The 71,971-nt window shown below is 32.4% G+C and overlaps 1 protein-coding gene across 1 annotated transcript; it reads right to left on the bottom strand.

Annotated features, from left to right (window-relative positions):
• Nucleotides 1-20,013: 20,013 nt before the first annotated feature.
• Nucleotides 20,014-52,009, bottom strand: LOC127712819 (uncharacterized protein DDB_G0271670-like). Its single transcript, XM_052219427.1, has 4 exons — nt 51,997-52,009; nt 47,168-48,660; nt 20,648-20,753; nt 20,014-20,075 (listed from the first exon to the last, which is right to left on the bottom strand). The coding sequence occupies exons 1-4, from the start codon at nt 52,007-52,009 to the stop codon at nt 20,014-20,016; spliced, it is 1,674 nt and encodes a 557-aa protein (XP_052075387.1).
• Between the last annotated feature and the right edge of the window lie 19,962 nt (nt 52,010-71,971).

Here is a 71,971-nt window from a genome sequence, read left to right as displayed (position 1 = left end):
TATGCTGTTACACAATGTTTCGAAATTATTTTGATTTATGTTTTGGATTTTCAAATATTTTTGCCTCGAACATCACTAAAGAGACATTTATTGTGTAAATGCGCATCTGGTGCAGAAAAATTGGTACCGGTAATGTTATTACCCCTTACAGTTGATCTGATTTTTATGGACATAAATTTCCGTCTCTTTTGATTTGTTATCATCAAATCACAAATTCGATTGGATGACTTAACTATCATATATGGTCAACCTTGTCACATTCTTCAGTGCCTGTCCCTAGCTTGGAATGTGAAATTGAATACACTTATTATGGATAATTGTCGTCTTTTGTAACATTTTGGTTTGTTAATGTAAATAGGTTTTTTGTTGACTGTTTACATTTTTTGTCTGTCGTAAACATTTCAACCGTTAGATATCGTATCACATTAAGAATGTGAATTATAAAGAACACAGGAAAACTCCAAATAACTACCTTCACATACAGCTCCATAATAGCCCTCGACACATTGACACGTGAATGTTGATGGCCCGTTCTTACATGTTCCTCCGTTCTGGCAAATGACATCATCACATGGTGTAGCTTTAAATAATAATATTTTGCTATTTGTACTGTGTCAAAGATTCACTTTAAATAAGAAATTATTGAACTACAATTTTATCAATTATGTCACAAATATAGTGATTCTTAACTTTTGATACAATAGTTCCAATGTGCACTAACTGTGCACCTCTACCGAAATTTTATGGGTTTCATACAATAATGCAATAATGCAATAAAGATAATGGATTTTACTTGAATTTAAAGTTAAGTTGACTAAACTGATTTTAATACTATTGTTTAAAACATGATGAAAGATGTTAAGTGACTTAATTGAAGTGAAATTTAAGCTGAAGTAAAAAAGTTAATGTAAACGATCATCAGATAATCATATTAAAATGCTATGCTGTTTGTAAATTTACGCCATTAACTCAAAAGCATCTTTTTAACGATAAATGGTCGGAAATTGTGCAAGCCTTTCATTCCAGGATATATGTATGTATGGATGTATGTTAAGGTGTTTTCTTTCTAACTGCATAGAAGTTGAGATAAGTTTTCAATTTTGATGAGATTTATGGAAACGTAAGGAGACACAATTTGCGATAATAAAATCGACAATTGAGGTTGAAATACAATTTTATAATATTAGTAACTATACATTGCTTTTTTATCTTTTGGGATATTTGTATGGTATTCGCTAGATTTTTTTTAATTGATTTTAGACATTAACAGACAATATATGCTTTTCTGGAGAGAAAAGTTCATTTCTATTGAGGATTACAGATGTTTGAACTATGCTGTGTCATAGTCAATGGAATAAAAAAATGTATGTGTACCTTTAAGTGTTCCTCATACTTACATGTAAGTGTCAGCATTTACCAACCACATTTTCCATGTGCATTAATTTATTATGTGTATATTTTGAACCTGTTTTACGTGTTACTTTATGTCATATGTTAACTTTTTTATCATTAACGTTTTGCTCCACAGACACTTTTGTAAGTATGCATACCATGGAATTTGTGATGTACGTCACTGAGAAGCGCAACCAAATTACCTCAGGGAAAGATGACATTAGATAGATTTGGCTATCAATTTTGATTCCTTCTCGGTCATATAGCTCTTCAACTGTTTCGGTCTCATACATCCTCGGCTTTCACATATTCAGCATCGCGCGTTCCTGATAAAGGTAAATCCAGAACAGCTCTCTGGACGCATTAAATTTATAAAAATTTACTTTACAAAAAGACTATTTTTGGATTCAATAACGTTATTTTAAGACGTGCAGTTACAATATACTTTCACACACTCATATATTATTAAGTTGTGTGAATGACAATATCCAATATAGAATAGAATCAAAAGTCTTTCGATTTAACGTAGAAATAGATGTTCAAATTAAAATTGTTTGATGTTGATTTAATGTACTTTTAGAAGAACTTCAGTTCTTATATACATGAGAGGGTGGAAAGGGTCAAGGGAACATGGAAATGAGGAGGCGGAAAGCGTGAGCCACGGGGGAGGGAAGTTGGAGACAGGGGCAGGAACTGGTGGAAGAGGGGGATAAAAATTGGGATATTCTGGGAAAATTTTTTGGACGATTTTCGTCTGGGAGTAAGGGAGGGGGAAGTGGGAACCAGGGACCCCCTGTCCGACCCCTCATACTTTTCATTCCACCTTAATGCATTTAATTCTTACTATTCTAATTCATTTTAGTAATTCATAAAACAAAAATTTAAGTTTTTCGTAAATAAACTTACAGATTGTTAAGCAGTAATACAATTCTGTTTTTGTGTGTACACATCTTTCGTTTCCAGAACAGGGATTAGGGTAACAAGAATCATCAGTCTAAATTACAAAATATATTATAGTTATTTCAAGATATGAAACACTTATAAAAAGCATTGTATATACAGATGATAAATATATATGTTACATACAGTTAACAAACACAATGAGCAGATACATATGTTTATGTTTACAAACAAATTTATATTTTATACATAGCTTGTAAGAAACAGGTTCAAATGTTGATTGACGCTTTAACTCGAAAGTCAAAATAGTCTATAAAAACTCTGCAAGGTTTGCATGCCACTTTTTTATTCTTTTTGTATAAAAAATATATTGAAAATACTCCAAGGTTATTAAAAAAAAAAGGGAATCTGATGTTTAGTAGTTGTCGTTTGTTGATGTGGTTCATGAGTGTTTCTCATTTCTCGTTTTTTATATAGATTAGACCGTTGGTTTTCCCGTTTGAATGGTTTGACACTAGTAATTGTTTGGGCTCTTTATAGCTTGCTGTTCGGTGAGCCAGGGCTCCGTGTTGAAGACCGTACTTTGACCTATAATGGTTTACTTTTATAAATTTTGACTTGGATGGAGAGTTGTTTTATTGGCACTCATACCACATCTTCTTATATGTTAGTCCATCAAAACTTTATCAACTAACGGAACGAGTGGAAAACAACTGTCATATTCATGACATATTGGTACACTCATTTTCCGAAGAATGTGGTGGGTTAAACCTTGGTTTATAGCTAACTAATTGCGAGGGCTTTTCAGATAGGTACTTCATGTCTTGTATTTTTTAGGTTTTTTTATTTGCTTTTTTTTCCTTTGTGCTTTGCGCTTTGTACCGATTTGCTGACTCCACCTCTGTTCAACTTATTTTTACAGTGGTTTCTTACATTCTGTATTTACAAACCTGTCTCATAATTTTCCATTAAATTAGATACACCTATTAGAGGTAACGGAATTCTATGCGCTTGTCATACAAGTGAGAGGTTTAGCTAGCTTTAAACAAGGTTTAATCCACGTTCTACACAAGGAAATACATGTACCAAGTCAGAATATGACAGTCGTTTTCCATTTGTTTGATGTGCTTGAGCTTTTGAATTTGCCATCTGCTAAAAGACTTTCCGTTTTGATTTTTTTCTTTTGGAGTTCGGTATTTTTGTTATTTTATTTTTATCTAAATACAAAGTTATACATCTAATCTAATGATAATTAAACAGATCAATTGGAACATATATGAATTAATTGTGTTAGAAAAACAAATTACACTGTTATAATTGGTTGGGTAAGTACCTCAAGTGATACAAAATTCCAATTATCTTTTCGTGTTCATAAATCAATTAAAAATTGCAACAAGACATCATTCAATAAGATGTTAACTTAAGATGATCTCACTTCACCACTCATGTCGGATAATGGCAATTAATGCTTAAATTATTGAGATTAATTAGGTCTTTTCACTTTTCTGTGGAAAGACCTATTGTATTTGTTCTGATTATTATTATTATTATTATTATAATTATTATTATTATTATTTTCTTCCACCTAATTTTGTTCTCACGTAACATTTTTGTTTCGCAAGATGTCGCTTAGATATTTCTTATATAATATCATACAGTTTATGCGCTTTTCATTTTCACCCATTCTAAGCCGAACAATTTTCTTTCTAGGAGTAATCTCCCCGAACACTGTTTTCCTTGTTACTGCATCTCCTCCGTAACCGTAAAAAAGAAAGCGACAAATTTATTTTACCAAATTGCTCGTTATATCCTCAGGATGTTTTGTCCAATTTTGACCAAGGCGGTACGTAAACTCCATATGAGAGTTATTTCCCCTTCTGTATTTGACATAAGGGATATATAAATGTATAGCATGAATGGTAAGTGATAGAGACCTAAGGTATATTGATTTGAGTTCCTTAGTTCATTTAAATGAAATTGAGGCCAAGGTCAAAGGTCAAGGTCATATTCAAAATTTTGACTTTTCCTTGTTATTTGATCTCCTCTGTCACTTTTAAAGATACAAATTAAAGAACAAGTGCAAAATGTTTGCCTGATTGTGAGTAAGATATGATACATTTGGTCTGAAACAATCCAATGACATCTTATAGGAGTTATTGTCCCTGAAATGATTCAATTTAAGGTTAATTGATTATTACTCCAATTTGTTACATGATAAAGCCATAGGGTCTTTTGCAAACTGTTGGTTGACCTATGACCTTGAAAAATGTCAACCGGAAGTGACCTTGAGTGAACCGGAAGTAGTATTTTTTGCACTTATTTCATGGAAAAGTACCTAGAAACCATATATTTTTTGAATGACTATAGGTTAACCTATCTTTTGAGACCGGAAGTAACATTTTATAAATCGGAAGTAGCATATTATCTTCCTTATTACAGGCATAAGTATAAACAATCTATATATTTTTGGAATCAGTGTGAATAAAGCTATCATATGAGACCGGAAGTGACATTTTCTAAACCGGAAGTAGCTAATTATCTCCCTTTTTACATGCAAAAGTATATATAAACCATATATTTTTGAAATCAGTATAAATAAAGCTATCATATGAGACCGGAAGTGACATTTTCTAAACCGGAAGTTGGCAATTATCTCCCTTATTTCAGGCAAAAATATATAGAAACCATATATTAATTGAATCAGTATGAAGAAACCATAGCTTGGACGCCAATAGTAATTTTGAGTAAACTGGATGTAGCTTCTCATCAATAATTTAGAACATTGATGTGGAAAGACCTTCAATTGTTCTCTGTTTTTAATTATATTTATTGTTTTTTTATCTTATTTTGATGGGTTTATTTTGTAATATTGCAAGTTAAAATATTGTTTTTAAATTTGCCTATGTCACAATTATATCTTCTTGATCAATAATGTCATGGCTTCACTAAACAATCGAAAGAACAAATCCTGCTTCATCAGTGGTGACAAATATAGCAAATTGTGTGATGCGAACAAATTTACGATATAAAAAGTCCAATTATTATGACCAGACGTGTAAGTTAGCGCTTTTTTCATATGCTTGAGTACCTCTTTGCTCAAATTAGTATTAATGAAAGTAAAATATCGTTTTCTGAAATCGCATAAACCAATGTTCATTCGTCTTCATATTTTCTTAAGCTTATTCGTGTGACAAGAGCATCAGAAAATTAAAGATGACCTAACTCTCTTATTATTCTTTCTCATTTTTGTCCATATTTGTCTCAAGGTTGGATTACCGGATGTTGTACAGAAAATGAACCTCACTAAAACAAAATAGTTTAAAATTCTAATGTATATTTATTGCAATGATATTTTCCTCTTTTAACATTTGTTGAATGTATGCATTAGATAATCATTCGAGGGAAAATTTCACTGGCGCATTGCCAATTGATTTGACTTTACAATAAGTCATATTTTGTTATTTTGAATGCAACATTAAGAAACAATAATAAAGATAAAAAGAAAATAAAGAAAATGTGGCTGCCACTTATAAGATTACCAAACTTACCAATGACCATGTATCAATTGCTGAATACCTAAACTCATGAATTGTCACACTTCAAATCCTTTTTTTTTTTTTAGAATGAACAGTGTTAACAGAAAGTGACAGGTCAGATTTCGAGGTAAAATTTCACTGGCGCATTGCCAATTGATTTGACTTTACAATAAGTCATATTTTGTTATTTTAAACGCAGCATTAAGAAACGATAATAAAGATAAAAAGAAAATAAATAAAATGTGGCTGCCACTTATAAGATTACCAAACTTACCAATGACCATGTGTCAATTGCTGAATACCTAAACTCATGAATTGTTACGTTTAGATCCGTTGTATTTTCGGCTATCAATTCACACAAGAGAGATACCGAGTTATAATTTACAGCTGTACAGGATTTTTGGTGTAAGCAATGACGACCACACATTTTCAATCCCATATTGTTGTAAGCTATTATAACTTGTGAATTTCGATAAAAATGTTCAATAAATGTTCCAATTCGAATTTCAGAATGACATGCTGTAAAAGTAAACAAATAGAGAAACGACAGTATATTTAAAAGACTCATAACTGCGACACGGTAGTTTTGTTGTTTCCGAGCAAATGATGCCTTTATTAACAAATATCGTTATGACCAGTAAACCGTGGAATAAGTATGCATGTGCTATTAAAAATTAACAAGTTGGTATTTCTATCTTCCTGTTTTAATATGAAATATTTTATCGTAATTATATCTTTTTACAAGTAATAAATTTATCGTATTGACTGTCAATTAACATATGTAATATATTGTATGATCTTAATGTACTTTAAAATCTCCAATGGATAAAAATTACACATATAATCAGTTTCAATAATTTGTCTTCCAACACTTAATAAAATTCTGCATATCAAGTTTGATATAAGAAAGGTTAAGCATGGGAACTTGTACTTGTACGTCTACTTGTAGCAAGGGAAAACCCCTGATTTTCTGCGTATAACGTCATCGGTTTTGTTTGGCGCTGAAATTTTCACGTATAGAACAACATGTGATGCGGCGGCTACAAGACGGTACGAACTTGAGGCTTCTATTTCTTTCAAACGAAATATTTGTGAATGAAGCTATATTTGTACAGAAAGTAAAGAATGTGCCAGAATTAAAATATATATTTAAAGCTTTTATTACTATAGTGTGAAAGCACAATGAAATGGTAAAAGTCCAAAGCATGCGATGTAAAATGACGGCATATTGAAGGTTTATCCAATAGCAATATAAATAAAATATAACGTAACAACTTCTATTAGATCACTGGCGTTGTTCATATCTCGCCAATAAATCATGTAACTGCGTTTTCAGCGTTTTTTTAAGAAGTCCAATACATGATTTCTGGATCGTTAAAAAAGGGGGGTTGGTGGGCACGTGCTCGGGAAATGATGTTGTCAAATTAGTTCAAACTCTGTATTCTTTCCGAGTTCAAACATGTCAAAAGAAGTGAACCAATGAGATTGCCTTAGATGTGTCAAGCAGAAAAAATTTAAGGGGAACTAATAGTTTCTAAAAAATAGGAGGGGATGTCAATATTTTTTGTCATACTTCAAATCCTTTTGGTTTTTTTTAGAATGAACAGTGGTAACAGAAAGATTTCAGCCGGAAAATGACCTTGGTGTAATCCGAGATGTCTTAGCAAAAATCAGCCTGGACTGAGAAAGCTTCAACATTATCAGTTTCTAGATTAGATTTCCAACTAGATACAAGACGTGTTAGAGAAAGAGCATGCTTGCTAATTTAGCAACATAAGAAACGCAATGCTGAGGTACTATTAATATATCATGATTACTTCAAATTTACTGAAAATAAATAAAATTACAAATTTTGTTAAAGTAAATATCCATAGAACATCTGACAAAATATCTCGCATGCGTCATTGAAATCAAACATACAGACTTTTTGGTTCAACCAATGAACGTGTTGCTAGTTAACATATATGTGTAGTTGTGGAAACACATTTGTTAAACATCTTGCACACCACATTGACCACTAACCTTTTTTTCATTAAATTTACAAATATATGGTTGAAATCACATTTTGAAAATGATAAATCGTATGTAATTTCTTGTAACTAAAATGCATGTAAAATTTAGAACTGAATATATTTTACCCTAAGGAAGTATTTTGTATTTCTATTGAACAAAATTAATGAAATGAGTAATATTCATAGGAATATTTAAAATTATTATTTTATTCCGATAAATTGTTTTTAAAAGTGGTATCAAATTAAAAAAATGAAGGAATAAAAATGTTATCTTAATAGAATTTTGACCAGAGACTGTATTCTGTGCATTTAACTAATTTGATAATTCTTGCATGTCAATTGCATGCTCGTAATAAGAATTTATAAAATTGTTATATTGCTTGAATATTCCAGATCAGGATTAGATGAGAAGTACAGGGAGAAGGAAATGTTATTGTAGGAAATCATATCTTTGTTTGAAGATGAAGAGCATGAGATAGAAAAAGATAAACAGAAAAAGGAAACGAACACGCACTTGCTTAACCTCTCTATTATTCAGATTTCTATACGAATTATATGTAATATCTCATACATTCAACTTTGTGGTAGATTTTGGGTTTACAAATACTATGGCCTCAAACATTACTGGAAAGACATTATTTGTCAAAATGCACATCAACAGTGAATTGGTACCGCTTTAAGATTTTATTACGACTTTTTTAATTACCAATAAATGATGATGGCACAGAAAAATGAACAATAAAATTACATGTTCAGGCATTGAAAAAGAACTCAATATCCTTTCAATAAGGAACTTAGCTATATAGTTTCTATTAAATGATTTTCAACACCAATAGATTTGGAACGATTTTCAGTCAGATATATTAACGATTTTAAATTAAAGTCACCTGTATAGAAATTAAAAACTGTTTAAACATACGCTAACACGTATGTTCAGTCATAACGTTTAATAACAACCCAGCAAGCGCACATGCACGACTTCACTGAAGTAGCCGACGTCTACAATGGAAAGTACAAACATAAGAACTTTGTTTTCCCGCGACAATCTCGACAACCTACATATTGACCTCTAGATATGCTCTGGTTATTTGTTTTCTTTGTTACGTTATCATTGACGTTTACTAAACATCTCTTTTATTAAAAGTTCTAATTGATGATCAAAGTACTTTATTTATTGATGTGGAATTAGACTGTCGGTCAGTAATATCGGCGACTGAACTTCGTTTATACAGTTACTTCCAAAAAACCACAGAAAGACACTATGTTGTGCAAAATTAAAGTTAATCTGTACAGACCTTCCATACAAAATCACAGAAAAACAATGAAGCCTTTGTTCAAACTGTTACTGTGGATTCATTATTATTCGTTGGATACCATTTTTGTGGATTTTATGGCTATGGGTGAACCCCGAAATTAAATGTTCAACAAATGACAAATTTTCTATAGGCTTGTATGCAGACTTCGGCAAAACCACAAAACTAAATATCCACAAACATGTAAGTTTTCCTTGATTCACAAAAATAAATGAACCCAGATTAATAAGCAAATGATTCTTAGTAAAAATAATAATAAAAACTAATTCTTTTTAGCAGCAGTACAATGCAGTAGTAAAACTATAACCTCTATCGGCTAGTTTGTAAAGTCACAACAAAAGTTCTTTTTTTGTTGGCCCTATTAACAACAATTTTGGAAAATCTTGAATGTAACTGTTCTGCAATAGTACCAAACTATTACATCAAATTGAGAATGGAAATGGGGAACGTGTAAAAGAGACAACAACCCGACCAAAGAGCAGAAAACAGCCCAAGGCCACCAATGGGTCTTCAACACAGCGAGAAAATCCCGCACCCGGAGGCAGGCTTCAGCTGGCCCCTAAAGAAAAATGTGTACTAGTTCAGTGAAAATGGACGTCACACTAAACTCCAAAATATATAAATGAACTAAAATTAAAAAAACATACAAGAATAACAAAGGCCAGAGGAACCAACAAAAAACACTGACTTACAGGCTCTTGACTTTGGCCATGCAAATACACAATGTGGCTGCGGTAAAAGTGTTTGTGAACACTCAATCCTCCCCTAACCTGGGACACAATCTAAGAACATAGATATAAGGAGATGTGGTATGAGTACCAATGAGACAACTCTCCATCCAAGTCACAATTTGTAAAAGTAAACCATTATAGGTCAAAGTATGGCCTTCAACACGGAGCCAACTAAAGAATCAATACAAGGCAATGACATGCATTTCTCACATAAATAACGGCATTGGATAAACGGTACCAGGATTAAAATTTACTCTATTGGTCTAAGGCTTGCACGGTGCTGTTTGTTATTTAAACCACGATTGATACACCTTGTACAAGTCAACCGATGCAATAATTTTTGATTAGCCATCTTTATTGATATCTTACTTTTTTTCACCGATATTTGAACTTAAAACTTAGACATGATTAAAACTGTCTGAAAAATAATCTTCCAAGATACTCCATTTTCATCTTCAAATTGATGAAGATTTTCCAATTCATATGCATTTCCTTTGGAAATTGATTCTTTTCATTAGATAATTTAATAATGTTTATTATATTTATTATAATTTATGATAAATTTGAGATCATATTTGTGTATCGTTACCATTGTCATCAAATACTTTAACCATATACCAACTGAGTTCCTTCAACGAAAGCTGCAAACGAAAAAGAAATTGTTATTAAAATGAAATTCTATTAGTTCAGGGACGGTTTTTTGACCTTCCAAATGATTTGAACTGAATTGATGAGTCAGATGTAGACGGAAAGCGCTTCTTCTGGTAATTTTGATGAGTATTTTTTCTATTATCAACATAAAATTAGGAATGGAAATGGGGAAAGTGTCAAAGAGACAATAACCCGACCAAAGAGCAGAAGGCCACCAATGGGTCTTCAACACAGCGAGAAAATCCCGCACCCGGAGGCGGGCTTCACCTGGCCCCTAAACACCAAACTCCAAAACATATAAATGGAGACTCCTGACTTGGGACAGGCGCAAAAATGCGGCGGGGTTAAACATGTTTTGTGAGATCTCAACCCTCCCCTATACATCTATCCAATGTTGAATTAACAAACACACGGCAACTTTATAAAAAAAAACGGGTTTAAATTCAAACATTACATGAATACTTAAATTATACAACACATGAACAAAAATTATAAACAAGTCAAGTTAAAAATATATAAGTATATACTAGATAATTGACAAATGTGGACCTTATTTTCCCAACTCAAAGGATTGCTTTATATAGGCTAAAACATAAGACAAAATATCTTTATTGGGATCTAATATAATTTACAGCTTAGTGTTTGAGTCAAGCTGGTTGAAATTAGGATAATGGTTAATTGCATTTATAAAAGCTTTTCTAGTATTACTGATGATTTTGGCAATAAATGAAAAGGTTTGCCTTATCATCTCAAATTTTACAAACGTTACACACTCTATGATCTCTTGGAATTTTCTTGTACATGTATCGACCTATTTCAATTTTTAAGATATGGTCACTTATACGGAATCTTGTTAAAACGACTATTATTTTTTTAAGATTGTGCAAGTAGTCTTCCGCTTTAATTTCATTTTCAAGTTTTGAACTGTTATCTATATTTGAAAGTGTTTCAAGAGTGGTTTTATCATACTTTTCTTTAACAGTATGTTATTTAGTATGTTAAGTGAATTTTTTTATTAATTTAAAATGTTTACATCAACATATTCTTCTCCATCAATATTAAATTTTGTAAAAAATGTGCTTTGCAAAAGTATACCAAGTATATATTCCATCTAATCCATTGTGCCTGTGTAAACTGATGTCATATGTTCTAACGAGTGGATGTCATTATTTATTCCCATAGGTGGTAAAGATTGTAAAATCTTTTAGTTCATACAAAATTTCACTGGTTTTTTTCTTAATACATTGATAAAAAAATCAAGTCTGATACCTTTCGTTTTGAAATATCATTTGTAATGTAACTGATTTCATACAATTACAAACTTGACATATCTAAGCGTAAAATATAAAAATAAGTAGATATGGTATGATTGCCAATGAGACAACTATCCACCAAAGTTCAAATGAAATGGATGTAAGCAAAGATCATTTCAAAGAAAAAACAATTTCAAACACGTGATCTACTTATATAATATTTAATGTCATAACTACATGAACTAGTTTACATCATCATATAATTCATAAAAATAAAACTGTTTTCTAGTGAATTGTTCGAAACATTCTTATAGTTCACATATAATTGTATATTATTGATGAAAGTATATACCACTTTATTGGGCAATACATTATTTTAATAGGAATATACTTACTTTTTAGGTATTTTCTATGAATCATTAAATTCCCCTTATTATCATTTATTGGATTTGTGACATTTTGCACTATCATGCTACACTGCAAGGACTTTACATAGCTTTAACATGTACCTTTAATGTAATTGTAAGCAAAATATTCTATTATAGATTTTTAACGTTTTGTCTATGGAGATGTTACTCTAGATCAAAATAAAATTAAAGATATAGAAAGGTAATACAATGGCTCTCATCCTTAAAATAATCTCTTAAAGATATATGAAATTAATAATTTGCAAATACAAAAATGGCTTACACTGAAAAATGATCCAAGAATAACATTTGAGGGCCTTTTCAAACGAGGAGAAATTAGCAATTCATCTATGCTGCATATATGAAATGGTATATTTTTGTTGGTTAATTCGATAATGCCTTGTAAATAATTATGCATCAGTTCAGTTAAAATGTATCCAAAAAAGTTTTAGTCATCATAAAGTGTATGTGATCGGTGCAGTACATTTAATTACAGATGAATACAAGTTATAAACTTGATGACTTATAATTATATAAGCCTAATAAATTGATGTCCTTGGACAACGCAAATATAAGTAAACAATTTTTGTTGTATTTGATATACATGCTTACGTATTAATAAACTGAATTACACGGAGTCAAAGGTTGGTTCAGTCAAAGAAGCACATAAAATTATCACAAAATAGTTGTACAAGGCAGCGTTTACCAATTTTCAATAAGCTGACTAATTTTATAATAATAACTCAAAGGGTTTGAAATAATATTGTCGATGGTAACTTGTTCTACTCGTTTGTTTGTTGTCCACATATACCGTCTGAAATGGTGACCATTGCATAAACGCTTTCGTGATCGGGGTAAGAGAGGTAAACGAGGCAAAACATTCCAAAGTTGCGTTTACGGGAATTTCAATATGAAAAATAAAAACATGCTAGCGCTGTGGTTCCTGATAATATTACGCATGCATATTCAGGAAATTACTCTTAAGGATGTACACCTCTGAGGAGCCAAACATTTCTAGAATTAAACTTTTTTTCTTTAACTGATTTTTGGGTTTATATGATGTAAAAAAATAATTGGTGAAGAAAAAATCATATGGTGGTGCACTTCTTTTTTTTTTGCTACGGCCCTTTGAAAGTACCCAATTTTGATAATTTTCCCATTTTTCGTCAATTTTTACCCATTTTTGGGCTATTGTTGTGAAAAAAATCACAGTTTCACAATTAAACTTTTTTTTATACTTTCAATAAAGATGAAGTGGACCAATCTGAATAAATTTAACATAAAAAAATTATAGGTAGGTGTTGATATAAGAAAGTTTTATCATATTTTGATGCATTTTCGTGTCAATTTTACCATGCTGTAAATTTTTATAAATTTGTGATTTTTCTCTGTTTTAAGTACAAAATGCATATTATTTCAACTTCTTTGTTATAAATGATTGAAAAAATACATATCTAAGAAATTTGAAAAGATAAAAGTGATATGGGATGTATAGTTGCCGTCATGTAAAATTGTCACCGTGATTTTTGTCGAAATTTTTTTAAATATCAGCCGCGTTCACCCGAGATGACGTTTTTCAATAAGCGGAATAAAAATCCTTTCCAAATATCCACTACTGTCCTACCTTTTATTGTGTTTGCACTGTATAATCCTGACCTTCACATTATTCAGATTATTTACATTGTTAATCCGCCATCATGGTTTCTATGAGGATCCTTTATTTACATATCATTCGTTACTCTCCGGCAATATCCGTGTCATTGATGTGATACAGTTTCCCGCGCTTTTTACATGTAAACAATAACACGAGTAGTATAATCGACAAGATAAATATGTTACCTGAATATGACCCGGAGAATGGACAGAATGGTGTTTACACGAAGAAACAATGAAATAAAAAGGTAATGTATTAAAAAACAAACAAAAAAGAACCGGCAACATATCCAATCACAACAACTGAAGAAAGACTGAACTTAACATATAAAATTTTGAGGGGTAACTGGAGCAAGGTAACATGCTTTTCGGACAAAACAGCCATCGGACGCCAAAGCAATATCGGACTAGGGAATATGAGAATGAGAACTTGGTAAGCAGGAGTCAATTGGAGGGTAGCGGTAGTTTGGGAAGTGCAGTGACGAGTCAGAATAGGAGGGGGAGGGGTAGAAAATTTGGATAATCCGGAAATGGCTATTTTACTGATTTTCATCTGAGATTCCTATAAAAAAATTAATGAAATATGCACAGAAAAAAAAATGATGATACCTGTGTCAAATATCTCTTGAGATGTTTTCTGGTTTAAAAAAACCCAGACATTGATTGTAGCCTTTCAGCTCATGAATATAGTCGATTATACAGAAACAGCAAAAACACAGACTCTTCAGGTTTCATGTTATCTTGTTAACATCAATTTCTGTACATGTCAATACAACATCATTGCTATATGTACTATGAATTCAACAATACTACATGAAGTAAAATGGACTAGCTAGGGTGCCACAGTTAATTCCAATGGGATATTTTGGAATTTCTAAAAAAAAAATGACAAGGTCCCTTGAAATTTCTTTTAATGTCAAATGGAAATGCTTACCCTTTTAGAGTTCACAAGTAAACATTAGTTTTTATCTATTTTCCATGTTGATCCATTAATAATTGACTTTCATTTTGTTAGTGGATAATATTCTTTTCATTGAACATACATTTAAAGGGGGTCTCATTGGGGGGTTCTGATCCCGGATCCCGCTTACTGTTTTGTCAGATTCCCGTATCCCGCTTACACTATGTACGTAAGCAATTCTCATTTTTTTGTAATTTCCCGTATCCCGCTAGACTTCATTTCCCGTTTTCACGGCACAATGATTTGACTTTCACGTGTCACGCTTACAAAAAATCGGCAATCCCGCGTCACGCTTAGACCCCAATGAGACCCACTTTAAAGGATTCCCAAGTCCACATTAACTATATCTGTTGTTTTGAATGATTGTAAGTACATAATTATGTACATGTCTGTCTGACCAAGTTCATCTGATTTTGATGTAATTTAAACGGGTCATCATAATACTTGAAATATAACCTTTTTTCTTTATGACTTGCTTTTTTGGTCACTGCCCTATGCAAGTTCATTGTTACAATGTATGTTCGAGAAAGGTAAAAGGGCTATTTTGAAGTCTCTTAAAACAGGTTTTCAGTCATTATGAGTACTAGTGATACTTGTAAAAAGTTTATGCATTTATCATAAATGTACTCTGTCCCCCTCTGACAGACATTCACAACTGTGTGTCACTATACCACATTGCCAGTTACAAATGTATTAAAGGCCCTGATATGACAAGTGTAAAACATGCGAACAATGAATCTATGGACCTTATTAATGTACAAACCAACAAACACAAAACACATATCTTATACATGAACCTGTAATTTGTGAGCTCTGAAGTTTGGGAATTTTAAATAAAACAAGCATTTCTGAGAGTATTGCATGGCAACTATGCCAATACATAGTCCACTACCTGTTTAGGTAGCAATACACAGTTAAAAAAATAAACTTAAAATTGACACTCATAACTTTTAACCACCCTCTTTTCCTTCCTTTCTTATAAATAAGGCTTAATATTTGTGTTATGCATGTGTATATTTCTGGAAAGAGCATCTTCCATAGATTTCATTTCCAATAGATATAATGGTGAAATATAATCTCTTTTTGGTGTAACCATGGCAACAATCTGCATTTATTTGATACAAAATATTGCAAAAAGGGGGGTGAAAATGTCACAAAAGTCAAAATTTGGCCCAAAGGAGAATTTCAATCCATTAGAGAGATACCTTTTCTGAAACCATAGACATTTACCTATCAAGAGGTCCCAAAAAAATCATATGCATTTCTGCTCGTTTTTCCATCAAATTGAAGTGAAAAGATGGAGGGTCAATTCTTGGTTGAAAAACACTACAATAATTTCTGGACCTATGGGCGGTACGGATGTGAAAATTACGGCCCGTCAAACAAAAAAATGGCCTATAAAACCTGCTAAAAACAATTTAGATGTTCATATAAACCCACTTGGAAGGCTTTGTTATTCTTCAACTATCTAAAAATCAATTTTATTGTACAAAAACTTTCATATTTAAAAAATTCACAATAGCCAAAATGCGAAACTAAACTTCTAACTGTGTATTGCTACCTAAGAATTCATTGTACTGGAACAAATTGCTAACTTCATCTATAATTTGTCATGGTGTAAACTATATATCAAATATAAAGTCAATATACTCCAGCATGGCGAAGATAAGTGAGGAAAACTGATTATTTAATTTTATAAGTCAAAGGACCATAACTCTGCACAAAATCATCAGACCAGAACAAACTTGGAACTTGATCTGTTACTTGTCGTGATAAGATTATATACCAATTATTTAATCAATATCTTCAAGCACAACACAAGTAAGTGCGTAAAAATGATTATTTGAGTGAATTTTCAAAGTCCAAGGGCCAAAACTCTGCACAAAATCATCAGACAGGAACAAAATTGGAACTTGATCTGTTACTTGTTGTGATAAAACTTTATACCAATTATTAATTTAATATCTTCAAGCATGACAAAAAGAAGTGTGGAAAACTGATTATTTAAGTAAATTTTCTAATTCCAAGGACCATAACTCTGCGCAAAATCATCAGACCAGAACATAATTCAAATTTGATCTGTAACTTGCCATGATAAAAGTATATACCAAATATCAATTCAATATTTTCAAGCATGAAGAAAAAAGTGTGGAAAACTGATTTGCCGGACTGACATATGGACAGACAGACAGGCGGAGTGCAAACCTGAAGTCCCCTTTCGACTTCGTCGGTACGGGACTGTCACTAAATATTCTATTCTATACAGCAACAAAAAAACTCACTAAGTTCCATGATACTCTTTACTTGGGGGATACACACACAGAATATAGTAGGGTGGTTGGTTTGATATGCTGTACTGGCATGTTTTTTTGGCAATTTCTCTGTTACAAATGTATTAAACATACTCAGCTTACAACTTTGATGACTGAATCTGTTAAAAATGTATTAAACATACTGAGCTTACAACTTTGATGACTGAATACTGAATGTGTTCATCTTGATGTTGATTGCAAGAGTTGCCTGTAATTGACATATTGTTACGCCATCTATCTATTTGTCTATTGTTAAAGACTGTATGTTGACTTTTTAATGCAGACTTGAGAGTAAAGCAAACACCAATCAATCTTTGATATTCTTTAAGCTGGGTTTCTGTTTCATTCATATACATGTAGATATATATATACCACATCAACTGTTTCATGTTTAAACATTACAAATTATGATACCAGATAAAAAAATTAGAGAAAGTATGAAATAGGTTTTCCATTGTGAAAATTTTCTCCAAGGGTGTTCTCTCAAATTTTGAACATTGGCACCTTTCAGAATTGATGCACTTCTAATCCAAATGCCTTACTATGTTTTTTCATTTTAAGATTAAGTCCCTAAATGCATTGATCAAAAGTTAAAGCTGTTCCTCATCTCAACCTTCTTTTTCTTTTAACTTGCAAAATTCTTTATGTACTTGTTAAACATCTACATATTGTAATAGCTATGTCTTATAATCTATAGCTGTATATATCAAAATGAATTTTCAATAAAACAATATAACAGTGTATTTAAACAAAATTTATGATTTAATAACTTAAGATACAATGTACATGTGCCTTTTTTTCTTATATTGGAGTAACAACATGAACAACAAGTTATAATTAAAAACTTAACCAACATTAATCATTAAAATTCAATTACTTTTTATAAACATTATTAGAAATAGATATCTTCAACATAAATGAACTATTTACAATCAGAATAAATATATATCACAGTTGTTGGAACTATATATCACAAATGCTGAAACTACGGTATATCACAGATGTTGAAACTACGGTATATCACAGATGTTGAAACTACGGTATATCACAGATGTTAAAACTATATCACAGATGTTGATTTAATGTATACAGGATGGGTTAATAGCAATCACACAACTAACTGTCCAGAAACTGTTATCAAAGAATCAGTAACCGAAGATTAAACAAAGGTATGTTAAGAAAGTCCTCCTGAGCTGTAAAGAAATGTAGACAGTTCCCATGTATAAAGCTGTATCAGTTCTGAAACTGCCAGTAAAATAGTTGCATGTACCTACACTTTCTTTAAAAAAAATATAAAACAAACAATTGATAATCTTTGCTTATGTTAATGATTGGAAATAATTTTTTGACAGTAAAATAAGTTTTAATGTGCAAGTGTCATAGTGTAGGGAGGAGACATTTTTTTTGTTTATAATTCAAATGAGAAATATTCTATTTTCCCACCCTCAACCACTAATCACAGATCAACAAAGCCAGTTAGCCATCAGGTTTTTAATTTTTTAATTTTAATGGAAGACATTTTTTAAGTTTTTAAAAAGTTACATGTATTATATATAGGAAATCACTTTTTATAGAAAAGATGGGAGTTTTTCTGTTTATCATTTTTCTTAACATGCTTTGAAAAAAAATCTTTAATAAATAAAAATTATGGAGTGTTCATGTTACTATTTTACTGGCATGAAAGAAAGACATCACTGTTCCATCTCCTCAAGTGTCGAAATAAGTGGTTCACTGAGGTTCCGGTGGTTAAAAATGGAGAAGCACCGAAGACAGACATTCTTCGCAAGAGCAGGTTTTGTGCAACACCTGTTGTGTACCCACTGATCACAATCATCACACTGAAACCAGGATATATACTTGTCCTTTTGAATAGGCTTGGGTGGTTCAGTGCTACCACATGTATTGCACAAAATCTCATCAGCATCATTGATGGTATCAGAGACACTGTCCTCAAAGTCATTGTCATTTTCAGCGTCATTCCCCTCCTCCTCCCCCTCTGAAAGCATGTAAGGAATTGTCCTTTGACTGTCTTGGCTGTCATCGTCCGTCATGTCAATCACCACTGGATCGACGTCTTCGTCTCTGATGCCATCAAGTTTCCTGAGCTTTTCCTCAAACTCCCTTTCCACATGAGTCTCAAATTTAGCCCAGCGCTCCGCATCGATATGGGACTTGGCCTCCTCAAAAAGCTTGATAATGTCTTTTTTCTTGCAGCTAGAATTATGTCTAGCTACATAGCCTTTTAAGTAAGACCAAACCATTTCGATGGGATTGAGCTCACAATGGTAAGGAGGTGTTCGTAAAATCTCATGGCCATTAGCTGATGCAAGTTCGTCTATAATATACCTAGGAAGAGGTTTGTGTTGCTTCACCAAATCAAGCAGCTCGGCCTTTTTCATTTTCTTATCATACTGAACAATGCTCTTCTCCAGCCATGCCGAGATCTCTGACTTGTTGCTGTTAGTGTTTGGTACCCTTGAGTCAGGATCTAAGTGACTGTGATACGGAGCATTATCCATTATGATTACAGACCGAGGAGGCAGTTTAGGGAGAAGTGTATCTCTGAACCACTCTGTAAAGTGCTCCTTATTCATCTCGTCATGATAATCAGAGCTGTTGGTTTTCGACTCAAATATAAGACCACATCCGGGGATTAGGCCTTGTTGAGAGGAGCCAACATCTAGGATTATCAATCTAGTACCCTTGCCAGAAGGGACTTTCCGATGGGTACCTTTACAGTGGGGCTCAAAGACAGACATGGACGTGCTGGGAACATCCAGCCAGTCACCCTTTACCACATGATTAGTGTTCAACCAAGTGACGTCTCATCTAGATATACAATATGACGCCCCTGCTGCCTAAACTTACGTATCTTACGAAGATATGTCATTCTCATGAGAACGATGTCCTCCCTCTCCGACACAAATCTTCGGCTTGACGCATTCTTGTAGAACCTGAAAAAAAAAATTTATATAAATATATACATTCACAATTGCATAACATTTAAGTGTTATTACACTAAATCATACATGAGGCGCAGAGAACGTACTTTTAAACCTCAACTAAAGGTGGGTGTCAATAACATTCTATATTTGTCGCTTTAAGAGGATACCACATTTTGAAAGAGACTTCTGCAGGTTTATGTTTAAAAGGAACATTATAATAGTGATTGATGCATGTGATTAATTTTTCACATCTGACCCTCGCTTCATTTTCATGCTTAATTGTTGATGTGTATTTACAGTTAACTATTTTACCTGCAAATTTGCTATTGATGCCTTGACCTTATGAATTGATATTTATGAGATTGAAAATGTCTTTCATCAAGTTTTATCTATAGACATCATTTGGTTTGCACAATTATATGTTATTAAAAATAACAAGACCCCAATAATTCAGGTCTCCAACAAAGTTTGTCTGCTTTAAAATCATAATTGTTGATTTTATGCAAATAATTTTTCTCTTTTTTTTTTTCAGTTATATAAAACTGAATTTTTTTTTTTTTTGGAAAATAAGTTAATTTTACCTGTTGCCTTTACAAGTCTTTTAATGGGATTTTGAAGTGCCCATGGCTTATTTTTCTCCTTCTCTCCCACAAAGAATTGGAAAACTTTTCTCAATAATTCTTTTGTCTGAAAAAAAACAACAACATGTTTGTATATGATCAAAGGGAGGTAATCCATAGTAAGAATGGGATGTGATTACTTAAGATTCTTGTTACGTTTCATTTTTTAAAATGCAGAGGGTTTGGTAAAAATGACAGTGCACAAAGATTAAATTATCTACATTTAGTTATGTATAAAGATTGGAGTTGAATTTTTATACGACCGCAAAAAATTTTTGGGGTCGTATATTGGTATGACGTTGGCGTCGTCGTCGTCGGCGTCGTCCGAAGACACATTGGTTTTCGCACTCTAACTTTAGTTTTTGTGAATGGATCTCTATGAAATTTTACCATAAGGTTTGATACCACAAAAGGAAGGTTGGGATTGATTTTGGGGGTTATGGTACCAACAGTTAAGGAATTAGGGGCCAAAAAGGGGCCAGAAATAAGCATTTTTGTAACTTCCAGACATAACTTGTGTGTAAGTGTATGGATATCTCTGACATTGTACCACAAGGTTCGATATCACACAGGGAATGCTGTGATTGATTTTAGGGGTAATTGCCTCAAAATATTAGGACTTAGGGGCCAAAAAAGGGGCACAAAACAAGCATTTTTCTAGTTTCATGACAATAACTTGTGTGTAAGTGTATGGATCTTTCTGAAATTGTACTACAAGGTTCCATATCACAAAGGGAAAGCTGGAATTGAGTTTGGGGGTAATTGCCCAAAACGTTTAGGAATAAAGGGCCAAAAAGGGGCCAAAAATAAGCATTTTTCTAGTTTCCAGACAATAACTTGTGTTCAAGTGTATGGATCTCTCTGACATTGTACCACAAGGTTCGATATCACACAGGGAATGCAGGGATTGATTTTGGGGGTAATTACCTCAAAATATTAGGAATTAGGGGACAAAAAAGGGGCAAAAACCAAGCATTTTTCTAGTTTCATGATAATAACTTGTGTGTTAGTGTATGGATCTTTCTGAAATTGTACTACAAGGTTCCATATCACAAAGGGACAGCTGGAATTGAGTTTGGGGGTAATTGCCCAAAACATTTAGGAATAAGGGGCCAAAAAGGGGCCAAAAATAAGCATTTTTCTAGTTTCCAGACAATAACTTGTGTTCAAGTGTATGGATCTCTCTGAAATTGTACTGCAAGGTACCATACCACAAAGGGAAGGCTGGGATTGAGTTTGGGGTTGATGAATCATAAGGGGGTTCAAAAAATTTGGGGGGGGGTTCCTTTTTTTTTTCTTTTAAAATTTTCCATTTTAAGTTGGTTATTTCTGTTTTATATTTAAAAGCAAATAATAATGACATGGTAGGAGATACACACCAAACAGGATGTGTAAATTATTATATAATAAGTATTGTGAAATAGCAAGAAATTTTCAATTGCACAGTATTGCACAATAGCAAGAAATCTTCAATTGCACAGTATTGCGCAATAGCAAGAAATCTTCAATTGCACAGTATTGTGCAATAGCAAGAAATATCCAATAGCACAATATTGCACAATAGCAAGAAATTGTCAATTGTACAGTACTGCGCAATAGCAAGAAATATTCAATTGCACAGTATTGTGCAAAAGAAGATACTTCGTATAAATTGCCTATTTCTTGACCAATTTCAATGGGGTTTTATTCTTGAATTCTTGGGGTTCTTTAATATGCTGATTCTAACCGTGTATGAAGTTTTTGGATTTTGGGCCCCGTTTTTAAATTGGTCCACATTGAGGTCCAAAGGGTCCAAAATTAAACTTTGTTTGATTTCATCGAAAATTGAATTATTGGGGTTCTTTGATATATGCCGAATCTAACCGTGTATTTAGATTCTTAATGTTTGGTTCCGTTTTCAAATTGGTCTACATTAAGGTCCAAAGGGTCCAAAATTAAACTTAGTTTGATTTTAACAAAAATTGAATTCATAGGGTTCTTTGATATGTTGAATCTAAACATGTATTTAGATTTTTGATTATGGGCCCCCTTTATCAACTTTGTCCACATTGAGGTCAAAAGGGTCCAAAATTAAACTTTGTTTGATTTCATCAAAAATTGAATTCTTGGGGTTCTTTGATATGCTGAATCTAACCATGTATTTAGATTTTTGATTTTTGGGCCCCATTATCAACTTTGTCCACATTGAGGTCAAAAGAGTCCAAAATTAAACTTTGTTAGATTTCATCAAAAATTGAATTCTTGGGGTTCTTTGATATGCTGAATCTAACCATGTATTTAGATTTTGGATATTGGACCATAATAGGTGAATGTCCAATTTAAAATTTTTAAGTTCTTAGACCACATTCATTCTGTATCAGAAACCTATGCTGTGTCAAATATTTAATCACAATCCAAATTCAGAGCTGTATCAAGCTTGAATGTTGTGTCCATACTTGCCCCAAATGTTCAGGGTTCGACCTCTGCGGTCGTATCAAGCTGCGCCTTGCGGAGCATTTTATTGTTATCGTGTAATGATTTTTGTATAAATGTTGTCGCTGATTAAACCAATTTTTAAGGTTATTTATAATTGCAAGACACTGACATGTTGTATGGCTTTCTTAATCAACAATTAATTTATGTATTACTGTACTAGTATATCAAAGTATTTGTTCTAATGTAGCTGTGAAATTGATTTAAGGTACTACATTTGTAGTAAAATTTAAATAATTTGAAAGATTTCTAATTAGTTCTAAGCACTTCTTGGTGATATCTATATTTTTCTTTTGTTGTAATTTTGTGAGTACATTATTAATTGTATTATTATGGTAGCTGTTTATTCCTTCATTACCATCAGTCAAATAAGACAGTATGGGCGAGGTTTACAAATTAAAAACTAAAGGAAAAGCATAGTGATAAAGAACAAGAAAGAAAAATAGAAAACTTCTTTTTTGCTAAAAGATAAAAACATAATTATGTGTTAAAATTTAAAGAATATATAACAATGGCATAAAAATTAATCATATAAATGAACACCACCCTATTCAGACCCTTATATGTAACTGGTAACCCAAACTATGTAGAAGTGTTGCCTTTCCTGTTAAAAAATTATGAGCAAAAAGTAGTTCTTGCTTTCTAAGTCTTTTTATGCCCCACCATAGCGGAGGGGGCATTAAGTTTTACCCTTGTCCATCTGTACGTTCGTCCCTCCGTACATCCCAAAAAAGTTTTCCGTTCTCTAAATTTAGTTTGCCTAAACCAAATTTTATGAAACTTATCCACAATGCTTATTACCGCAAAACACAGATTGAGGGTTAATTTTGGTGACGTCACTTTTACTATTCTAGAGTTATGCCCCTTTACAAATGGAAAAACTGCTGAATTTTATGTTTCTGTTCTCTAACTAAAGTTTGCCTCAACCAAATGTTATGAAACTTTGATACAATGCTCATATCAAGTAGAAATTTGGGTAGCGTCACTTTTATAGTTCTTGAATTAAAATAGCCCTTAACTTTATATGCAAGTGTGGGCATCATCTGTGTCCCATAGACACATTCCCTGTTTATTTTTTTCTTATTATAAAATACCCATTTATAGGGAAATGTTCCGGCCTTTATCAGTTCTTAAACTTAAACAGATACTGTATGGATTCCTAACACTGCATAATAATAAAATTAACAGAAATGGATGAAGTTGGGAGACTAGAGCTTAAAAGTCACCTCCAACACTCAAACATATTTAACAGAATTAATGTTGTTTTGTTTTGTTTTTTTCTTTTTTTGGGGGGTGGAGGGGGGGGGGGTATTAAATTCCGCCATACTAAGTACTTTTCATGTTGTATATTGGTATGTCGTTGGTGTGGTCGTCCGAAGACACATTGGTTTTCGCACAATAACTTTAGTTGAAGTGAATGGATCTCTATGAAATTTTACCATAAGGTACAATACCACAAAAGGAAGGTTGGGATTGATTTTTGGGGTTAAGGTACCAACAGTTAAGGAATTAGGGGCCAAAAATAAGCATATTAGTAACTTCCAGACAATATCTTGTGTGTTAGTGTATGGATCTCTCTGACATTGTACCACAAGGTTCGATATCACAAAGGGAATGCTGGGATTGATTTTGGGGTAATTGCCTCAAAATTTTAGGAATTAGGGGACAAAAAAGGGGCAAAAAACAAGCATTTTTCTATTTTCATGACAATAACTTGTGTGTAAGTGTATGGATCTTTCTGAAATTGTACTACAAGGTTCCATGTCACAAAGGGAAAGCTGGGTTTGAGTTTGGGGGTAATTGACCTAAACGTTTAGGAATTTGGGGCCAAAAAGGGGCAAAACAACAAGCATTTTTCTAGTTAATAACTTGTGTTCAAGTGTATGGATCTCTCTGAAATTGTACTGCTAGGTACCATACCACAAAGGGAAGGCTGGGATTAAGTTTGGGGGTGATGAATCATTAGTGGGTTTAAACAATTTGGGGGGGGGGATTTTTTTTCCCCTTTTTTCTTCTTTAAAATTTTCCATTTTAAGTTTGTTATTTCTGATTTATATATAAAAGCAAATAATAATGATATGGTTTGATTTCATTAAAAATTGAAATATTGGGGTTCTTTGATATGCTGAATCCAACTGTGTATTTAAATTCTTAATTTTTGATCCCGTTTTCAAATTGGTCTACATTAAGGTCCAAAGGGTCCAAAATTAAACTTAGTTTGATTTTAACAAAAATTGAATTCTTGGGGTTCTTTGATATGCTGAATCTAATCATGTATTTAGATTTTTGATTTTTGGCCCAGTTTTCAAGTTGGTATAAATTGGGGTCCAGAATTTAACTTTGTTTGATTTCAACAAAAATTGAATATATGGGGTTCTTTGATATGCTGACTCTAACCATGTATTTTCATTTTTGGGCCCCGTTATCAAATTGGTCCACATTGAGGTCAAAAGGGTCCAAAATGAAACTTTGTTTGATTTCATCAAAAATTTAATTCTTTGGATTCTTTCATATGCTGAATCTTACCATGTATTTAGATTTTGGATAAAAGACCATAATTAGTAAATTAAAAATTCTAAGTTCTTAGACCACATTCATTCTATGTCAGAAACCTATGCTGTGTCAAATATTTAATCACAATCCAAATTCAGAGCTGTATCAAGCTTGAATGTTGTGTCCATACTTGCCCCAACTGTTCAGGGTTCGACCTCTGTGGTCGTATCAAGCTGCGCCCATCGGAGCATTTTATTAATATTTGGGAAAACATTCATGAACTAATAGTTTATGCTCCATTTTCCTTGACCTCTTGGCTCTATCTCTTAAAAAGGGTCAGTCAAATGTGTTTGGATATCATTGATATGTAGCAAAGAATTTTTATTGGTATTAATATTTATTTTGTTATCAGTAAGTTAAAAGCAAACTAAATATTATGGTTATACAATTTGTAATTTCATGGATCTACAATCTGTCGATACCTGTTTCTTGGCATTGCACAGGGTCATGTTTTTATTGGATGTTGGATGTGTACAGTTTGATAATTTCGTCTTAGATGCATGACTGTTGTCGAGACTGCAGCTTTTGTCGCAGAAAGCTCGACACAGGGATAGTGATATGGCGGTGGCACTAACTAATTTCTTAAAAGCTTTATATTTAAGAAGGTAGAATACCTGGATCCTTCATACTTTGTATATAGATGCCTTATGTTATGGAGTTTCAGTATGTCATATGTCCATTGACCTTTACCTCATTTTCATGGTTCAGTGACTACTTGAAAAAAAGTTAAGATTTTTAGTATTCTTAATTTCTCTCTTATTATGAGTAAAATGATAACTTTGTTTGGTATGTCCATACCTTGCAAGGTCCTCATGCCAATCAGACAGTTTTGACGGTGACGTCATTTAATAGATCAGTGAACAAGGTTAAGTTTTGGTGGTCAAGTCCATATCTCAGATACTATAAGGAATAGGTCAACTATATTTGGTGTATGGAATGATTGTAAGGTGTACATGTCCAACTGACAGGTGTCATCTGACCTTTACCTCATATTCATGGTTCATTGATCAATGATCCGTTTTCCTGGTTTAGTTTGTTTCTTATATTTGCAATAGGTCGACTACATGTATATTTAAAGCATATTTGGTATATGGAATGATTGTAAGGTGAAGATGTATTTCAAGTTTGGTTTATCTGACTTTTGACCTCATTTTATTGGATTATGTTATGTTTATGTGATAGTTGTAGTAAAGCTTAATAATTAGAACTATCAACATAATATCAATGGTTAGTAAAGAAGGAGAGACATTTCAATGTGCACTCTTGTATTTATTAGTTGTTATAGGCTTTGAACTAGCTGTCAGTAACTGCTAGTACTCTGAGATCTGTCCTTAGTGTCTTTTTGGTTGTTAGGATGTACAAGTACACTGCCATGTTTACTTTATGTTTTTATACGCCCATTTGCGGGACGTATTATGGTATACCGTTGTCCGTCCGTCCATCCTTCGTCAACATGTCTGACATTAACTCAAAAATGCTTTAACCAATTTGTATAAAACTTTGGTGAATTGTTTATATCTATTGACGTGAGCTCCCTTTCGTTTTTTATAAATTTTAGATTTTATGTTTCCGGGTTGTGGGGTTTTATTCATTAAAAAAGGTGGGTTTTCCAGTTTTCGGACAATAACTCAAGAATGCTTTCACCAACTTGCAAGAAATTGTGTTGAATTGTTCATATCTATTGACATGAGCTCCCTTCCGATTTTTATATATTTAAGATTTTACGTTCCCGAGTTACAGGGTTTTATTCATAAAAAAATTCTGATTTTCCAGTTTTCAGGCAAAAAATCAAAATGCTTTCAGCAGTTCTTATGAAACTTTGGTGAATTGTTTATATCTATTGATGTAAGCTGCATTTAGAATTTTATAAATTTTACATTTTACATTTCTGAGTTATGGGGTTTTATTCATTAAAAAAGGGGGGGGGGGGATTTTCCAGTTTTCGGACAATAACTCAAAAAAGCTGTCAGCAATTCTCATGAAACTTTGGTGAATTGTTTATATCTATTGATGTAAGCTCCCTTTACATTTTCATAAATTTCTAATATGACATTGAGAATTAATTGAACTTTAATTGTTTATATAGTCTGACAACAGATTTACTAAGTATTGCACAACATTACAGTGTATTGCACAACAGCAAGAAATCTTTCATTGAATATAAATTCAATTCATAAAACCAATTTCAAGTTCTTTGACTACATTTATTCAGAAACCTATAATATGTCAAATATTTAATACACTTCAAATTCAGACATGTATCAAGCTTGAATATTGTGTCCAGTTTTGCTCCAACTGTTCAGGGTTGGACCTATGCGGGCGTATGCAGCTGCGCTCAGCGAAGCAGTTTATTGTTAGCAGTATTTCTATTTGTATCCATCTAATGAATTCAGCCTTTTTTTCATGATTTTATAGTTTGTTCTTATATTGTACTGTTACACTACCGTCTAAGGTCAGGGGAGGGTTGGGATCCCACTTACATGTTTAACCGTGCCACATTCTGTATGTATGTGCCTAATCAAAGTCAGGAGCCTGTAATTCAGTGGTTGTTGTTTGTTGCTGTGTTACATATTCGTTTTTTTCATTCATTCGTTTGAAGATTTATTAGGCATTGAGTTTTCTGGTTTGATTTGTTTTACAATTGTCATTTCAGGGCCTTTTATATTTGACTATGCGGTATGGGCTTTGCTCATTGTTGAAGGCCTTACAGTGTCATATAGTTGTAAATGTTTATATAGTATAACACATTACTATAATCATGATAATTTGAATTTAATTGACTTTTTTTTAAGGTGAACATGAAGCTAGAAATATTAAAATCAGAGGCCTGTTTCTCAAAAATACTATATGAATATTTAAATTAAAATGGGGGGTATGTTTATTTCTTACAAAAGTATTCTGATTCCAAATTTGATGAAGAAAAAAAAATATTGTCAAGCAGAACAAAAATTTTGAATCCAGATTTCCCCATACCTTAAATTTAGAAAAAATAATAAAAATAATTAAATTGTTATTGTAGAAAAATATACCCCCTCCCCTCCCCCGAACCCACCACTTTTGAAGTGACATGGTTACTCCCCTAGTGAAACCAGAAAAAGTAACTCTTATGCTTCGTGGCATTGGGCTGTTTTTAAATCTTTGATTGGGTTGTTGTCTCTTTCACACATTCTCTGTATCATTCCCAATTTCATGACAATTTGCTTTTGTGTCATTGATATTAATGATCTGTGAAGTATGATTTCTCAAGAGGTTGTGGGTTTGTCTTTGATCTCATTTTGATTTTTACTGCATACTTGAAAAATTGATTTTGCAGCTTTTAAATTTAATCATTTTGCACAGCATTAATGGTTAGGGTTCAAGACTGGACTGGTTGACATTGAGTCAGCTAAATGTATGTGTATAAGGTAGGTTTAAAATTTTCAAATTCTGATTGATAGGGATGGACATAGCCTATGCAGATAGGTAAAGGAACAGAGATTCAGGGACTTACTGTCCAGCACTCTGTTGTCACTGATTTGGAGAGATAAAAACCTGCACCATTTGTGCAATTCTACTATGCATTTAAACACTTAGGTTCAGTAATAATTACATGGATAGTGGACCTTCGGGCTTCCCATGGATAGAAGCAAGTGCCTGTGTTATGAACAGTTCCCAGATTATTTGTCTGCTGTTTTGTGTTTAAATTTCGTATTTCTTTTTATTTCTTTTGTTTACCTGTAGGTTTCTGACTACATTTTTGTTTTTAGGTGGCATTTTTAGTTTGGAATAATTATAGTTCGATAAATTCAGTAATATATTTATAGTTTCTTCTTTGTTTATGGTAGTCTATCGTCTGCTATAGAATATTTCTCTGGACACCTTATAAATGATGAAAAGATCCGAGTGGCCCCGAAAAATATGCAAATTGCCTGAACGTGAAACTCCACGGCAACACTTCCGGTAATAACAATGTCGGATTCCACCATTGAAAACAATCTAGGATAATGTAAAGGTCAGGATAATACAGTGCAAACACAATAAAAGGTAGGACAGTAGTGGATATTTGGAAAGGATTTTTATTCCGCTTATTGAAAAACGTCATCTCGAGTGAACGCGGCTGATATTTAAAAAAATTTCGACAAAAAACACGGTGCCAATTTTACATGACGGCGACTATACATGTTTCTGTTAAAATCATTTCTTATACCCCTAACCAATTTTCTCAAAATTTTGGCTAAAAAGACTGACTTGATTGGTAATAAAATTTGAAAAATTTATTACTCAAAAACTACTTATTGTAAATACCCAAGTTAAGTTTGATTATGATATTTATTAAATTCATTGCTATTTTCCACTTGTATCACTTTTTTTGGAAATAATTCCAGAACGAGATTTCAACGAGACTTAAAGAATACATCCTTAATTGAAAGCTCATATTATTCGTGAATTATACAACAATGTCATCCTTTTAATGCAGTAGGATATTGGGAAAGTACAAAGGGGCGGTTGTTTCATATTTCACACACAATGTGAGGCAATGATTTGTATAGTATATTACTATACAAATCCTTGTGTGGGTATTCTTTCTGGCATATACTAGTACTTAACGGATTTGTCTGCATGGAGAATGCATATTTAATTTGTGCCACACCGTTGAAACACCAACAAACAGCATTAAAGTCTATTTATAAGGTGTTCTATGTAGAAGGTGTTTATCAATTCCTTTCCTAACAAAAAAAGAAGGTATGGAGATACGAATCTACTGGTGAAGTTTTTGGGTTCATTTCTAATAAAAAATAAATATTATATACAAATTGAATGAACTAATTTCTTTGTAAAAAACACAGTCATTCTGAAAATGTAGGGTTTGAATGTATAAGTTGACCTAAAAAAATCACATCTGCTCTAATAAATGCTACATGTCATGTTATGAACATGTATCATTCATTCTCCCCAGCAACTGCTGAATAAGAGACGGTGACAAAGCCTAGAAAATATCAAAACTTAAATTTCTGTAATTAACTGTTGAGTACTAATCAAATAAGTACATGAAGTACTTATTTGGTCTAAATCCTTAAAAGGTGACGATAAAAAGGAATAGATAAAATAAAATAAGAGAATTTCGAAAACGGTTTAACATGTATTTGTGTTTATTCATATATATTTATACAATGGTTTGTAGTGTGAAAGTGAAAGCTTTTGATTTGTGACTTCACAATGAAGCAAAAATGAATGATTAAATAGTATATCTGTCTACTTTAAAAGTTTTACAAAGATATCTCATGAATCTTCATATATTTCTAATCTATTAATGTCTTACATTTTATTTTGAAAATATAAAATCCTGCTACACTATTTTTTTCATTCATCCAACTCACATTAAACCTTTAAAATGTATCTGTCCTACATGTGCCAGAATCAACCTAGTTAATGGTTCCTTCTTTTGATATCCATTTTTTGTAATACTAAATATTGTTTGACTTCATTTATTTCAACGGGTTTATATTAAAGTCACTTTTTAGCATGCCACAAATCCATTGTCATTCAAATAAGCACAGCTGTCAGTCTGTATTGACATTTTAGTAGTAATTGTCACACATATTCATAAATTTTTATTTTTTTTTCATAGATTTTAAATCATCACAATAACATATGTATTATCCGAATCTTTCCATTTGTTTTTTAATCCTCATAAGAAACAAGTAGACAGTCTTTTCCTCTGATGTGATATTTGTAATTCTTTGTCGTCTGTGTTCTAGAATGAATGTATACATTGTTCAACTTTTTTATGTTCATTTGTTGTCATACTGAATATTGCTTTATTCCTCAGATCACATGCTACATGTCATAAATCATCTTATATTAAGCACAGGGATCAGTCTTCTTCTTGGACGAATTGCTATGATATATTACAATAATGATTCTCACATAAATTTTTTAACATTTCACTTTTCATGCATATATCTAAATCATCTCTGTATGTTTAATATGATAAGTGCACAGTCTTGTTCTCAGATTATTTATCTTAATGTTTCATTGTGTGGGGGTAATATCTTTTCTTCAAAGTCATCTTAATGCTGAAAAAAGTTGTAAATATTATCATTGGCAAATTTTAATTTATTAGTATAAGATATATAATCTCATACAAAATAGTAAATTTCACTTCAATTTGTATCTTCCTAAGTAGCACCAAAGTAAACTTGAATATAACCTTGTTAAAAATGCATTTTCAAGTTAAAACAATTTTATAAATTTACAATACAGATTAAACTTCATTTCACTAAAACTGATATTTTCTTAAACCTTATCACTCCTTAACCAATATGCCATTTGTCTATTACTTTATATGCACTGACTAAATGAAACTGAGTGAGGAAAAAAAGTTATGTTCACCCAATACAATATAACGATATCAATGTTTACATTATATAGAACTCTTGTTTGACATTATGGAAACTATATGTCTCTCTGGGTATTAGAAATTTCATTCTTATGTGTAGTCATAGATTAGACCGTTGGTTTTTCCGTTTGAATGGTTTTACACTAGTAATTTTTTGGGGCCCTTTATAGCTTGCTGTTCGTTGTGAGCCAATGCTCCGTGTTGAAGGCCGTACCTTGACCTATAATAGTTTACTTTTATAAATTGTAACTTGGATGGAGAGTTGTCTCATTGGCACTCATGCCACATCTTCCTATATCTATAATCATTTAATAAAAGAAAAAGAGAGCAATACAATCATAACTAGAATGTTTCAAGCTCATTACATATAAATAGTTAATAGAAAGAAGATATATTCATACTGTTTAAAATTAAACTTGTGAAAACATTGACCTGTGTCTATTGATAAACAAAAATGTCATAATAATCTGCACAAGATAATATAATTACAACTGACTGACTTTAGATGTCAATTATGATGAATCAATATAACACTTATCTGTTCATATCACTTACAAAAGTATAATAAACCAATAAATCAAATGTGTTATATGTATGAAAACAAAAAGTGATGAATTAAAAATTAATATCAGATTTAAAGTATAAATAAAATAAAAATTATGTTTAAAAAATGGTCACATCATACTGAATATTTATATATAATTTAATTATCTTAATATATCAAATTCCTACTTTTCTAAATTCAGACCAGCTATTGGCATGATTGCATACACTGTGCAATGATTTAGTAAAAATCGATTTTTTTTTTGTCAAATGTACATGCATATTTTCTAGTCTTTTCTTTCTTAATTTCTCTTACCCGCCACCCCCTTCTTTTTCTTCCTGTTTGCAATATGATTATATAAATAAAATGAAAAAATGGAACATATGTGCTTTTAGAGTTATTTGAAGATGCTCAAAATATACTTAATTGTTTTCCTCCATATATAATATGACCATGACCGGTTAGTCTTACAACCCTTTTTCGTAAACACACAATGATCAACGAGTCATGATTTTTAATATAAAAAAAATAATTATGACTTGCCTAAAATTATACATTCGATTTTTAGTTTCTATAAGCACCGTCCTGTGGCCTTGTCATTTTGAAGTAGCCAGAAAAACGAGTAACAATACACCAATCTCGAGTTGTTTTTTATGAGTGAATTACATCGGTTGACCCGAGGTCAATCGGCTACAACAATCGATTCTTACTGTGACGTAATAACATAAGCATCCTGGCATAGGAAATTTACGGGAAAGTGCACGAATTGGAAAGTCGTCTATTTAGCCCCCTTTGAAAAGAAAGGTTCTTCAATGAAATGACATAGACGGGCCTCGGCAGTAAAACGATATGATAATTTAAAACAAACTTACCTCAAATTAAAAGCCATATTCATCTTTTAAACGTGTTTTTAATTGACAATTGATAAGACACTCATGACAATATGCCCGATCAGTTGGTGATCACGACGTATGACGTGATGTGCAAGCTCAACATTGACGTTGTTGAAATGATTTAGTCAATCAGATTCCGCATACTGTGGATTCATTTATTTTCATGGGTACCAATTTTCGTGGATTTAAGAATGCCTGCATTTTCGTGAATATTTGATTTCGTGGCTTTGCCATAGTCTGCATACAAACCTATAGAAAATTTGCAATTCAATGAACATTTTAAATAGTGGTTCACATGTGCTGCCATGAAAATTGGTTTCCAACGAAAAATAATGAATATACAGTAGTTCGGTAAATGAAGTCAGGTTAAGTTTTTGATGCAAACTACGATATTCCGTGACAATTTTTTTTTAAGTACATTAACCTACATGTACTTGCGTTTTCCCCGAATGTGACCTACAAAATTACATTTATCACCAGGTTTGTATATATTGACATGAGCAAGACGACGGGTGCCACATGTGGAGCAGGATCTGCAACCTCTTCCAGAGCACCTGGTACCATCCCCGGTTTTTTGTGGGATTCGTGTTGCTCAGTTTTTAGTTTTTTATGTTGTGTTTTGTATACTGTTGTTTTTCTTTTCTTGTGTTCTGTATCGTTTTTTTTTTTTTTTTTTTGCTACTGCGTTGTCATTTTATTTTTACAATGTGAGTTTAAATGTCCCTTTGGTATATTTCACCTCTTTTTTCAAATAATATTATCTGCTATTTCGTTATTATGTCGTTTATTACAATGGTTCATCATTTTTAATAAATCATTTTTCTGAAGATATGTATTCCAATTTGTCAGACAGGTTGAAAGACATTTGTTGAATAGTGTATTTAATATACAACATACCCTCAGAATGCTTGTTACTATTTTTGTGTGTTAAGTTTGAGAATTTGTTTTATCTTATACTAATATGATTATTTTTTTGAATTTCACCAGTCATTTGAAGGATGTGTTTCACCTCTCGAAGCCACAACACAAATATTCTTATTTTTTTGTGATTGTGACATCACCAAATGAAATGTATCAGCAGATTTTCACTTGTCACTAGCTACACGATAAGCGCAACAAGTAGAGCAGTAACTTTCTACCCACCTGCAACGCCTGGATGTACCCAAGATTTTGGGGGAGTTTATGTTGCTAAATCTAGTTTTCTGCGAACTGTTTTTGCGGGCTGTTGCATGTCTTTTTGTTGTTTTCCTTATAACCACGGTTGTCTTTTTTTTCTCTAACACTTATGCTCTTTCATTGCCCTCTTGGTATTCTTTCTCTTTTCCTCTCTCCTACCGTTTTACTTAGATTTTATTTATCAGTATTTATTCGTTCATAAATGTTTAAACGTCAATCAGGCCTTTTCAGAAAAGGTAAAATTCACAGGTTTGTATGTGAACTGTGTTTATGTTAGATGTATTTCTGCTTTGTATCCATCTGATGAGTTGAGCACTTTTCAACTGATTTTTATAGTTTGTTCTCATGTTGTACTGTTACACCACTGTCCTAGGTTAGGGGAGGGTTGGCGCCTTCAAACTAGTTAACCCCTCCACATTCTATTTGTGTCTGTCCCTAGTCAGCAGCCTATAAGTTAGTGGTTGTCGTTTGTTGCTGTATATCATATTTGTTTATCGTTCATTATTATGTACATAAATCAGGCCGTTAGTTTTCTCGTTTGGATTGTTTTACATTTGTCATTTCGGGGCCTTGTATAGCTGACTATGCGGTATGGGTTTTACTCATTGATGAAGACCGTACGGTGACCTATAGTTGTTAATGTCTGTGTCATCTGGTCTATTGTGGAGAGTTGTCTCATTGGCAATCATATCACATCTTCTTATTTTTATATTTGTAAATCTTGTAGCCTTTTGTATGCCCTTGAAAATAAAAAACACATAATTCCCACAACTTTTAATTCAGACTGATTTTCAATTTTTTTTTTTTTTTAAATATGAGTATATTGAGGTTCTATATGGTCATATAGCTCTTCAACTGTTTAAGAATAAGAATTCGGCTTTTGAAAGCACTGGGTCGATACCTCTGCTGGTGGACTATCAGTCCCCGATGGTATCATCAGCTCAGTAGTCCGTATTTCAGTACTGACAAGACTTATAACAAACCTTTGTAAAATTGTCCGTTTATCAATTTTGAAATTATAAAGAGAGTAAGGTTTCCACTCCCTCAGGCAAAGTTGACTTTAGATGGATTTGGCTAATTTTTAGGTACTTTTTAATCATATAGCTCTTCAACTGTTTCGGTTTTTATACATCCATGGATTTCAAATATTCCGCTTTGAGCGTTCCTGATGAAGTTAAATCCAGAAAAGCTATTCGAACGCATGAAATGTATAACGTTTTATTTTCATTTTTTACTTGATATATAATATAATTTTTCTAAATACTAAGGATTTTGTACCCCAGGAATAGATTACTTTAGCAGTATTTTGGAAAAACCTTTCGGAATATTGGGTCCTCAATGCTCTTGAACTTCGTACTTTATTTGGCCTTTTAAACGTTTTTGATTAGAACGCCACCGATGAATTTTTGTAGACAAAACGCAAGAGAGAATGGCGTACGTGCAAAATTATAATCCTAAAAGCTATGATGAGTTCATCATCAACATTACAACAGGCAACAACAAAATATCTGTGTATAAACATGACTTTCACATTTTTGCAATAATTTTAAGGATTACAGTTTTATAAAATAAGTAACTGTCAGGTTAGACTATATTTTGTTCTCAGAGATTTATTAGAACTGTTTCAAATTTACTCTTGACATTAGGTACATCCTTCGTGTTCATGGTAGGGCATACAAATTAAGATATAAGTGTTTTTTAAGTAATAATAAATATGAATAAATAAATAAATGAACGTGCAAACATCTTATACGTTTATGTATTTCACACCCCTTCTTTTATGGTAATATTCTATACAAAGCACAAAAAGGTCGTAAAGGTTACCGAACCTTTATATAGACTTTCAGTGGTTGTCGTTTGTCATATTTTCTTTTCGTTCATTGTTTTGTACATAAATCAGGTCGTTAGTTTTCTAGTTTGAATTGTTTACATTTGTCATTTCGAGGTCTTTTAAGGCTGACTAGGCGGTAGTGGGTATGCTCAATATTACTGTAGGGTAATTTTCTCGTATATTTCATGATGTCATATACTGAACCCCTAACGGGAGGGATTGTGGTCGATTTTCATATGATGAAGACTTAATCTTTCGATCAGCTTAATTGAGGTCTGGAGCTGATGTGTCATTGACTGCTAGTAGTCATTTGGTAATTTGTGTTGATCATTGTCATTTTGCTTAATTTCTTCTGTTACCTATTTTAACATTGGACTCGGCTTCTTTTAAACTGATTTTTTCTAGGCGTAACGATCGATCAAAACATGTTTAACCCCGACGCATTTTTGAAAGGAACCTTTAGCCTTAGTTAGACTTCAGTGTTTTTTTCTTTATTTTGGTTCATTTGTATGTTTTGGAGTTTAGTGTGGCACCCAATTTGTTGAACAAGTATACATTATTGTTACGGAAGCCCGTCTCCGGGCGCGTTGAAGACCAATTGTGGCCTAGAGCTTTTTCTGCTCTTTGGTCGGGTTGTTGTCTTTTTTGGACACATTCTACGTTTCAATTTTCTATTCTACTAAGATAACATTATAACAAGAAAACGTAAAACAGACAAACATCAGTCCTAAAACCTGAAATTATCTCATGTGATCAAGGAGGGTATTCAATCTTTCAATATAATATTTTGAAGCCCTATTTGATTTTTAAGATAACCTACTAATAATGTCTTAACATACTCAATCACCTGTATTTGTGTTTTAAAAGCTTACGATGAAAGTGGAATTCTTGAACCAATTCATTCAAAGAACTTCTAAACATATTTGACCTGTGTAACACTTTTTTAAACAAACAAGCAGCAGAATTATTTCTCGGTCGTTGAAATCCTCAAAATGACAATGCATTGGATTCCAAACGCAATTAACTGGTTTGAATTTTGCCACTGATTTAGGAGCAAGGTCGTGTTGGCATTTCAATATGAATTCTAAAGGACGTAAAAACATGTATTAAGCTCGTATATTTCTTTACGAAATTTATATAACTCTTCTATATAACTATTGATGGAATATTAGTGTCTTCAATGAAATTGACCATAAAAGAGAGGCGAAAGGTACCAAAGGGACATTTAAACTCATAAGTCGAAAATAAACTGAAAACGCCATGGCTAAAAGAGAAAAGACAAACAGATAAACAATAGTACACAAAACACAACATAGAAAACTAAAGACTAAGCAACACGAACCCTACCAAATACTTGGGGTGATCTCAGGTTCTCCGGAAGTGTAAGCAGATCCTGCTCCACATGTGGCAACCGTCGTGTTGCTCATGTTAGTACAAACTCGGTAATAAGTCTAATTCGGTAGATCACATTCTGGAAAAGGGAACGGGATTTTAGTTACGACATAAGCGATGTTTCATCTAAACACGCTATTCGCAGATGACAGTATTTTGAGCAACTTCAAAACTTTGAAAAGAAGGTTGATTCCAGAATAATGTACATTAGTTGCATTTTAAAATTATAAAAAAGTTTTTGACCTATAAAGCATACTAGTATATTTATCTTATTTGTGGGCAAATGAGTATTGAACCACCAAGATACATTTTGCTTTTGCTATCATTTTCCTCATTTTTGAAGGATTTTCTAAGAATTGAATTTTTTGTAATTATTGTACAACATGTACAACTAATCGCTTTCTTTTTGTTTGATGTGGATGTATTGTATCCTATTCTATACGGTTCATTAGTATTGGGCAAAATTTTATCATAAAAGAACCAGAAAAGGCATTTTGTTTAAATAATTATTCTTAACATTTGAAATTGATTTGCATTGTAGGAATTTTTAACGACCGGGAAAAACAGAACGTACAGATAACATGGATAATAAGCTTTCGAATGATGTATAAAATAGCCGTATGTTAGGTGGTTGTATATAAGTCCTTATCTAAGAGTTTTTTTACACACATTTGTTACTGATAATTACAATGGAAACCTAGCTCTGTGTTAGAATGGTTGATAATTGTGGAATATATGGAACACTAGTGAGTTTATTCATAGCAATGTGTTATATAATACTATAAGATTAAGATTAACTCTACAGTTTAAACAGAAATGATTTGCTACTCAGAACTCACCTAAAGCTTAAAATCATAGCCATAAATAGTAGCTACATTATTAAAAATCAGTATCACAAAACTTTACTCGTAAGCAAAACGTAGAATATACATTGTAATAAAAATAGGAATTATGTGACCTTCCCTGACTTTACATTTATTTTTTCCACTGCTTCGGGGTACCTATATCCGATGGTAAAGTTACACAGCAGTATTGGATAATTTCAAAGAACCTGACTGTACCAGCACCTAATGGTAAATGCACATTCTCAACCGATACTAACTTATGCATAATGCAACTTTTGAATGCAAATGTGGCCTTTGAGAACGTTTCTTCTGTCATATCAAGTGTCAAGAAACTATATAATGTAGACTGAAAGAATAAAATCTTTTAAAAAAAGACTAAGTCTCAACCATCAGTTCAAGATTGTTAGTAAGCCAGTCGTAGGCAGCATTTTATGTTGTATACAGGAACATCAAACCATATACACAGATGAGGTAAGGTTAAATAGTCAACCATATGGAATTTGCGACACTACAAATGAAAACAAGCAGCCATTGGGAAAGGGGTTTACGTCAAATGTCAAACAAGGCTGCCCAAACACAGCTACATGTATTCAAACAAATCGTAGGTAATATAGAGTTGCGTTATTATCAGATGACATCTAATGATGAAGTGGAAAATCAATAATCTGTTAAAAATCTGAAAAATATCAAGTGTGCCATGTCATCCAGAACCACTACCTAGGTATCATTTAACTAGTTTCTAGAATCTTTCAGATCATCCATATTACATGGCTTATAGTTGGAATTTTAAACATATAAAATCAAACCTTATCTTGTAAATCGCCTTAATGTTGTCTTCCAAAATAATGGTGCAAATAACCACTTAAAACTCATATTTAAAATTTCTTGAAAATGTAAAAAGTAAAGAAATCCCAAGCAAATTGAATCAGCTGCTGAAAGCTGTACTAGCCTGAGTTCAGAATGAAACAATAATGGCAGGCTACCACGCCTTAGGGCTTTAAAATATATTCATTTCCTCCCCATTGTGGGAAATATGCGGCTATATCACAAAAACTCAAAGATCATCTACACGACGGTTAGCATACTAAATACGATTAATCTTTAAACACTACTTTCAATTCTGTTTTGCCACCTAATACGCTACCAGAATGGATTTTGACCATCTTGGTTGGTTGGTAATACAAAGGCCAAATGCATCTAGACTTGCAATGGAAAACTTAGTTTATAATGTCATCAAAACAAAAAAACAGCGTGTTCATGAACTTATTAACAAATCAAAGTTGGAAATTAAACAAAAAAGAAATGAACTACAAATAATAAGTAGATAGAAAGCAAGAAAACTATGCCAATTTTTGAACAGTGTGAAAAAAGAAAAGGCTAAAGATACCAAACCTCACAAAAATAAAATTTTTCATGTTTCGCAGGTGAACATGAAACCATTCATTTTCACACAATTGACAAAACATTTGAAAACCTTGATTTATAAACTACTTCGATCTTAGAAACAAAACGTCATGGGGGATTTACATGACATTGGTAACTAATTTTGTTCACCAACAATACAGTTTCTGAAAGTTTCGGATAATTTATTACTGTGATTCTTTATTTAACTTAAGAATAATTTACATTATTCAGTTAATTACTGAGAAAACATTGCTTGAAAATATGTCATCCTAAACATTTAAATTACTGTTTTTGAACGTTTACATCATGATGTTAATGTCTTGAAAGTCAGTGATTTTTTTGTGTCGTTTTCATCATTTTTTTTTGAAGATTTACAATATATATAAATTGATTTCATTGCAATATTTTACAAATTAACCTGATATCAGTTTACATTTACAGATAACAGTACTGGAAATATATTTTTGCTCTAACTTTGTATGTATTTGTACTATGTTATACTTTGAAGTGGTGAGACAACTGCTGACCAATATGATGGACCTAGCTGTTTGATAATGGAACTTTTTTATTCAGACTAAATTCATGAAATATATATATTGCTTATCTTTGTGTAAAGCAAAGATAAAAAAAATAAAGCATTTTAGTATAATTTTATCTTTTCATTGTAAAAGTGGCATTCTTGATTAGCTACTCTTAGACTGGATTATATCTTTTCATGACACTGCAATAGGACCGGCACATTATGTTCTAAAGTTTTATACATGTAATAATATTCACCCAAAACACTTACAGTAATTTATCATAATAAAAATAATGAAACAACTATTGTCCTAATATATATATTAAAGTATTTCAAGATGCCATATTTTTTTTATTTTGCAACTGCATAATCTAAATCTCAAAACATGTATTACTTAAAACAGCTGAAAATGCCGAAGTACTCACAATTAGCGTTTATTAATAAAATTTAATGATCTAATAATTAAATTGATTTATTGCATTCAAAATACATGTATTTGTTTATTGAGTTTCGATTGTACAGTCAGTCCATTGTTTACGGTTTGCCATTTAAATCTTTACAACCATATATTTAAACATACGAAAGAATATGCTTTGAAGCGCCTCGTGGACTTTTGTCATATATAAACACGTGTTCCCGCTCAATTTTCATTCAATGATTATTTCTCAACAGAATTGCACAAGGATAGGACCAGAGCGTAAATAAGATAAGTTGGTTAAGTTTATCCGTTATACTTAAGATAAGTTTCCTTTTATTCATTTTAATTTACTATAATAATTTGGTTTATATTTAAAGAGCAAACCTTTTTTACCTGTGAGTTGAAATTCTGTGACGATAAAGTAAAACGGGTAACTTTAAGTTTAACACGTGTTCGTATAATTATATGTTTCTCTTCACGTTCATTATTAAATTAATGAATTGTTTAATGTCACTTTAATTAGATTTATATATATATATGTGCTTATTTATGACCATTCATTTTCATTTACTTATGGTTGTTGCATTTAATTCACAGTTCTATCGGTAAGTTTTTGTTTCTATTTTACCATAGTAGCAATAAATATGCTCATGTATAATTAGCTATGGAATACTTGTGTAGGCTTGCTGACAATTATACGCTTAGTTACATTATTTTAATTTATGTTCTTTACCTGCACATAATTCAGGTACTAAATTGACACTGAAATACCGGTTATTCAAGTTACGGAAGGCCCGATTATTACAAATGTGACGGCATTTATTTAATTATAAATACAACTGCTGTTTAGTTTGTTGCATGTTATTGTGCATTTAATGCTTTCTTAAGATTTGATTCAATAAATTGATAATGATATTATACCTGTTATGATGTTATGGAACACACGATTCTTACAAATGTAATGGCATTTACAACTGCCGTTCAAATTAATGCTGGTTATTATACACTTATAGATGTCTTAAGAGGCGTACATTATATACACATTTATAATAGTATATATTTAAGGTACGGAGCATTTTATCTATATGCAGCCGAGGCATCAATGTAATGTTTCATAAATTAAAACATCTTTATATATTTATAAAAACAATATACTTATAATGACTTCATTTTATAAAAGAATAGAAGAAATGAAGTAAGCCGGAGATTAAGACCAAGGGTAAACAACGTTGGAGTTCAACGACCTGCTCCTCGTGAAGTACCAGCACCAGAACAGGTACCCGTTCCTGAGGAAGTTGTCCGAGTGGTAAACAGAGGAAGACACGGAAAAGAAGGCGTGCAGCGCCCGAGCTTCAACAACCAGATCAACCTGTGGAGCCCAATAATCAACCTCCACCTCAGAAACCAACTGAAAACAACGGCAGTTCACGCTCAACCGGGTAATACTTTAAATACTACTGTCCTTTGTTTATACCATGTTCTAATGAAATTGACATAATTATTTCTCAGCAAATAATAGAGAAAATTCGGAATTGTAAAAATGTTGATTTTGGTACTCTTCTTCAACAAAATAGTCAATATTATAGTAGTTTGGACCAGAAACAAAGTGTAATGGTTAAAAATGGAATGCTTGTCATTTCTCATTACCCTTCAAAGGACAATACAATAAATACCATTGAGTTATGGACTGAAGCATTTGCAGTTTTTTTCTAAAATACTTCTTCAAAAACATGCTGGCTTAACACAAGACTTGTTTACATACATGTTAATCATAAGAGTTTTTATATCAGATGCACATTTTGACAGAGTTTACCCGTATGATAGAAAATTTAGATTAAGTGTATCACTAAAACACTCTAAATCTTTGTCTGAGATTGATGGCTTTCTTTGGTTGAAATTCATTGTAAAGGGATCGCAAGGCACACATAATCCTGTAGTCTGCCAGGCTAACTTACAAAGACATTGTTATGATTATAACTTTAAAGGTTATTGTCAAAAATCTCAAGTGTTTTACAGACATAACTGTATGAAATGTTCATTACAACATCCAGTCTTATGTGTTAGATTTGATAGCTTACAAAGTAACCAAGGTTATCATAAGGGATCATTGATGCCACCAGTGTTTATCCAAAATAGATCTCATATGTCTAACCAGTTTCGACAAAACAGGCCTTCATTTGTTCAACAAATAGATATAGGTCACCAATAAACACAAGGTATTTCGTCCCTAGATTTAATCAAATGACATATAGTTAACTTTTCTTTCAGAATTGTCAAAGGATAAATATGATATTTGGAAGAAGGGACATTCACCTATTAATATTGAACAATTAAGATTATCCTAATGAACAGGACAAACAAATTTTGTTTATTGGTTTTAAATTTGGATTTAGATTGAATCATAATTGACCAAGATTTCCACTTGAATCAAAAAATTAATATCTTTTTTGACAAATCCTATTGGAGCTAGATGTAAGATTGAATCTGAAATATCGTTATGAAGAATAGCAGGTGCTCTTTGTAAGAGACCAATATCTAATCTTAGATATTCTCCTATTGGATTAGTTAAAAAAAAAAAAAAACAAAAAAAAAAACAAAAAAAAAAAACAAAAAAAAACATGTTTTTCGTCTGATTACCCATTTATCATATCAGCCATTGAGCAGCGTTAACGACTTCATCGATGAAAGGTTTACCATTGCTAAATATTCTTCATTTGATAATGCTGTTGATTACTTCCGGTTTATACATGAGATTTTGACTAACTTGGTTTTAAAATTGTAAATGAATACTACATAGACGAGGCAATGACATTGGGCTGCTCAATTTCATATGCTAAATTTGAGAAGTTTTTAGCCTTTTTGAATTGGTTTTAAAAATAAGTCTGGTTTAAATAATATAGACCACTATTTGGTAGAATTTTAATATTGTTGGCTAATCAGATTCTGATGAATGTGAACAACTGATGTTTCAGAATGATGAAATTTGCAAAGAAATGGTAGTCTCACTTGCAAAAAAAAAAATGAAGGTCCAACTACACTGATTGAATATCTGGGTCTTACAATTGATACTGTTAATATGCTTGTTTAAATTCCACATGAAAAGATTGAAGAACTTTTAAACAGAATTAATAATTTATAAGCTATGAAAAAAGTAACGTTAAAAGAATTGCAGTCAATATGTGGTTCATTAGTTTTCTGCACGAAGGCTTTACCTGCTGGAAGAGCGTTTAGTTGTATACGACCATGGACAAAGTGTCAAATCCGTTTCACTTTTATCTATTGATATGGAAATTATTTTTGGAACAGTATAATAGGATTTCGTATTTAAATGATATAGGATGGATATCAAATTTTTATTTTGAACTATATACAGATACTGCTGGTGAATAAGGTAAAGGGTGTGCAATTTATATTAATGGTCAATTGAGTGGCATAAAGAATGTAATAGTTCAGAAATAATTGAAGATATAACATATTTTGAAATCATTCCAATAACACTGGTTTGAGAAATTATACAAGAAACATACTTTTTCCCATTGATAACCTGGCAGTAGTGAATGTTTTAAACAAAATGTCAAGAAAATATTAACTAGTTTCGTCCGTTTTTAGTTTAATTATTCACTGTTCACTAATTGGTAATTTTCAGTTTAAAGCTGTTCACATTTTGTCAAAGGACAATGCAATTGCTGATGCATTATCTCGTGCAAATTTTCAGAAATATCAATGTCTGCACCACTTGACAGCTTTTTTCCACATCCGATTCCAGTGGAGTTCTGGAACCTTTTAAAGATGAAGTGAATAAACTTTTAAGGCAATCTGTTTCTTCAAATACAATGGATGTGTATGAAAATGCATCTATTCATTCATAAATTTCTGACCTGTTTTCGAATAGAAGAAAGTTGGCCACCTCCTGTTAATCATACAATTAATTTACATAGCTTTCATAAATAGTTATTCCTATAACCTTCAAAAACATATCTATCAGGAATTAATCATAAGTTGAAAATGAATAATTGAAATGATTATAGCAAATCATTTATTTTGAAAATAATGTTAAAAGGTAAAAAAGTAAAAGAAAACCTATTACTGAAGGACGCCTCCGGGTGCGGGAATTTCTCGCTGCATTGAAGACCTGTTGGTGACCTTCTGCTGTTGTCTGTTCTATGGTCGGGTTGTTGTCTCTTTGACACATTCCCCATTTCCATTCTCAATTTTACTGTTGATGTATTAAAACAACTTGAATTAATTCTTCAATGTTTGTAAATGTTTAGGGGAGGATTTGCTTAAGCCTTTTTTGGATTTATGAGAATTAGAGAAATCACAAAACTGATAATCATGTTTAAAAAAAATTCAGATATTAAATTTGATATTAATTCTAAAGTTTTTGTTACAATTATGTCTTCTAAGAAGGATCAAATTGGTTGTTCGACAAGTTTAATGTTGTTTTCAAATGATAATGATGATGAACATTGTGTTGTCAAAACATTAACAGATAACTTACAGTTACATACAAGTTGATGTGGGCAGGAATGTCCGGTATGTCACTATATAATTTTGTACCAATAGAAGAGAATGTGATACATGGTGGGGGTTTACCAGATGCTGTTTTGCTTCACTGTGGTGGCAATGAAATTAGACTTGTAAACTGTGCAAACAATTTTATTTTATATTTAATTTATGCTAGATATAGTTGGACGTATGGTGAATGGAAGTTAAATTATTTTTTCAAGCATATTACCAAGGTTGAAATGAAGATGTTCAAAAGATTTAAAAGCAATGGATGCAACCAGGAAACGTACAAATAGGGGAGTTCAATCACATTTAATTAAAACTGGGGGTTACACTATAATTCATTCTGTTTTTGAAGTCAAACTCTTATCTTTGGTTAGTCATGATGGAGTACATTTATCGTTTATTGGCAATGATATAGTTTTGAATTCTTTTCAAACTGCTTTAGAACAATTTGATAATATACCAAATAATTCTGTTTATCCGATGCATGAATGATGTTTGTTTATATTTGTTGTATGTTGAAATGAATAACAACTAGTTGATATATTTTCGTTTAATTTATGCTGCTTATTCAATTGTCATGGCGGATTAGCATTTGATTGAGAGTTCAATAAAATGCCAATTTTGGCAGTGATTTATTCAAATATTGTTCATTGAGCTGTTATGGATCTGCCCAGCAGCTAGAAATTATTATGCATTTACTGTTGGTTTTACCTTCAGTGACCAATTGTCATCAAGTTTTAACTTGTTGGCCAGTTTGTTGATGTTGGTTGTTTGTTGGTTGATATTGTTGAATATTGTTGAATAAATGCCATGACAAATAATAAGCCAAATTTCAATTGTTTGTTGTTTATATTATTCTGGCGAAGGAATGAGACAAAACAAATCTATAATTGTATATTTATTGCACAAATTGAATATGCAATAATATTAAAAATGTTAGTAAATCAAATGTATTCAATTGATTTATACATTTATACGTATGTATTTACAGTGAGTTTGTCTAGAAATTTTGGCAGAAAAAAAGGTCAACAAAGTCTGGCAGATCTTAGGCTGATTAAACATCTTTTGCCATAGAGTACATTCAAATAAAACATGAATATTAATTACATCGAAGAAAAAAGTTGTTGTTTTACTTCATTTTATAGTTTGTTTGTTATTACCAATCAAAAATGAATTTCTGAACATAAAACAAAAAGTCAATCTTATAACTATTAAGCCTTTATTGAAAATACAATTATAAACTTTAAAGTGTAAAACAATATTGTAAAATGTTGTTGTGTTCATACAAACATAAATTATAGTATGTTTTTTTGTCTGTCCGTACGTTAACAAATTCATGTTAAAACAAACATTTATTCAGGTTTTTTTTTGTTCAGACATTTTTTTCTCTTTTAAAAAACATGTACAGTTACTTATATCGATTGCAATTAAAATAACAACCGGGATAAAAATACACAAGGCGCCAACATATCCAATCATTTGAGATGAAATTCGGTTGTCTTGTATCGATATTTTAGAGTAGATATATGACAATGTTACCTTTCTGTCAATTGCTATTGCTCGAATTAGCTTTTCTATTTCAACCCTGAACTCATTCGAATTAATGTCATAACAAAAACAAGTACATAAACTTCCATTAGTTGTAATTACATCGGTACTTGTGAGCGTTGTGGTCATTTGCACTGTTTTTGGAGTTGTTGTAGTGCTTGCTCCTTCCCCTGATAGTGATGTTAACGTATTTGTATCGTTTTTTGATGTGACTGATGTTATTGTTGATGTTTGTTTCGAATAGGTGTTGACCGTGACTGAATTTGTTATTGACGGAGACGTCATTAAAGTAGCTGGTTTTGACTCACTGGTGACGTTGACTGAATTTGTTATTGGAGAAGACGGCATTGAAGTGACTGGATCTGACTCACTCGTGACGTCGACAGAATGTGTTATTGACGAAGACTTCATTGAAGTAACTGGTTCTAACTCACTGGTTACGTCGACTAAATTTGTTATTGAAGAAGACGTCGTTGGAGAAGCTTGTTCTGACTCACTGGTGACGTCGACAGAATTTGTAGTTGAAGAAGATGTCGTTGGAGTAGGTGGTTCTGACTTACTGGTGACGTCGACAGAATTTGTAGTTGAAGAAGACGTCATTGGAGTAGGTGGATCTGACTCACTGGTGACGTCGACAGAATTTGTAGTTGAAGAAGATGTCGTTGGAGTAGGTAGTTCTGACTCACTGGTGACGTCGACAGAATTTGTAGTTGAAGAAAACGTCGTTGTAGTAGGTGGTTCTGACTCACTGGTGACGTCGACAGAATATGTAATTGAAGAAGACGTCGTTGGAGTAGGTGGTTCTGACTCACTGGTGACGTCGACAGAATTTGTAGTTGAAGAAGACGTCGTTGTAGTAGGTGGTTCTGACTCACTGGTGACGTCGACAGAATTTGTAGTTGAAGATGACGTCGTTGGAGTAGGTGGTTCTGAATCATTTGTGAAGTCGACAGAATTTGTAGTTGAAGAAGACGTCGTCGGAGTAGGTGGTTCTGACTCACTTGTGACGTCGACAGAATTTGTAGTTGAAGATGACGTCGTTGGAGCAGGTGGTTCTGACTCACTGGTGACGTCGACAGAATTTGTAGTTGAAGAAAATGTCGTTGGAGTAGGTGATTCTGACTCACTGGTGATGTCGATAGAATTTGTAGTTGATGAAGACTTCATTGGAGTAGGTGGTTCTGATTCACTGGTGACGTCGACAGAATTTGTAGTTGAAGAAGACTTCATTGGAGTAGGAGGTTCTGACTCACTGGTGACGTCGACAGAATTTGTAGTTGAAGAAGACTTCATTGGAGTAGGTGGTTCTGATTCACTGGTGACGTCGACAGAATTTGTAGTTGAAGAAGACTTCATTGGAGTAGGAGGTTCTGACTCACTGGTGACGTCGACAGAATTTGTAGTTGAAGAAGATGTCGTTGGAGTAGGTGGTTCTGGCTCACTTGTGACGTCGACAGAATTTGTAGTTGTGTCAACCTGTACATCTGAAATTCATCAATGAAATAGGTATAATTTTACTGTAGAGACAAAACAGAAAAGCTTGTCTGGTGTGGTTTTTGTTTTATGTAGTCTTGTCTTGTCAAAAAGCTAGTCTTGTGGTGTTTTTTTTTTTTCATTTGTTTTAGAGTTTAGTGTGGCGTCCATTTTGCTGAACTAGTGAACATCACTGTTTAGGGCCCAGCTGAAGCCCGCCTCCTGGTGCTATTTTTTTCTCGCTGCGTTGAAGACCCATTTGTGGCCTTGAGCTGTTTCTTGCTCTTTGGTCGGGTTGTTGCCTCTTTGACACATTCCCCGTTTATTCTCTATCTTAGACTAATCTACTGCAAGTTGTTGAGATATGTCTACAACATTTTCGAACCTTGTTGCATAGGATATTTGTATTATTTATTCTAATCCTACTTTGGATAAGTGTATAATTCTTTTGATTTGTTCAGTTGTTTCAATGACGCGATCTTATTCATGGTAAGAGAAGGCCATTCTTTTAACCTTAATTCCAAAAGTATTATAAATCTACCAAAAAAAAATTCCCTCAGGTATTTATGAGACTTTTAGTGATTTCATTTTTGAATGTTGTCTTACACATTTGCATTAAGCCTTCCAACTTTGTACACTTAGTGCAAAAGAGTAATAACTGCCAAAAAAAGCCTCATTTTGAAATCTTGCCATTAATATTTAGATATGAGCATCAGCTTCGACAAAATTAGCTTCCTTAAAATTGTATTTAACAAAGATTTTAATGTGTATAGAATATTTTTGCTCATATATATTTTGACCAAAAACTGGGCTTTGAATGTATAAATTCGGTCGTTAACGTAAATTTCGATGTATATGACGTCATAGTGACATAACAAGGTGGCCTTTCATAAAATAAGTTTCAAGGTAATATTAACCTATTTATTTATTAATACAATTAACGAAATTTTTAAGGGCTTTCTTTAAATATATTTTAAGGGGTTCCCCGGAACCCTGTGTCTCGCCTGCGATTGATGCTGTCAGTATAAAAGTGTATGTTGACTTAAAAAGTCCATTTATCAGTAAAAACAGAACTTTAAAAAAAACGTTTTCTTTTGATGCTATTTTTCGGTCTTGAACATAAGCCTCTGTCCAAGTTTCAATCAATGAAGGTTTACAAATTTATCATGTCAAAAAGATTTAATCGTAGACTATCTGTAAAAAAAACTACGTCTATCAGAAAAATACTGAAAATGAAAATATGTTTTCAAAAGTTTGCTTCAGACATTACTCTTAATCATAAAAAAGCTTTTTGCAAAATTTCATAAAATGCTATAAAGGTTTGACAAAGTAATTGATGTGTAACAAACTTTTACCCAAGACTGTATCTACTTGTTAACAGTTAAAAAAAACTAAGTCTATTTATCAGTTGAATACAGGAAAATGAAAATAAATATTTTCAAAATTTTGCTCTGGATACTGTATTTTGGTCATATACATGAAGCATGAATTCCATGAAGGTTTCACAAAGTTATTGATCTTTAAAAACACTTTAACCGCAGACTGAACCTTAATGTTAACGACGCCGATGCAGACTTCGGAATCTAGGATCGCTCTGTCATGCTTTCGCGACATAAATGTCGCAGGCTAAACAAAAATGATTCAACAGTAACAGAAAAGAGTATAAAATAAGAAAACACATAAACCAAAAGGACAGGACTGGGTTCAACGACGTAACTTCACTTACTTAATTGATAGAGAGATAACCTATAAGTTCCGCCACAAGACAATTTTGTGTCAGCAGGGCATGCTGCATCACAATCAGATTCTGGGCGACGAAGTCCTGTTAGGTTTTTGCGTAATATTGAATCACAGAAGCATTCGACACCAGTCTGAAACAAATATAAAGGCGACTCTCATAGCAATATAGTTTAAAGACAATTTTAAATTTAAGGCATGTGAATTCTGTGTTTAATCTATTTTTGCTCTTACGAACTCAGAAATGTTCGGTCACATGTATAGTTCATCTACGGTAAGGGAAATAACGTGGACGTATTGTCTTACCACGTTGAATCAGGTGGATAAGTTTTCAAATAAAAATAACACTTTATAAATGTAATGCGTTCGAAGTGGTTTTCGGGATTTACCTTCATCGGGAAAAGAACATCGCCAACATTCCCTGTATTATTTAACCGAAATGGTCAAAGTCGTAAAATGGATGAAACCTGGTTCATATATAATACATTGTTAAAGACTTTTTGGTCTTTTGGAAAATGTTGTTTGTGCTGTATTTAGACCCCTCTACAAAGAAATTTGTTTGACATGCACACGTATAAAAATTGCGGTTTTTATCCAACGCAATCATAGGATTGAACGTTGTTTTCAATTTAGACTTGTTTATATACATATATATACATATATTTTAGGAACGCTTCATTTATATATTTAAAAAAAAAACACTTATTTCAAAATAAATACAGTAACCGGATTTTTTACTCAAACCGCTAAATGAGTTAACGCCATTGACACTGCAACCAAATAACACCAAAAAACAATTTTAGATTTATGTCTTCTTAGCTGATCGTGAACTTATAATAATGATTCAAAGATCACAGATAAGTTTTATCGTGTTTGATTTACTTTTGACTTAACATTGATATTTAAGCAACAGTAAAAAAAAATGTCATTGAAATAGAAGTTGTTTTCTCCACCGAACGATAAGCTGGTTAGCGGTTTTTATAATTATATATGATAAGTTACAACCAACACTGGAGTGCCCTCCAAATTATGTTGTTTGTGTTGTTTGGTTGCAGTCTCTTATAAAAGATAAATCTTGGTATGCATTAGTTTCAATGAGTTGAATACATAAATAACCCCTTTTTTATTTGTGTAATTCATCTCGGGGATAAAAACCAAGAATTTAATTGTTAAAGTAAACATCTTTAAAATTCGAAATCTCTTAAATAATAAGCATACACTTAATTGATAATAAAGTAACATATTCATTGAAATGCAACCCTAGCAAATGAATTTTAGTCTAAAACGGTTATACTGATCAAAACATCCTCTGAAAAATCTGAAACTAAATGTTAAAACTTGTTAAAAGTTTAAGTCATTATTCAGATATTTTATTATTTCATATTCCCAACTGTTCGGATGTTTTGCTTGCAGTCAATTTAGACCTGTTCGGTTCCCTTTCAGACAATTCAGTATCTAGTTGTTCCGTGCAGACAAGTTACAGCTACTGAATAGTCTTAACATATACTGAGCATATCCTAATACGTTTGAACCGTATCATTTCCATTACCAGAAATACTCTTTTACTATACTCTGATTTCTCACGTCATTTAAACGTTGTATGGGCTAACTGGATCCCTGCATCTTTGAACTGATAAAGTAATTGTGACTGCTTGACATTTTTCAAACACCCATTTATGTACATAATCAAACCCTGCCTTAAGAAATATATTAATTCTATCATTTAAAACAGTTATCGAAGTAGTCATAAGGAAGTTAGAATATTCATCCCTTAACTCAACATACTAACGTAGATTTTATGCCCAACAGTCGCACAAATGACGTCAAAAAACGTCACCTAAAGCCAAACACTTTGAGGAAAAGATAACGATTGGAATCAATCGTATTGACTAAAGCGAATAGACTGAACAGATCTGAATTTAGCGCAGTGGATACATCTGAAAACCAATTTGAAGACTGAAGCTGACTAATGTGTTTGTTCAATCTTTTAAGAGCTGTCCAGATCAAAACGACCTTTTCTGTTCAAAATTGGTTTACAAGTGAGTGTTTTTAGTAGTTTTATTTTGGGTCGCTGTATATTAAAATGTTTGTACGACCAATGCTTTAATTTACAACACATTACGATACATTCTTCAAAAGCAAACCGGTGATTAAGATTAAAGTTTTAAAACAATTATAGTTAGTCTTGTATGTTTTTTAATTTTAGTTCATTTATATGTTTTTGAGTTTGGTGTGTCGTCCATTTTCATTGAACTAGTACACAGTTCGTTACGGGGCCAGGGCCACATTCCCTCCATTTCCAATTTTATGTTGAAAATAGAACAAATACTCATCAAAGATACCAGAAGAAGCAATTTCCGTCTACATCTGACTCATCAATTCAGTTCAAATCATTTTGAAGGTCACAAAACCGTCCTTGAACTAATAGAATTTCATTTAAATAACAATTTCCTTTTCTTTTGCAGCTTTCGATGAAGGAACTAAGTTGAAAACGGTTAAAGTACTTGTTGACAATGGTAACGATACACAAATATGAACTCAAATTATCATAAATTATAATAAATATAATAAACATTATTAAATTATCTAATGAAATGATCAATTTCCAAAGCAAATGCATATGAATTGGAAAACCTTCATCAATTTGAAGATGAAAATTGAGTATCTTGGAAGATATTTTTTAAGACAGTTTTAGTCATGTAGTATAAGTTTGAAGTTCAAATATCGGTTTTTGCTGAAAAAAGAAGATATCAAATAAGATGGCCAATCAAAAATTATTGCATCGGTTGACTTGTACAAGTTGTATCAATCGTGGTTTAAATAACAAACAGCATCGTGTAAGCCTTAGACCAAAAGAGTAAATTTTAATCCTGGTACCGTTTATCCAATGCCGTTATTTATGTGGGAAATGCATGTCATTGCCTTGTATTGATTCTTTAGTTGGCTCCGTGTTGAAAGCCGTACTTTGACCTATAATGGTTTACTTTTACAAATTGTGACTTGGATGGAGAGTTGTCTCATTGGCACTCATACCACATCTTCTTATATCTATGTTTTTAATTTGTGTCCCAGGTTAGGGGAGGATTGAGTGTTCACAAACACTTTTATCGCAGCCACATTTTGTATTTGCATTGCCAAAGTCAAGAGCCTGTAAGTCAGTGTTTTTTGTTGGTTCCTTTCTATCAAATACATTGTTCGTAAATTGTATTGTTATAAATAAGGCCGTTAGTTTTCGTTTGAAATGTATCACATTTTTTCAAGTCCATACCAGTATCGGTTTTTCTCATTGTTGAAGGTCTTACGGTGACGCAACTATAGGTCATCGTAAGACCTTCAACATTGAGAAAAACTCTTCCTTTGAACTCTAGTGGATAGTTGTCTCATTAGCAATCATACCACATCAGACTTTTATATTGTATAATATGCTTTAGATTACAAATTTAGTTTTTTGTTTCTTCTGAACTACTTATGACCATTATACATAACATTAATCATAATTTTGTCTACTAAGCTGGTATTGAATTGCCAACAATGAGTCAAAAATCACAATATTAGAAGTTTTATCGTGATTGATTTACTTTTGACTTAACATCTGATATTAAATCCGAACTAAGAAAAATATCATTGAAAAAAAATAAAGTTTACCGGACGATAAGCTGATAAGTGGTTTTAATAGACTAGTGTATTGATAATTAGTTAAACCCAGCACTGGAGTGCCTTCTATATTCTTTTGTTTATGCTGTTAGGTTGCAGTCTCATTAAGGAAGATCCCATATTACTTTTTTATTCAGATAACCTATTGTTGTTGTTATGCATTAGTTTCAATTAGCAGTCCAAAAATAAAATATTTTTTTTTACATTTTTTGTAAATGTATTCATCCCATAGATAAAAACCGATAATTCAATTGATTGAATTAACATGTATAAAGCTCTAATTCCTTGGCAATAACAAAAACATTCTAAATTGACAATAAACAACATATTTATTGAATATAGTTCAAGGATTCAAATGGCCAGGTTGCGCAGAATGTTTCTTAAATAACGGATAAAGCTATACTGAACATTTAAGTATTTAAAAAATGACTAGAAAACTGTAGGAGAAGTTGATTACACAAACTTTTGTTTTGTTTTTTTTTTGTCGCTATATATTGAACTATATATACGATTAATTTTTAATTTACAAAACTATAAAACTATAGGTTCGTAGAAAACCATTCTGATAAAAAAAAAAAGTACGAGTTGAATTGAACTGTTTACTTTTCAAATTTTTATTTATTCAAAGAAGTTTTTTTTTTTTACGTTTTAAATGTTACATATGCAGTCATAAATGCAGCGATTTATTTGAAAAAAATAAAACATCACTTTGAAACATCAAGTTGGTTGTATGCATCATTATGATTTAGATAATTATGTTAAGAGTGCAGAGTACGTTGAATGTCCAAACATTCCGAATATAGTATCTATGGACAAGACAGTGAACGCATTTGGCCGTAAACCTTTTGAATTTTGTTACGATGTGGGTCTCATTGTAGCAATCGGAAGATTAGGATGTGATCAGATTGGAAACTTTACTTTCTGTACTATAAAGGGAAACAGTATAAATGACTATTTATGACTTTCATCGTCCAATGATAATCAAATTAGTGGCTTCAAGGTACTTCAGTTTCATGAATATTCAGATCATGTGCCCATATTTTTAATTGGATTTTTTTAGTAATATCCAACAGTCTTTGGTATACTTTTATAAAGTGGAATAATGACCGAAGCAATGAGTATATACAATGGTTACGTTCACACCAGGACAGTCTTTTCTCATTATCAAAATACACCTTTGACGTTAATCTTTTGTTCCAATGATCCATTTTTTTCAGGAATAGAGAGTTATTTTTCCATTGTTCATCTTCATTTATCCGGACGTTTTTGCCCTTTTGATATTTCAATTGGCACTTTAATAAAAAGGGTTCACCCTTGGACTAACATATCTAAAGGACGTAACGTGGAATGCAAACGAATGATTAAAGGATTTTTAGGTAGGAGTAATGGCAACGTAGTGATATAATAGACTATTTTCATATTACCGACTTTTGACTCCGGATTATATAATTTGTCGACTGGTTACCTTGGACATAATGGTACTCGGTCAAGTAAGAGCAACCAAAATAAGTAAAATCAAACATATAATCGGTGTAATTTGAGGGGCAAGTTTACTGTTTTCCAATGATTTTGTAGTGAAAAAAAAATGTTAAGCAGGTAATTTTCCCCCAAAATTGTACCGATTGAAAGCTTGGATTTACTTCTTTAGCTTGCTCTTACCTGACTTGGTACCATGATGTCCAAGGTAACCAGTCGACAAATTATATAATCCGGAGTCAAAAGTCGGTAATGTGAAAATAGTCTATTGAAAACCTGTTATCTCATTAAAAACAAACAGCTTTTATTGGTGAGTCTCAGTTCCATCGTATAAAATATAGAATCGTTTCAACATTCAACAGCAATATCCGCAGTGAACGATGCCCTGTACACCTAAGATTACATTTGAGTTTATTTTTATTTAAACAGTTCTATGATATAAACTTTATTTTTCGCTGCATTTACTGGCTGAATTTCTGTCGTCACAGATAGTATCAAAGCGGTTAAAAAAGAATACTATCAATTGCGTACAATTCCTATTCTATTTATCTACAAAATATTAACTGTGGTAATTTGAATCATTGAATCATTTTATAATGATGGACATATTAACATAAATCAATAATGAAAATTAGACAAAGAATATACCTCACTTAAAAGATTTCTTTTTAAGTTGACCATTTAGGTATAATCATCTCCTTGAAATTCAAAATGTTGTTTTTTTTTATTTCGAACAGCAGAAACGTTTGTTGCATTTAATTATCAATTAGAAAAAGAAGGGATACTCGATGGGTGTACATGATAGAATAATATTGGGCGCGGTTTACATTCAATTTTGGACTGAAACACGTTACATAATGGTTTTCATTGACTGATTATGCTATATGCCTAGTTGCAAATATTACAGTTATAATGGCAATGTTCATGATGAAATTAATTTCGAAATGTTTTAATGATACTAAAAAAACCTTTTTCGTTTAAATAAAGAAATAAACGACTGACTCCAGAAAACGTTTGTAATCTTGCGGATTTTTTAAAAACTTTTTGTTTTCCTTCTGATGATGGGGAAGACTGAAAAATACTTTCAGTTAATTTGGTCTGGTACAAATGCATGAGTATAAATTATCAATTTCAAGTGTTCTATGTCCCAAAAGAAAAAAGTCTTTCTATAACATGTAATTTCTACGTAAAAAAAACTTTCTCAAATTCATTTTTAATACAATACCAGTTTTTGTTAAGGAATCAGTATGATAAAGGAAAAACACAAGGTCTGTAAAAGGTAAAATAGCAAGTAAAACGAAAAAAAACGTAAATTTCTGACGTCATTGCACGAAAAGTGAAAAATTATTCGATTTAGATTTTTCTCTTTTAACTCGCTGAAAATAAATAATTTTATCCAAAATAGCATAAAAAAGAATATTCTGCAACACAAACTGCAGGATAGAAGTGTACAGAAGTGGAAATGAAAGCTTTATATCTGCAAACGACCCTCCTCCTATGAAACTATGTAATATATCCGAAACGGATCGTAGAAAATACTGGTAACCCGTTTAACCTAAAAGTAAGTAGAATTGTGTAATCGACAATAAAAAAATGTCCTAATATTTTGAAAATATTCATGATGCTGATCCTCCGGAGCTTTGTGAGAAAGTTTTAAATCTATTGAATAATTCAATCTATCCATATATGGAATAGATTGATTTAATTTTGTGAAGTTGCGGTCGCAGTTTGCATTCAAGTTATCCTTCTTGATGGAGTCTTCACACAGATAGGTCTGCAATTTTCAGAAAATCGAACTTCGCTTCTCGGAAAAGGGTCGCGTTGGCCATGACGTCAGTCTATCGTCTGCAGTAGCGCTGAGGAGGGATAAAGCGTTGCAACAGAAGAATTAAGCAGAACATTTGTGGCAGAGTAAAGTTCTAGGCTTGTATAAATATATCTATGTAATGTGAGAAAAACACACCCCTCCACCTTTTTAATTGTTTGTATTTTGTCGATACAATACTGCTGTTTTCATTTTTTTTTTCAGACCTTTGTGGTCAGAACAATATTTTTGTTGTAATCAATGTTGTATGATGATTCGTCATGGCTCACCAAGTGTGTAGAAATTACAGGATGACTCCAGAAGAGACTTATTTGCAATATTCCGTTAAAAGGTTGATCGTTATTCTTTAATAAAACATTTTCAAACTGAACTTTCTACAATTTTTCTTTTGGACTAAATCGTTAAAATATTGTGACTTATAATCGTTGGATCAATTTTCATTCACTTAGAATACAACTACTTTTTTGAAAGAACATCTTATTCAGATTGGCGGGAAAGCGACACAACGCTAACAATCTTGCATCATGTTCATATAATGGACTATAACATCAGTTACTGAGATTCTGTTCCCAAGGCCAGTATTCTTAAAGGTAAATGTTCAGTATTCATAAATAGACAGTAATGATAAAGTGCTCTTTTTGTACAGATCATTTTGATTGATCAATCTTGATCCATGCTAATGTTATAATCGATCAATCGTGATCCATGCTAATGTTATGATCGATCAATCGTGATCCATGCTAATGTTTTATTGGTCAATCGTTTTGATCAATTTGTGATTCATAATCATGCTAATGTTTCATCTTGATTCTTGATGTTTGAAAAGTGTGTGATCCGTGGCCTTTGTTTTGCCAAAAAAAATAATAAGTCATTTTATATCTCTTTGGTATTTTTTCAAGCATGAATCTTAAGTTAATGTGACACTTGATACATCGAACATAATTGGTTGAGATTCTGAATTCCTGATGATATATTAAAAGCGATTAAGAAATTGAAAACTGCAAGATTTCCTTAAAATCATCAATTCAGGGGCAATAACCTATCTAATAATGACATATCTCAAAAACTGCATTTTACCCTATATTCTATTTTTAGCCATGGCAACCATGTTTTCTGAGGAAACAGAAAATAAAGCACAAACTTTATTCTAGATAACCTAAGAATCATTCAGCTTAAGTTTGGTTAAATTTGGTTTAGTAGTTTCAGAGGAGAAGCTTTTTTAAAGTTAGAAAACATGATAAACTAATTGTGTAAAATTGTCCTTAAAGGGCAATAACTATTTAAGGGGTCAATTGACAATTTTGGTCATTAAACTTATATTTGTAGATCTTACTTTGCTGACCTTTTTTCTCTTTACAGTTTATCTTTATCCATAATGATATTCAAGATAATAACCAAAAAAATGCAAAATTTCCTGAAAATTACCAATTTAGTGGCAGCAACCCAACAATGTGTTGTTAGATTCATCTTAAAATTTCAGGGCTGATAGAACTTCACCTAATGAACACTTTTACATCGTGTCAGATTTTTCTCTAAATGCTTAGTTTTTGAGATATAAGCCAAAAGCTGCATTTTACCCCTATATTCTATTTTAAGCCATGGCGGCCATGTTTTTTTGACGAAACAGAAAGTAAAACACAAATTTTATTCTAGAAACCCTAAGGATCATTCAGCTAAAGTTTGGTTGGAATCGTTCAGTAGTTTCAGAGGAGAAGATGTTTGAAATAGTTTACACCGGACGGACGACGACGGACGCCAAGCGATGGCAAAAGCTCACATTTTTTTTCGGAAAGGTGAGCTAAAAATGGTGGGTTTATAACCGTTAATATAACCGTTTTAGTAGACTTCTTGTATAAAAGTAAGTAAAATGTACCTATTATCTTTCTATCTAGTGAACTTGGGCATTTGCCTATATAGAAATAAAAAGATGTGGTACGATTGCCAAATAGACAACTCTCTAGAGACCAAATGACATAGAAGTTAACAAATATTGGTCACCGTATGTATATTTCAAGGCGTATTATTTTTTTTAAATATTGGTTTCATATTGAATAAACAAAGTGTTGTTTACGATGTTTACATGCTTCTCTATAAATATGTTAATAATGGTAATGCAAATTGGGCTAGTTGTGTTCTGGATTAGTTACCTAATATTTGCCTAAACTTTGGGTGGATTTCACAGGATGTAAATTATGTAGTTTTTGATCATGTCAAAAAATGTACTACTGATAAATTTTTACAAGAGTGGACAGCATCGTCATATGATGTGAAAAACTTTGAATACAGCCAAAAGGACGCTCCACTATGGCAAGGATGTTACTGTTGGTCGAAAGAAGACGCAAGTGATCATATTTCAATTCCGAAGTCACCTTTGGGGAGTCCCGCCTTTCAACCCGGTCGATTTACTACCTTGCTGAACCTTATGATTGTGTCGAAATTTGAATTGTTTTAATTTAATTTTTTTTGGAATATGAATGACAGATTTGTTATGCTGCATAGTGAATTATGATACTATTTTTGTGTAAATATTTCTTGAAATTTATACAGCAAATTTCAAAACTGCTAGAATATAAAGTGGGAAATATACGCAATGGATTTTCGAAATTAATACAAAATTGATTTTACGTTTCACACATATGATATTTAAGGGAACCATACATGTCAGTGGCGGATACAAATTTTAAATCTTTTTTTTTTTAATTTTAAGGGACATTTCTGCTTATTGTAAGTAAGATTTGGGTAAGGGTTACCTTTGCTAGCCAATTGTTACGATCCTTCCTATTCATCCTGAGCAGATTAAATCAGAATTGTGGGTTCACAAGGTAATGATTTTCATTGTCCGCAGTTGAAACTGGCTGCATCCAATCAAAACGCCTTTTTAACATGATCACGTGTAAATGTAGAAAAATGTAAAATAACCATTTACGACGAATATTTAGCCCCAAAAACATAGGTCGATATTTATTTATACTTTTAAATTTCTTGTGTATCATGTGTATGTTCTTCTTGAACATTTTGGAATGTAGAATGTATTCGTGGTATATATGCGGTTTCTATCTCGCGAAATGAGTAAACACAGCTTTTTTTTAAACCTCCGAACTAAAGATAGAATATGTGCTGGCATTTGTCAGGAATGATTTAGGCGGAGTGGGCTTGACTGATATCTTCTAAGTTGCTTGAACTTGTTCAAGCAGATGAGAGAATCGCAGTACTTTAATTAATTGTCCGGTCTTTGGCAGATGCTTGATTGGACATTCAGATTTGCCTCGTGCCGGAAATATGTCTTGGAAGAATTTGGGTTGTGAGGCTAAATTTACCCGACTTTCACCGAGGACAATTAATCGTTATTGTGCAAGTCATAACAATAAATAAGTCCTATGCAAAGGTTGCGATGTTCTTAAATACAATTGATGGTAGACACTTAATAAATGAAAACAGCTCGGGATATTTTTTTAATATTCCCACAAACGGAGTCTCGAGATAGATGTAGACGATGTACATACGAATAAGCATACACATAACAAAATCATGAAAAAAAGATGTATGGTCTTTTTATGAAATGAGATAGATGAACAATAGATAGCTTAAGTACAATATACGAGGACATTGTGTCCAGTTAAGAAAATAAAACTATTTCAAATGGGAGACGCACATGGAACCAGAAAATTGTCATTGACACTTAAGGACTTTGCATGAAGTTGCTGATTCTACCGTTGTAGTAGGTCTTCATAGCATGCATAATTTTTTTATATGTGAGCGTATTGAGTATGCAGAAGGATCCAACATGATTAATACAGTTAAAATTGTAGACCAATCGACACCAGACAATGAGAACAAATGCGACTTAGGTTTTGAAAAAGCTAAGACAATAGCTGAAGTTGCAGACATTGAAGGCATCAAGATACCAATACACAGCGAAATAATGTTCCTTCTCACAATGAAAAGGAGTATTTTCGACGTGCGGTTTTTCTTTTGTTCTTAGACTCTTTGATTCAGCAATTCTATGTTTTTAAAAACATTTTATATTGCTGAATGTGTAAACTAATTTATTGTTTATATTGATAAGGGAAAAATATTGTGCTACAACAGATATAATAAATGTTAATACTTTTCAGTTTAATATTTGCACTTGTCTCAATTTAAGTCTTTTAGTATTCTCTAAAGGCAGTAAAATACTCATGTCAGTCCTTTAATAACTTATATAAAGGAAAGGGTAGACAACAGAAGCGTTAGTCGAGAAAGGGTGGAATCAAACAAATCAATCGTTGAAAGACACGCAATGAAAAACAAAAGACTCAACAATAAAAACTAAAAACAGAAGTGAAACACGGACCATGTAAAAATTGGACGACCTCATGTGCCCCTCTTGAGGTGCTGTCTCTTGCAAGACACCCTTCATGATACTCAAAGTTTATATGTGTTTCAAGCATAAACTGGTCCCCCCAAAAAAGTCGCCTACCTCCGCTCGGCGGTATATAGTCAACTTTTTGAAATTACACCCCATTTCAAAAATTAGGATTCCGCCCTTGTATGCAGTCAATACACATTAAACCTTTTGAACATGTTTAAAAGAAAACACCAACATTTTAACTCCGCGAAAATACAAAATCTTTCATACTATTAACACTTACAGATCACGTAAAAGTGAGATGCCTAGTTTTCATTCTGATTTTTTAAAATAATCAGATAAACCTAGATGGATTTTTTTCATTATTTCACAGGTAAATCTGATCTCAAAAGTACTTCATTTCCGAATGAATTTTGTAACACGAGTTAAATAAAGGGACTATGCGATCAATCCAATTCTTACCATGCTTAAGTAAAAATTTTCAGATGATTTGACACAGGAACAAATCTATCCGTATTTGAACACAGAGTTCTAGGAAAACTATAAGCAAAAAAAGTAGAGCCAGAAAAAAAAACTTCAATTGTTTGAGTAAATCTAACGTGTATGTTTCCTAAACGTATTACTTTTTGCAAGTATAGTAGTATAAATGTATATCTGCTTCCTATATTATAAACATAAATGCCGGAAAAAGGAAAGAAATTTGTTTAGTCCATTTTTCTAGAAGTTTATGTCACCTTTTGTCCTGGTTTCATATGTGACGCCACCCCTCATTGAAAAGTATAGAATATGGTATAAAGATTGTAAAGGTTTTAAAAAGTAAACTAACACAAATACCGAACTCCGAGGAAAATTCTAAACGGAAAGTCCCTAAGCAAAAAGCAAAATCAAAAGCTCAAACACGTCAAACGAATGGATAACAACTGTCATATTCCTGACTTGGTACAGGCATTTTTTTATGTAGAAAATGGTGTATTGAACCTAGTTTTATAGCTATCTAAACCTCTCACTTGTATTCAATTATATTGACAACGATGTGTGAACAAAAAAAAACATAATAGGTAAAAATGTCAAAAATAGAGGTATAGCAGTAAACATTGTGTTATAATCTTAATAACTATAAAACAAACAAATATGTCAACAAAGAAAAACAAAAAGACATTCATATTCATTTATAACGTCAAAAACGTCAACACTAATGACGCAATTGGTGAATATCTTCTTTATCTGAGACAATAAGACATTTACACATATGTTTCATCAAAATGTATAACATTTAACATTTTTTAGGGTTTAAGGACCACAATGATGAGTTAGCGAACCAATTACTTCTTCCGGCCAATTAATAAACTCATCATACAATGTAGATCCCGGGATTATTTTTTCTACGCCAAACGCGTCGCTCAAATCATCAAAGTTAAAAAAAATTACGAAGTTGAAGAGCATTGAGGACACAAATTTCTGGAAGGTTTTGCCAAATACAGCTAAGGTAATCTATTCCTGAGGGGAACAAATCCTTAGTCTTTCGAAAAATGCAAAATTTGTTAAACAGTAAATTTATCATTATTACTACAAAAATGATTAATCACGTCAAAACAAAAAGTGTTCACTACTGGGCTGGTGATATTATATCTATATATATATATATCTAGATCTGTGACAACTTTACGACGACAGACGTCCTTCTTTAGATGACCTTCGGTTATACAGAGCTTACATCCTTATGCATATACACCCCGTCTTAAATTTAGTCCAACAATGCTAGAACTACAAACTTGTGTTTTTAAATTGTTGTTCTTCCCTGAGCATGGTTCAAAACACCGCTTCTGTAACATCGTTGCAATTTCGCTTGCATTGTGTCTAGAGCTGCAGACCACTCGATCACACATATAAAAATATAGCTTTTGTTAGTGGAGTTTTACCTTCCATGTTTGGCTTTATCTAGGATTGTAACACAGTACTTGATGTATTGTGGAAAGTAGATGGTATACCTTACAAATCAGCTGTTTTTGTCCATCGTAAGTTATATTAATTTCCCTTACCATGCAGTCAAATCAATGAAAATTTTACTTTTTACGTCTAAATATATAGCTACATAAGAGACATTAATTGTCGAAATCCGGATATGGTGTACAAATTTTTGCACCTCATGTTTGTGGTATATCATCTTTTCCGCAAGTTTACTGTTTTCTGTTTGGTATTAAATTAATATTAAGATCCATTTTGTTACATCTGGTGATCAATTTATTTGGCAATCGCCAATGGCAGTCAGCAAGGTTTAAGAACATCCGTTGTTCGACCTGTTTGTCAAATGCGTTTTGTTAAAATATACTTTTTCACTTTTTTTGGTCTTTTGGAAAATGTTGTTTGTGCTGTATTTAGACCCCCTCTACCAAGAAATTTGTTTTACATGCGCACGTATAAAAATTGCGGTTTTTATCCAACGCAATCCTAGGTTTGAATGTTGTTTTCAATTTAGACTTGTTTATATTTTTTCGTTTGGGCTTGTATTATATTTTCCTTCGGGTTTATATGATCCGTTCATCCTATTTCGACTCTTTAAAATTCAAGAGTCTATCGTAAATTGAGGTAAAGTATATGGCCTTCCAAATACCGTTTCGATCCCTAACATCACTGAAGAGACATTAATTGTCGAAATCTGGATTTGGTGTACAAATTTTTGCACCTCATGTTTGTGGTATATCATCTTTTCCACAAGTTTATTGTTTTCTGTTTGGTATTAAATTAATATTAAGATCCATTTTGTTACATCTGGTGATCAATTTATTTGGCAATCGCCAATGGCAGTCAGCAGGGTTTAAGAACATCCGTTGTTCGACCTTTTAGTCAAATGCGTTTTGTTAAAATATACTTTTTCACTTTTTTGGTCTTTTGGAAAATGTTGTTTGTGCTGTATTTAGACCCCTGTACCAAGAAATTTGTTTTACATGCACACGTATAAAAATTGCGGTTTTTATCCTACGCAATTATAGGTTTGAACGTTGTTTTCAATTTAGATTTGTTGGCTACATAAATATATATATCTATTAGAAATTTAATAACTAAGGCTTATACGAACATATCCATAAATTGCTAACAAATCGGCATTCAATATAATACTTGTGAAAAATAAATGTACCGTGGTGCTTTTCAACGAATTAGATCGCAAAGCAACATTGAATGTTTAAGGTTAATAAAGCTCTTTTAAAAACCTGCTATTCTCCATAATGCGTTGTAAAAAGTATGTATGCTTAATTGATTTGGTTTTAATTTAACCTTATCAAAATATTGCATGGTAATATTAAAACACTAAAAGGTGGCAATATCTGTTAAAAATATTAACCTTTCAAAATAGAAAAAAATGTGTCCCCTTAGATAAACAACAGTCAGAATAATACAACGCAGATTTGAAAATATAATTATTAAACACCAGTAAAATCAATTTCATAACTTTTAGAATCGATCAACAATTTGATATCCTGGTAACTTTGATGAGTTTAAATTTGCATGTGTACCTTTCTTCGTGCTGAATTAATGCAAGGCGTTCAAAGAAAGTGACAAATTCATTGAATACTATTAATATTTTATTTCCTTTGTTGTTTACATGGAATGCACAGCTAATGTAGATTTATAAATGTATTGAGGACAACATTTGCAAAAAAACCTTTTTTTATTGCATCGAATTTTTTAAACGGACATCTTTTTTTTCTAATTGCAGTTCAAAATGACGAGGTCCACTTGAAAAAAAAATAATATGAAGTTTTTGTAGAGCCCCTTGATTAAACTAGCCTTGCAATTGATTGACTGATATGATGTGAATGTGTCTCATCTCATTTTTTCTAAACGCTATGATCTCTAGATACAGAAAAGTTGTCTGGTCTAAATTTACTGGCATTCCAAGATTCATATAATGTATTTTTTGTCATAAATTACACCTTAGATAAAGTTTCAAATATGTGTATAAATTTTAATGGACCAAAGGAGCTAATAACGAAAACAAAAGTTTCTAATGATAAAGATACAACGATCTCAAACATGTCAAATATGTCAACAAATATGGGGAATCCCATGGCTATGCATCAGGGTCGAAATTTTTAAGTTGTTCACCAGCGAAAACGAACGTTTGAATAACATTTTATCGTTTCATTACCGAGCTATCGACATATATCGAGTACATATATACTTCAATCACCAGTACAGACTCATAACTATCCATCTCTTCCTACCCCAACAATGACTAGCTATCTCCACCTAATGTTACCTTTTCTCAGTTCCCATAATTCCACCAAGACAAAAGTAGAACTCAACATGTAACATTTGATATGACCTTTGAAAGTTTTGATGTTATCAATAAAAAAATTTAAAGCCATATCTGCTTCGTGCCTAATGCAGAGATAGCACACATTAAAGTGAAGAGAACCAAAATTTATTGAAATTAGCAAGTATAGGTTATAAAAAGACTAATACATGTTATTATTACAAAACGTTTTGCACTTAATTTGAAAAAAAATTGAGGAATACACCCAAAACAGAATCTAAAAAGTGTTGGCGTATCATTAATCAAATTAAGAAATCTATTACGCGAATATCTCAGAGATCTGAGCGATGAAAACAGTTAAGAATAAGATTTAGACACATATGATTTAATAGCATGTGCATTTGAGGGTGAGTCAGATTTCAACCTTACGATCCAGTCCCTCCTCTCCACCCTTTGCAGATAATGCCAGAATTTGACTTTTCGTTTTTAATTTTCCTTGGAATTCGGTATTTTGTAATTGTACATTTTTGAGGCACTTTTAAAGTTCTTAATTAACGAATTTAAGGTCTTGGGGATGTTCCTCGTGCAAATGTTGGGATGTCGATGTATATTTGCGGTTCCGGCTTCTCGACATTTGTATAAAATTTACACAACCATTTTTACACTTCTAAACTGAAGAGATGTCAAGTGCTGCCATTGGTCAAGAATGATGTAGTCGGAGTGGCCGTGACTTCTATCTGTCGCAACGCTGTATACATAAATTCTATCTCAATCTGCCAAGGGTGAATAGTAGGGGATCGGATTGTAACCCCTTAGCTAGCTAAGATAGCTTTAATGGTAATTTCAATTAAAGAAAGAGAAGAGTTCAAGCACAAAAAGCTTAACATGTTTATATAGGCAAGTTAGAAACATATATTTACCTGTAGTTCTATAAATAAAGATATTTGCTTTTTTTATCTCTCCTATATTACTGTATGGTTACGAATTCTAGGGATTTAAAAATATTATTGAAATTGTAAAAGTTCATCTCCTGTTTTGTAAAATATCGTTGCATAAAATAGAACTCCAGGTTATATGGTATACGGTGAACATGGGCGGGTGCTCTAGATTGTTAAAACTGATTTCTTTCTGCAGTGCGATAACAAATTATTAAAAAATAATTTACAAAGCAATGCTTAAACTGTCCGAAAAAAGTAGATAAGAGAAAATCCTTGTTTGATGAAACTGCATTTTGTGAATACTGGATAACCCAGAATGCAATGAATCCTTTATTTGTTAAAGTATCTCTTCAAAAACGGCTGTGCGAACAGTTCATACAACTGGTTATATCGAATTAACCAAAGGGACATTTACATTTGTTTACTAGATCTCTATTCTAGTTTGAGTTCTATATCTGTCAAAACTGTCAAGCTCAAATTAAAATAATATACGTAACTTACATACACTGCCTTTCTTAGCCGGAAGGTGACGAAACAAACCACTGGAAGAGAAATTCTGCACGTTTTATCATGATCGCTTAATTGAAGACGAATTTCATTATGTATCATTGGTAATAATCCTTATAGTGCACAAATTCGTTCAAAATTCATACCTTTGTACTTCACTTATTTTCCATCAAATTAAAAACTGTCGCTCTGTAAAAGAGGGACGAAAGATACCAGAGGGACAGTCAAACGCATAGATCGAAAACAAACTGACAACGCCATGGCCAAAAATAAAAAAAACAAACAGACAAATAATAGTACAGATGACACAACATAGAAAACCAAAGACTAAGCAACCCCACCAAAAACTGGGGGTGATCTCAGGTGCTCCTGAAGGGTAAGCAGATCCTGCTCCACATGTGGCACCCGTCGTGTTGTTTATGTTATTGCAAATCCGGTAAATAGTCTAATTCGGTAAGTCACATTCGTGAAAAGGGAGGGTATTGTTGTTACGACATAAGGAACATATCCGATATCATCTGTGAAACGGTTATTCCATAACGGTCAACCAACTCGTGATGGCGTCCGTAAAATTTACGAAGGGATGACTTCAACTTCCCCATTTGGAACTCTTGGTTTAATAGCTTCCTTGTGAACAGCAATCCTCTATCAAGGATATCATGATAGGAAACACAAGCCCGGGAATATCGTATCTATTGAGAGTTATACTCCGTATGCAGGCGCTGCTGGAATGTTGCTACATAGAAATTGAAAGTTCACAATTGGGAAACTGAAATCATCTCTTTTGTCGTAAAGTTTTATTTTCAACCGACCCTCTTTGTCAATTTCTAGATGTAAGTCAAGATATGAGGCAGACTTAACTGTATCTGTAGTATCCTTTATCTCTAGTTCGATGGGATAAATTCGTTCAACGTAGTCACCAAATTTTGTATTATTTAGTGAGAGAACATCATCTATATAGCGGAACGTAGAGTTAAAAGATATTGCTAACTTCTTATCTTTCTTCCTAAGAAGTTCCTGTATGAAGTCAGCCTCATAATAATAAAGAAACAAGTCGACAAGAAGAGGGGCACAATTGGTTCCCATTGGAATTCCGACAGTCTGTTGTAAAACACGTCCTCCAAACGTAACAAATATGTTGTCAATCAAGAAATCAAGCATCTTGATAATGTCAGTTTCAGAGAATTTTTTGTTTGAATCAGAGTGATTCTTTACAAAGTATGATTTATCCCTCCCCAAGACAAGATACTTGTATCTACGTTCGTCATTCTTTTTAATGAAACAAAGTAATACCAACTCTTTCAATTTGTCTTTTAGTTTGGAATGGGGAATACTTGTGTAAAGTGTAGAAAAGTCAAATGTTTTACTACTATTGCAAGATGAGAGAGTCTTAGATTGTATGTACTCTAAAAGATCTTTGGAATTTTTTAGTATTCACATCTGATTCACGCCACCTCTAGAATAGGCAGTTTCACAATAACTTTGGAGCCCGGCTTTGATTGTTGATAAAATAGATGTTAATAATTTAGAAAGAGGTTTCGTGGAGCACTTGGAAGACCCAGCAATATACCGTTGTTTGTAAGGACACTTATGTAGTTTAGGTATCCAATACAGTGATGGAAGATCCAGTTCTTCATCTTTGGTTAAAATTCCAAAGGAACATAGAACAGACCTATGATTATCCAGGATTTCCTCTTTGGTAAGTGTCGTGAGGGTATATGTTGAGTTTCCAAGTGAATTGTCAATACCTAATTCATTTATCAAGCAGTTTATGTAATGATATTTACACACAAAAACGATGTTGTTTGGGGCCTTATCTGCGGGGACAACAACATATTTGTCATGGAGGTAGGACAAGTGTTTTGCAACATTTGGGTCTTTAAAAATTGACGTAGCGTGGGTATTGATATCCCCATTTAGTTTCTTAATTCGGATTTGTATCAACGACCTCCCAGCCTTAATCCATTCGGAAAGAGTATCTACGTCTTCTTTCTCGCGTTTAGCCTATTGCCTGTCATAATCCTCGACTGAATCCATCAGTATTTTGAAGTTGTATTTCCAATTGATGGATTTAGGCTCACGATATTTCGGACCTTTGGATAGCAAATTTCGCAGGGAAGTGTTATTGACAATGTTGAGGTCTCCGGTTATTACGTGGCCAGTCGGATTATATGTGAATTGGGAACTAGTACAGGTGCAATAAGGAGGTTGTAATATTCAGCTTTAAATTTGCTAGCTGCATGTATCTTAAAGATCGCATCACTATTTTAATGAATTAGATATTAATTAATATATTATCGATGTCACAGCGTCAAACTAACGGATCAGTCTGAATAATCATTTGCTTCCCTATGTTCGCTCAATTACGCGAGTTTTGTGAGACAGGTCACTTGAATGTCACTTGTACATTGTGTCAAGATTGTAAATAACCATCTTTCAATGTATACAATTTTATTTAGGTAAGTAATGCATTTCTATTAGCCGTTGTAGTGTGTATATTTTGTATCTTCAGTATCGAAAAACCTGCTACTGTGCTATAAGTAAAGCTCTAAAATATTAAAAATAACCAACAATACGGACTCAACTTAAAAACAAACAAAAATCATAAATTCAGGGGGCAGCTCATAAGGCATGTATTCCTTAGAGCATATTTTTTTGTGACAGTTGCGTCAATAATTTATATAATATATATATTTATGATGTATGTTTCTTTATTACATAAAGAACTTAATTTGTTTTATCAAAATGTTTTCTAAAATACTAATAAGTCTATTATTTATTTCATCAAAGTATAGATTCCATTTCTTTATCAAGCTCGAGTATAGGATGAAAAACCCATTGATGATCTGTGTATCACTATTTTGCCTTTGACGTCATTGATGTTTATATTGACAACGGCATGTACGCACTTAGTTTCTGGCGATAATTTTCTATCATCAAGCGAGTAACATGATATGAAAAATCATCACAAAAAAAAAGATCAAAGGAAAAATACACCAAAAAAATATATTACATCTTCAACAGAATTTTTACAAAAATTACATTTTGTCATTTATATCTAAATTACAATATCTTCCTTTCTCAATGTAGCAAATATGTGCTCTTACCCCAAAGTAAGTTAATAATCTTTGTTCTTTTCAGTTCCATAACTAAAGAAAACATTACAACGTCAACTAAGGGACCGTCGTTTCTTTGTAGAATTCATTTATCTATACACATAGCATACTGTACCTCAAGACCAGCATAATCGTAACCGTCAGTATCACAGGTTGACACACAGACTGCTATCGTCATAAACGGATTTGATTGGTAGTCCCAGTTGTGTGTATATTTTTTTTCCAAAATTCTATCCAAACCGTCTTCAAAACATCCAAGGTATGCAGTTTCTGTAATTACAATTCATGGGGAAATTATTTTGATAACAATTAAAGAACTTTTGTGATCGCGCTCACATACCCCACGCGCCCACATTGTCACTGGGCAAACAAAATATCACTAGATTCCTAAGTTCATAGACTCATTACTTCTACATAAGTCAACTGATAAATATTTCTGGGCAATATGCACATAAACATATTATGTCCGTATTATCTACAAATCTTAAATATTTGATACAACTATTCTATATTGGTTTATCCCTGTGTGTTAATCGTCAAATGAACCAGGGGATTGACTTGACGAAATTGTGTAGTCTTCTTTGTTAGAGTTATTTACATTTGCATTATTACATTTATTTTGCGGATATCTGTTTTCTCCGTTTATGGTTTGTTATTTATAAACCCTACACGTGTTACTTTCCGTTGGATTTATAAATTTGTCTATCATATTCTACCAAGGTAAATTTCAAAAATTAATATAATTAGTGTGTCACTATGATTAAAATGACTTAATATGTAAGGTTTATTTGTGTGTATATATATATATTCAAAATATCTTAATTATTTGATATTATTCTAAATTAAACGTTCAATGAAACGAAGTAGATATTTCAGCGTGTCAATGACCTTCACACTATTTATTGACTACATTCTTCCCACCAAATGACACACATGAAGTCATTACCACAGGAATCAGACATTGTTTGGGTCTTTTATAGGAAGAAGACTGTTTCATTAAGGTATTGCTTAAATTAACAGTACTTAAGCTGTATTTGGCTAAACGTTTAGGAATTTTTGGTCCTCAATGCTCTTCAACTTCGTACTTTATTTGGCCTTTTTAACTTTTTGCCGGTAAGAATCTGACAAATGTTCGAAAACAAACTTATGTTTTCGATAGAGGTGAAAAAGATGTATATAACCATTGAATGATTGGTTGACTTTTACTTGTTCCACATTTACTGGCAAAAACCTGCTTTATCATTTTGATCAAAAACTGCCACAAAGGTTTTATACCTGATAGTTATTTAGTGAAAATACCAGAATGATATATAATATACCCGACTACACTGAAGGAAATGATATCCCAGGCATTCTTTTTATCATTGATTTTGAATAGCATTTGATTCCATCTTCTGGATTTTCATAAAAGAAGTTCTTGATTATTTGAAATTTTGAAATTCCATAAAACACTTTATTAAAACTTT

The sequence above is a fragment of the Mytilus californianus genome, unplaced genomic scaffold (genome assembly GCF_021869535.1).
Source record: "Mytilus californianus isolate M0D057914Y unplaced genomic scaffold, xbMytCali1.0.p SCAF_8, whole genome shotgun sequence".
Lineage (NCBI taxonomy): Eukaryota > Metazoa > Mollusca > Bivalvia > Mytilida > Mytilidae > Mytilus > Mytilus californianus.
Note: the sequence above shows the minus strand (reverse complement) of the source record. Positions and strands in the feature narration are given on the sequence as shown.

Coding starts and splice junctions, on each gene's coding strand:
- LOC127712819 (XM_052219427.1), bottom strand. Junction 20,754..47,167: donor CAATAGCAATTGACAGAAAG/GTAACATTGTCA, acceptor GTTTTTTTTCAG/ACAAAAGAATTATTGAGAAA. Junction 20,076..20,647: donor AAGACTTGTAAAGGCAACAG/GTAAAATTAACT, acceptor TTTTTTTTTCAG/GTTCTACAAGAATGCGTCAA.